The 72,089-nt window shown below is 42.2% G+C and overlaps 1 protein-coding gene across 2 annotated transcripts; it reads right to left on the minus strand.

The window, feature by feature from the left end:
- Positions 1-19,623: 19,623 nt before the first annotated feature.
- VGLL3 (vestigial like family member 3) lies at positions 19,624-47,985 on the minus strand. Of its 2 annotated transcripts, none has more exons than XM_054181921.1 (4): positions 47,662-47,985; positions 38,128-38,380; positions 32,144-32,644; positions 19,624-25,566 (listed from the first exon to the last, which is right to left on the minus strand). In XM_054181921.1, exons 1-4 carry the CDS (start codon positions 47,767-47,769, stop codon positions 25,523-25,525), a joined length of 906 nt encoding a protein of 301 aa, XP_054037896.1. In that variant the 5' UTR covers positions 47,770-47,985; the 3' UTR covers positions 19,624-25,522. The 2 variants fall into 2 exon arrangements, with proteins under 2 accessions (XP_054037896.1, XP_054037887.1); XM_054181912.1 differs by having other exon boundaries at positions 38,128-38,383.
- Between the last annotated feature and the right edge of the window lie 24,104 nt (positions 47,986-72,089).

Raw genomic sequence — 72,089 nt, forward strand, 5'->3', positions numbered from 1 at the left:
AGCAGCCCAGAAAGCCAATCGCATCCTGGGCTGCATCAGGAGAAGCGTGGCCAGCAGGTTGAGGGAGGTGATTCTCCCTCTCTACTCCACTCTTGTGAGAGCCCACCTGGAGTACTGCGTCCAATTCTGGAGCCCCTGCTACAAGAAAGATATGGACATGCTGGAACATGTCCAGAGAAGGGCCACGAGGATGATCAGAGGGCTGGAGCACCTCTCCTATGAGGACAAACTGAGAGAGTTGGGGTTGTTCAGTCTGGAGAAGAGAAGGCTCTGAGGAGACCTTGTAGTGGCCTACTAGTATCTTAAGGGGGCCTACAAGAAAGCTGGTGAGGGACTTTTTAGGATGTTGGGTAATGGTAGGACTAGAGGGAATGGATTAAAACTAGAGACGGGATGATTCAGATTGGATGTTAGGATGAAGTTCTTCACCATGAGGGTGGTGAGACACTGGAACAGGTTGCCCAGAGAGGTGGTGGAAGCCCCATCCCTGGAAGTTTTTAAGGCCAGGCTGGATGGGGCTCTGAGCGACCTGATCTAGTGGGAGATGCCCCTGGCCATGGCAGTGGGGTTGGAACTAGATGATTTTTAAGGTCCCTTCCAACCCTAACAATTCTATGATTCTATGAATAGCTGGTTATGATTTTCACTCCACTTCATACTAAGAGGTGCCAGAATACAACTCTAGAAGGAAGCATTAGGGAAAACATACAGTCTCCTTATTTTTAATAAGCTGGTATTGCACACTCCAAGTACCTTCCTTCATGGACTTTGTGCAGTACTGTGTTTCCATATCCTCAGAATAAGGATTTTATGTTTTTTTCTTTAAGAAATTAAACAAAGCCTTGAATATAAAATCTTATACTTCTCTGGTACCATCACCCTTCTAGTCCACTTGGGGCAAAAACTATCCTCTCTCAGTAATCTAAATGTTTTGCTTTAGATTTGTAACCCTTAATAACAAAACTCCATGCACAGTATATCTTTTAGCACAATTAAAAGAAGCCAAACCAAAATGACTACAGCTCAGCTTTAAGACTGATGTCAAAATAATTTAAGTGCTTCAATATCCAGTATGGCTTTCTCAAGATAAACAAGGTTAGGGAGAGGGAGCTACATTTCTTTTTGTTTGCTTGCTTGCTTTTTAGTTTGTGCAAATGTAGAACAGATAGATGAGAAAAAGCTTTCTCAGAGCATCTCATGTCTTGTGCTATACTGTATAGTGTGCTCACTTTAGAGTCAGACAACTGGTTTTAATCATCCCAGTAGGAGACCATCTTATTCCTAGCAGGGAAGCTTCAGCACAAAAAAAAAAAAAAAAAAAAAAAAAAAAGGAATAAAAATGAGAGAAACACTGAGCTGGCAAAGGCACCATTATTCAGATAAAGTTTTAGACTGAGGTCCATCTATTCATCCATTCTGAACACTGGCTTGTGGGAGTCAGAGTTTATACAGAGAGAGAACAAGGGTCACCTCAGTATCCTTCCTAGCACCTTGGGAGAATGTTTTCGCTTGCTTAGGGCTGTGCATGAGCAATTGCTAAGCATAAAGTGACAGCTGTGTTTGTCTTTACGGTCTCACTGCGGTACCACCATTAAAGAGACTGCTTTGGGCCAAACTGCAGGTTAAAGGCATTCAGTTCACAGCTAAAAATCCACTAGCATGCATATATATATGTAAATAAAATAAATACGTATTTTCAGAGAGTTATCCTAATGTCACAGGGCTCATGTGTCCAGTGTATCGGGAGAGTCTGTTCTGCCCTGGCTCTGGCCACAGTCAACCCCCCCATTTTCCCTCAATCCTGTCTCAGTCGACCAAGAGTCGGACTTTTCATCCTGAAATTGTACTAAGATCCTTGCGTCACCCTCTTCTGGGAGTGAGGAAGGGTCAGGCCAGAACAAAGGAGTGCCATCGGGACAGCGATGAGCCCCAACACTAACCTGAGCACTCCTTAAGACCCTCTGCCAGGGGTTTGGTTGGCCTTGCAAAAGAAAAAGGATGACTTTAAAGTTTGCTTCAACTTTCCCTTGAGTAATTAAACCACATCTTCTGTTCTTTAATTCTGTTGGTGTTTTTTAACCTGATTTATTTCTCCAACACTGTTCACTGAAGGTGAAATGATTTCCCATCCTGGAAAGTATTATCTCCCTAGCATACCTACACGAGCTTCAGCATAAATTTCTACACCCTGTACCTGCAGTAATCTTGTCTCCGTTGAAACATCTGAGGCCCAAATTTAGGCTTGAGCATGTGAAATAGGAGACAAAATTTGGCTCCCCAAGTGTGAAATAGCTCAGTTGTCCACTGGCTCAACATCAAAAAAAGATCAGCCTGTTGGAAAGGATTCATTTTCAAAACTTAAAGTAGTAAGGAGGTGAGGAGAGGAAAAAAAAAAAGGAAGAAAAAAAAAGGAAAAAGCACTTCATCTTTTATGCAGCCAAGTATCCATTCATAATTCTCTACTGAAAACATCGACGCACATGATAAACTTGTTTTTCCGCCAAAAATTAAGCAGAAAACTTTTCTGCCGTCTTCAGTTTCTCTTCCCTTTCAGCTTTGTTACTAATATTTATAAAGCATTTGTTAATACAATCACCCTTCATTAGAAATTACAGGAAGTAATCCCCATCATACAAACTGAATTCAAGTACCTCTGAGAACAAGCGGGTGCTACTTTCTGCGGTGGAGCTAGGGCAGCAGAAGCTTTTATGCTTATTTTCATTCTATATTTAAAAGGAGACCGGCCAGAGCCTCACAATCCTTTAAAAGAAACCAAAACACAGAGCTCATTCAACAAGATTTTAATCTTCAGTTCAAGCAAAACCATAAACTCTTTGGGAGAGCCCGCCGGTGGCCCAGCTGACAGGGAGCGTCTGCACCTGCTGCCCCTTCCCAGCATGGGCAGCCCCCGCCAGCGGGGACATCATCAGCCCACGGCGGGGAGGGGGACGGCTTTCCTGGGGGCCCAGCCAAACATGCACAGCAAAACCTCCACTGACAATCCCAGACATTTGGTTCCAAGCGCAGAGACGTTTTGCTGGCTTGTGAAAGAGCTCATGTGAACATACAGAGTATTTAAAGAGAATAAATCAACGAGACCCACAATCTTCTTCTGCAGCAGAAAATGTATTGCTATGAATGATGGGAACAGTAGGACAGCAACAAACTGGCACTAGGTACACCCCTTTGATACGCTACCGTGAGAAGCCGAGATGCCCCAGTGACGGGCACAGCGTAGGAACCTGATTATATACTGCAATATCAAGTCCACAATTATCCTTGGCTTCACCCTTCCTTCAAGCCTCCCACTGCACATTCCTCCCACCCATCGTAAACACGGCAAGCAAAGCCCAGGGATTTCACTGAACAGAGCTCTGAGTGGAGAGGATAAAGCTATAGGACCTGATTCCCGGTTACATGAAAGCAGAAGATGCCAAAGTCTTAAAGTACTTTGGCGAAAAGCTAGCTCTGCATAACCAAGAATGCAAGTTCTGTGGTTGGTTTAATCCCTGGAATAGCTCTGCAGATTTCTGAGTAATATTGTGCAGGGTGAGTTTGGCTGTAATTTTTTGATATCTTTAAATTACTTACTGCTGTATTTTCCTTGCTTGTCTTTTCAATCTTTTATATAAGCTTTCCTTTTAAAACATACAGGAGAATTAAGAAAAATAAGTATCTATCTGAAAACACACAGCAACTTCCACTGCAGAAAATCTGAATCCTGGGAGAGAAATTAGTTCCAGTAGCTGCCCAGGCAGTGATGTAGCCCCATCTAGAAAGGATACATCTGCTGCCTCAACGAGTTTTTCAAGGAAAAGAGCATTCCAAAAATCTTTCTTACTATTATTACTCTTTTTATTGCCATTAATTGAGTCTTAGGCTGCTAAAGCTGCACCAACCTGTTTCTGTATTTTTGTCACTCTTCCGTGCCCAGAGAAATAATGTCAGTAAAGAGATAGAGTAGAAAGGGGAATTGGAGTTGCATGGATGAGATAGATGAATTGGAGTTATTACAGGGTATTTCAGAAATATTATTTCTTTTCCCCCTTTCTTCAAACAGAGGCTTAGCATCTGAATACAAAAGTCTAGCTTAACAGAGAAAGGAGAGAAAGAAATGGCTTATGATTCCCATATGTTTCAGTACCTTTAAAATAAAGGCATGGTAATACTTAAATAGTATTAAGCTTCAAACAGCTGGTACTGTGTTTGTTACTATAATCATCTGTCTAATTATATTGGAATGTGACAAAAAAGTAAAGAAGGGGGTTGCTTTGACAGCGCTGCTCTCAGGGCTCCCAACAGGCCACCAATTAGAACCTGGAAAAAGGAAGGAACTTGTAAAAACTAATGACTGCTCAGAAATTGGATATAGACCTGTTTTTGTTTTAAAAGTACTTTTTTTTCTTTTCTACAAAAAATCTAGCCTCCTTCAGCTAAAGCAACTTTCTTTAGGTCATATTCATGACATATAAATAAAATTAAAGATCTTTTTTTTCAGTCAGCACTTCTTTTCTGTTTTTTCAATTGTATCCCTTGGTTTCTATAAACACGCAAAACCTGTCATGACTCTTAACATGAGTTCCCGATGACGTATGAAGATATTTTGGTTTCCAGAAGTTCGCGATCAATCTGAAGGGTTTAAGTCAGTGGTTCTATGTACATTTTGCACAAAAACATCTAATTCCCACAGCATTCAGAGAACAGGTTTTCCATGCACTGATCCAAGCTCTATCCACTGGTGACTGATTTCTTCTGTCTCAGACTCAGTGGCATCCCCCGTGCTTAAGAAAAAAAATTAGACAAACTGCTGAGCACTACCAATGTCATTTAAAGCAGCATGCCGCTGAAAAAGCTCGACAACTTACAGGGTGAGATGTAGAATATGATCCACTAAGGAAGTCAGTTACACCAGTTGAAGGCTTAATCCAGCTGCCCAGAGGTTAATGGGGAACTTTTCCCTCACCCCAGTGCAGTCGGATTTGGCCTAAACTATTTTCTCTGTAATGAAAAGAAATTAGCTTTTTGCCTCCACTATGTTTCTTTTACCACTGCACAATAGCATCTGTATCTTGTCTATTCCGCCACTCTCTTGTTGGTATTTCAAAATAGAACTACACTTTCACCATGTAAGCATAATAGTATCTCATTTAGGTGAGGGTAAATAAAGCCTCTCAAATGTTTTTGGAACTCAGTTTTGGTGCTTGTCTGAGTCTATTCCACAATACTTGGCAATTCAATTTTCTGGTTTGAAATTGCACAGAATGTTTTTCCAAAGGCAAGACTTGCCTAACTAGTTCATTTTGAAGTCAAAGAAAGCCAATTTTGAACAAGCATTTTTTATTTTTAAATCCCTGCATTGATGTTGTTTGTACCCAGAAGCTCTGCTCACTGACAGCTGCACAATCAGTGCCTCAGCTGGAGGAAGGGTTGTGCTTGGAATTACAAGTCTGTCATTTCAAAGTGAGATGGTTCAAGCAAGAACCATTTATCTATGTTCACATATGGCATACAAGTCATTCTGGCTCTATATCCAACGGATTCCTTTTAATTTAGCATTTACAAACATGAGTGTTGATAGGGGAGGTTCCTTTTTTTGGTTGGGTGGTTGTTTGTTTGTTCAGTAGCTTAACCCTACCTTAGTTAAGAGCAAAGAACCCAATTCAGCCAAGGACTTATGCCTAAATACAACCACTTACATAGCCCTACTCTTCCCCCAGGTTTAGGCGATGAGCTGAAAAGATGTGAACTTGAAAAATAAGAATACACTTATAGTTTATACTCAAATATTTTTCAAAAAATGCGGCTTATAGGAGTAACTCAACTGATCTTTCAATAAGATTTTTCTGTCAACATTTTCTGCTCACTGATTCTTTAGAGATCACACTTTCCATGGAATTTCCTTCTCCATTTTGTCTAGCTATGATAACAACCACACATTTTTAAATGCCTTGTAAAGAAAACTGAAAGTAACAGCCTTTTAAAGGTATAGGAAGTTGTTGTCATGTGTTAATGCATGTGTTGATGCATGTGTTAAAAGAGAGAACATATAGAAGAGATGAGAATGTAATCTTAAATATCTACTAAAATTTATAATATGCTATAAATTCCATCAGTTGTATTATTAATTAGATTGTCTCATTGGCCCATCAATTATTAGCGTGAACCAGATGTTCAGTTGGTCCATTTCTCTTCATGACATTCCTTTGGTCACCAAAATTCTGGTATTTATTTCTGCCACTGCAATGGTGGAAGACATTTACTGAGAGGAGTCACAGAAATTTAAAACAAGTATACGATATTCATTTTTAAATTCAGAATCTCCTAGTAATAGGTATTTGGAGGAGGCATCCTTGTAATTGCTCTAATAGGTATTTCCTATTATTTCCAATTTTGTAACAGTAATTCAGGTGTCTTTTCAAGAATCTTAAAGCTTATCAAGACACGTTCCTATACTATAACATTCTTTCCAGTTTCTGATGGGAAGTCTAAGTCTACTTTGTTTTGCAAGTCCAGTTTGTGAATGTAGTTAATACATTATTATAGTTTTTTTACTAAAGTTTTCATGGGAACCGACTGAAATGACTCTCAGAAACTAACATTGTATTCTTCCATAGTTTTCAGCTTCTTTTCTGCCCTCGTGTAGCATGACATGGTTTGCAGAATACAAGTGCAAACCCTTTTTCTTTACCAAAAGATATTTTGGTCTTGTTAAGGCCTTGATTGCAAAGGAAGCTGCACTGGGTTGCCTTCTGAAGTTGATATTCACAATACACATAATTTCAATCTAAAAGTGGCAGATGGTAAACAGAAAAAGGTAAACCCCACAACAGCTACAAGGCAACATTATATAAAGTCACTGGGAGCCACTGGGAGGGTGGAGCCCCAGGGCCACCTGGATCCTGCAGTTTAACAAGTTGCCACTTGCCACTGCCTGCCTGGCTGTCACCAGAGATGCGCTGTGTGCCTCCGCCTGGCACACCCACCGAGCCATACACGTCAGTTTAACTGTGCTTATTTAATAACAAATATTAATCTAGAGCAATACACATTTCTAATGGCATACAACCTTTTTTAAGCTTCAGATCCAACCCTTGTGTAAGAGGTTACTCTCTAACTTGAACAGAATACAAGGGTCAAAAAGTGACAAATATACAAAAGTAATTTTTTCAGCTTTTCATATACATATGTTGGACTGTATCTTTTCACTACACCTCCTGGAGATGGACTGCTGCATCCAAGATTTCCACGCAACTAGTTAAATCATGTTTTCTGTTTCACACAGATGAAGTTACACCAAAAAGAAAAAAAAAAAAGAAAAAAAGAAAAAAATATCATGTCAAAGGGTCTGGTCTGTTGGTTTTCTCTAATAGTGCTTCAACCATTCAACAGAAGTTCAAATTGTATCTTTCCAGCAGAAAAAAAAAAAAAAACCAAACCAAAACAACAACAAAAAACCCACAACCCAACAGTGATGAACAATGCTGCTTGAAGAAATGACAGTTTAGGGAGGGTTTGAATGAATTCAGTGAAACCATCACCAGTAAAGGCTGACATCTCAGTGAAAACCAGCAGAAGGAGATGGTGTTTGCAATCCACAGCCCCAAAACGATGGTACCAATGGCAACATCAGGCTGTCCTTAGCCCTGTCTCTACTGGGAGCCTCTCCCCAACAGCAGAGCTGGGAGTTTTTCGGTGGACAGCTGTGGACAGGCTGCTTACAGACGTAACCCTTCCTGGTGCTATGGGTCTAGCTCTCTCATATTGTAAGCTCTTTTCTCGCCTCAAAAGCTGTACATCTTCCATTCTTTTTCCTGTTGCATTCCCCTTCCTGCACATGCACTCAATTTTTAACCAATGTAAAAACTTTCCTTTTTAAGGCCACATCTGAGACTAGGCTATGTGCCTCTATTGGCATATCAAGGTGGTTATAATAGCTCAGATTTATTCTACAGTGGTAAAATGATCATGTTAAAAAAAGTAAAAATGAAATGCAAACCAACCAGTACTAGAAAAAGCAGGTACAGGTAAAGCACACAGCTCTCTTGAATGACCAGTTTCATAGTAAGATACATCGTTACCCATTTCACCTCCTACTCAACAGCTTTTTTCCCAGCTTGATTTCTTTAGATGAGATCAGCTGTTCATATCCAGTCCATAAACAGCTGGAGAAACTTACCCTGCTGTGAATAAGACTTTGTTTGTATAACTGGGGAAAATTACCTCAATCTTAACTTCTCTGTTAAGGACAGAAAAGCAGCCTGCTATAATAGCACACCATGAAAGCTGAGTACATACGCAGGTGTCTTCAAATAGTTTATAAACATGAGAGCCTGTACATAGTCTTTAAGGGTAGATTTAAAACTTAAATCTCTATCTCTTAAAAAAAAAAAATGAAGATAAAACCTCTACAGGTGTATTCAGTCCAGAGCCATTTGCTTTCAATGTGGTTCATACAGCTACTTTTCGTGTTAACCCTTTGGCACCAATGAAAATGCTACTGCCTCCAGTACTGATTGGAGAGGTGCCAGTAACGGTTTTCTAATTAAAGCTGATTTAACTTTTGTATGTTAATTAGTCTCAGTTAACATAAATTAAATAAAGGAATAATGGGGTCATTTCACATTTAAATCACAGAAGCTTCAAGCATAAGCTGCCTGAGGAAATTAGCTTGCAATTAAACAGTGTTATTAATAGCTGCTTGTAAATGGTAACAGCCAAGTTGTTGCACAGGCCATGCCTAGTGGTTATAATTATAACCATCCACACAAAAAATTGACAAAGGTAAATTCTAAATAATCCTTTCTCAGGATTTCCACCTGCTTGTTTTGTTTAAATCTCCTGCCTTCATAATTAATGTTATCCATCATTGTCTGTCAACAAGACATTTGTTTCACAGGTTGCTGTAGTGTGCTATTCCACGGTACTGTCCCTGTCTCCATTCACCTGCATCCTGGCAGCAAGGGAACCTCCCTGTTCTCTGCGGTCCTTTCAGCCACACTTACAGACAGAAGGCAATATTTCCAACACACACACACAAAAACGTGTTTACATGCAGCAGTTAACGCAGAATGAGCCTCTGGTCATACTAGAGCCCTTAATGTAAGACTACGACGTGAGAACTAATATCAATAATATTGTCCACTGACATATTTAAAAGTCCTTTTGCCTGCGCAATCTCTATATTAATAGTCTAAATACACAACCAAGCAACTGATACATGCTGTCCTCAGAAAATAATCATTTATCCTCATAACAAGTTTCTTAAGTTATGTGTGTTTTTTTCTGAAGGGGTGGACAGAATGCCCATGCTTCACACAATTAGATATGAGCAGTTTGGGAAAGTAGATGAAGGAAAAAAGGGACCTTATCAAAGTCAATATCAAAACACCATCTGCCTTCAGCTGGGCTACAATTTTGCTCTAGAACTCTGACAGCAGGAGATTTCGTGCTGTTGTACCCATTCCCAGAAGCACACCTATTATTGTACACCCAGCACAACAAAAAACTGCAACCCCCAATTCAAACGCAAGCTTCTCTAAAAGTTCCCCAGAGAAAAAAAAAATAAAAGAAAGGTGAGGGAAGAGAACTTCAAATCTAGAAGACTGCATGATTCCCTCAGTAAAGAAACTAAATACATAAGTAATAACCATACCTCAAAACACAGGAAACACACCAATAGCAGTATCAGGATGCGCCTCTAAGCTTCCTCCAACACAAGAATCTCTCCCATCTTTTGTAAGTTTTACTACATGAACAGTTGTAAGAGAGTTACCGAGAAACCAAGGAACGTCCTTGCAAATGCAATAGCCACTCAGATCAGTATCATTTACTTAGCTGATTTCAGTGCTTTTGATAAGTCCTTACAAAAAAAAACAAAGAAGGCAATGTTACTAGTGAAAAATAGATGATCGCCTACCTGAGTTTTCATCTTTGTCAGCAATGCTCTGATGAAATACCACAAAACCTCTTATCTCTTCTTTCAGCTTGGTCAGCAGCGTGCTCAGCTCAGGTGTGAATTTCTATGCTATTACCCTGATCTTTAATTACTTAATCAAGCTATTTTGCTTTATATTGGAATATACTGATCACAAAGTATAACGTTCATGACCGTCCTGGAAGTGAAGTCTCCTCTAACGATGCCCATTCAGTGAACCAACACCTATAAAAACAGAACAGCATCCATCACACTGGGTTTTCTAATCAGTGTTTTCCCCCTCCAGACGTTATATTGCTGCTGCTAAGAAGTCTAACCACATTCAGCTGTGTACACCTGTTGTAGGACACTGGTGCACTCAAACCAGCCAGAATCAATGGTGGTACTGCTTTTGGAAATAAAACACTTCCATAAGAGGACAGAAAAAAAAAACCAAAATGAAGGAATTGTTTTGCTGAACTTTTTTGAAATTATAATAGACTGCTTCTCCCTACTAAGTCAGCTTGTAGGCAGAGGGGAAAAAACATGATCTGAAAACTGTTTCCTTGTTCCCATTTGAACTTTTAGAGACCATGGCTAGGGTAGCAGTATGGAGGTAAACATATATCACTAAGAAGGAGAGCTGCACCACTGACAGAACCGCACACCTCCACGTCTGGCTGTTTGCAGGGGTTGTGTAAATCTGTGTCTTTTTCCGGAGAGGCAGAGGCTGAGTGCTGTTTTTAACAGCTACATTTGTATCCTACAATGCTTGCTCTACTAACTGCTTCTGGATGGCCTCACCTTTTTCCCTCCTTAAAACGTCCCATAGATCAATTTGGAGCTCACTAAGTTTGTATCTCTTATGCCGCTTACTTTCTTAGTTCATTTCAGGTTCTCTTGTTATTTGAGCCTGTTACCCTGCTTCTCTCAAGGAGGGAGAGGGATTACTACAGATGCACCTGCTCAGAGATCACAGCGAGACACTTGCAACTGGATCTGCCATATGGGAATTAATCTCTTAAACCTACAGAGAGCAGAAAAACCACATGAAAATTAAAGGCTCTGAGAGGCCAGGACAGCCTCAGCTCCCGGAGAGCATTTTGAATCCTCACTCTTTTCCATTTACAAAGTTAGCAATGGGCAGCAAAGGAATAAAAGTACAAGTGAATATTGCGTCCTTTTCCCAGACCTTCAAAGAAGGCAAACGTAAAACCAGATGTCCTGCAGCAGCACGGCTGCCAGGGGAGCAGGGGTGGCTTGGCCAGATGCGGCTCCTTCACCTCACTTTCACACTACTCGCTGTGGGAGGTGGCGGAGATGCGACCCGCAGCAATGTCATGGCTGCTCCTGAGGTGTCTGGTTAAGCCAGGGACAGCAAGATGCTGGGGACAGTTTCCCGCTGTTTGGCCCCTTCGGTGCTCCTTGACATCAGTGTTAAGTGGGTGCAAATAAGCATAACCTGTGCAGAGGGGGAACATTTCACACCACTTTGTGCAGGTGTAAATAACTACGCAAAGTACCTAGTCAGGAACTGTGGCCCCTTACATCCTCCTGCTAGGGCTGTAAACAGTACATGTCCAAGCACTGTGTATCAAGCACAGAGGTAGGAGAAAATATTCCCGTTGTGAAAGTCAGTTTTGACGCACTTAATGCTAAGCCTCGTTACTCTTTCCAAGAGGTTTATACTCTCTGGGTTAATGAGAGTGACAGGAATAGGATTTGACCTCTGGTCTATGTAATCTACCTTTTCTGGGCTCCCTGAGATGATATTGCCAATAGGTCTCTGATTTCTTTGTTTTCTTGTTGAAATTAGGATTCTGGCTCCCTGAACAGGTGAAATAAAAGAACTGAAACATCTTCAGGTCTTTCCCTTCCACACAAACTGGCCAAACTATAACAGCTGCATCAGCATTGTCCCATCTTACCTTGATCCAAGATCGGTGTGAAGCTGGGTCTTCTGGGCTATTTCAGAAGACCAGCTGTCTGATGAACTATTTCCAAAATTGCTTTCAGTTTGAGCCATTGTACAACACATTCAGTAACCACAGATTAACAAGAGTGCAACTCAAAACTAGTGCACTGCAAGGGTTCAGATGACTTAATGATAGGTAATAGCTCACGGTTCATAAATGTCTTATTCGCTTAGTTTTAACTTAGCTCAAGCACATTCTGTCTACAGATGTATACGGTCAAATTATTTGGGGGAAAAAAACACAACATGAATAAATACCAACACGGCAGTGTCAGCCCTGGGAGATGGAAATAATGGTTGTCACTTCAGAGCAGAAAAATACACCTCCCAATGACTTCATAGGATTATCACTCTAAAAACTCATGATGAGAAGGGCAAAAATTTTATTGTTAACTGCCAGCCCACGTTGCTGATGTTAATACTGAGGTAGTTTAAAAAAAAAAACAAACAAAACAAACCACACAAAACCACAACAAAAGTCTGCCGTTAGAAATGGGGGAAAAAAAATACATCAGGAAGGCCTTGCAGTTAGAAACTTCACATTGCCAATGAAAAAATCACACTTCTGCAGGCAGAGCCACCTATAAGTGCATAAAAAAGGTTTGAAAATTTGGAAACTTTTTTTTGGAAAATTTTGAAAACTCATTTATTGTTTCTTTAATATGTCTAGCTTGGTGCAAGCGGAATGAGCAGTTACTATTACAAAACCTAACAACAAGAACACCACCAGCAAGATGCAGAGTTCCCAGCGGTGGATCTGGCTTTCACACAGACTAAGCTCCTCTGGAAAGGCCTGCTTTGAAAAGAAGTAGTGTTGGTATCACCAAGGAGCCTCACTAGTTTTCGGACATGAAGCAGTGAAGTAATCTTCTAGGCCACGCTAGGAGAGTTTGATTCATAGCTCCTGGTGTCCCTCCTTGAAAGCTCTGTTTTAAGCTCTTTTTCATTGGCTGCAGTTGTTAATGACGGGGCCATAAATTAAACTGAATTATAAAAGCAATACGTCATGACAGGTACTGGAAGCCATGGCTGCAGCCTCTGCCATGTGGTAGGTCAGTCACAAACCAGTGGTGTATATGATATATTGTGAGTATCACTTAGTCACCCCCACCCCTGTGCAGAAACCAAGAGGGTCTCACTGAGGCCCAGGAAAAGCAGTACATAATTCAGTGAAGAATTCTCTCTGAGAAGCCCTTGAGTATGGGTAAATAATGATCTTGTTTACCTCATTTAGCCCCAAGTTCTCCAAGTAAGAGCTGGCCATGAAGAGTTCTTATGCTCTCTGATATCCAGCCGGGACAATGTGTCCTGTCTTTGTTTTCAGCCATCAGGCTTGTGTCAAACACACCCTGACAGCTGCAAAATTTTTTTGGTGAAAACAATAATTCTACTTTTCCTTTCCATCTGCCTGCAGATGGTTTAAATCTGACCCATCAAAAGGAGAAGGAAAAAAAAAAAAAAGGAAAAATAATATTCCAGCTGAGATGAAATTATAATGATTGCTGATTTCATATAAAGAAAATAACAGGTTTGAGATTTGCAATGTCCTCGCAATGACGAATTAAACTGTGCATGGAGAGAACTGGAGGTTTTGCCAGTTGATCTGGGTTCTCTATACTTCCTCTCAGACCTCTTCAAATCAGCAAACAGCCACATGAAAAATGATCATCAATGTCCATCATGGATGACAGCTACTCTTTCTCCTTTACTAAGGAGAACCTTTGTTAAGATATTAAAAGTAGATATAGATATATATATAGATATATAGATATAAATAGATATATTAGATATAGACCAAAATATTAGAAGGGAATAATTTCTGTAGGGGCAGATTTGAAGCTTGAGGATCCTGTTTAGTTTCAGTGTTCCTCTAAGCTTCTCTATGTTTCAAATCTAAATAAAAAAAAATAATGTCATTCTCTGTTTGTTAACAACCCCCTCCATTGCAAAAGCTGCTTTGCAAGTACACATTGTGAATGATGAGTTTGTTCATGGAGAACTTCAGCTATTGCAGGTAAATCACTAGCCAGCTGGTTTCAGTGCTTGCTGTCTACATATTTGATGAGACCAACACATGCTGCAAAGTATCATGAATAGAAAGAAAAAAAAAACAAATTACTTTCTGCCTAGGACTATGGTAGCGAAGAATGTTGTGCTGGTCTCTTTAGGATGACACACAGACATTGCAGCGAGGGGGAAAGTGAGAAGTTCAGTGCCCTGCTCTTGAGTTGTTTCTGCCTCTGAGTCTCTGCTTGGCTCACCCATGTCTGGGGCTCTCTGCATAAGTAGGGTGTTCTGGTCTTTTGGTATCTACTTTCATACAAAAAGCAACTGTTTCTCCATCAGAGAGAACAACAGAAAATTAACCAGGACAGATATGAGCCACAAACCAGTAAATTTTTTCAAGTCATGGGCTTTAATAATGGCCTCAAAGACTTTACTGCATCACGCAGGCTGGTAGCAATTTCCAGTCACTGCAAGGGGAAAGTAGTGATAGAATATATGCCATCAGTGGAGGATGCCATGTGGAACAAGAGCAAGAATTAAGGAACCTGTCACTTTTTAAACCAGAGAATACAGCATTAAGGCATTGTAAAATGCTATAGATTGACAGAATGTCCTGTTCCTATGGTGTTGGTTTTTTGCACGAGGACACAGCTAAGGTGGGGATGACGTTCCTAACAGTAGCAGATCTCATAAGGATCACCTCAAGTCTATTCACACAGGAATGTCATTGACAGCATGGCAAAAAGGCCAGCTAGGCTAACTGGGAGCAAGGAGAATAAGCAGCAGCAGGTCTCTGTAGGATGCACTTAAGCATCTCTTGCCAGAGTAAATATGGCTTTTTCTGAGGGAGCCAGAATGTCTCCTGGGATCCTGCTGAATGATGCTCCACTTCCCCTTTGCCCTTTACCCAGGGCTGCTGTTCCTACCAAGCACTTCCATTTGCTGTGACTGAAACCACCGAACAAACAAACGGAGCTTGTATTTGTATTGCACCTTCTGACATCCAAGTCCAAGTGTCACGGCTTCTGGACAGGTCAAACTCACTGCACACACAGATGCTAACTGTGTGACACAGAGTCACTGTGCCATGTCCCTGGATAGCTGCATTGCAGGACAGCCAGGGGTTTGGAAGTTTCCCTTAAAGCAGTGGAACTGGAAAACAAGAGCAAGGATAAGGGTGGAAAAAATAATTAAAAACAGGTGGCTAAGTCACACAAAATATCCTGTAGAATTCAGAAGCAGTGCAGAGACTTACTGTGTATAGAGGATGAATTACCCTCTCTGAAAGGATGTCTAAAAAGCAGCACGCTGTTTAATTAAAAAAAAAAAATAATATGTGAGGAGCCTAGTGGTGCTACGGACTGAGCTTGTTCCGGGTGACTATCTTTTCTTCTTACTGCAGTTGTCCCAAAGTCTTCAGTAGGATCACATGCATACATAGACTTTGTCTGTCCCTGGCTAAATAAAGGACTTGAGGCTGCAAAACTGTCACCCTTTCCTAAGCAACAGATTCAATTCAGGAAATTAAGACTCATACACTGGTGACTAATGTTTTTGTCAGCTAGTTACAAAGCACCCGAGGACAGCGAGGACAACAACTGCGGACGCTGTGTACTACGTGTTGTGTCTTGCATTACCGTTCTTGAAAGGCCAAGTTCAATCTGACCTAGGAGCCATCCCACCTACAATGAATAGCGATTGCTGTGTGCTGCTCTCAGGGCATGGGCTTCTGTGCTCTGTGACAGTAGAAGGTTCTTCACAGAATTTCGGGCAGACTTTAGGGCATCACATAGGCCCATCCGTCCTCCTCCCTCTTTGTCCAGCGGGAATCACAGAGAAGTGATTATCTTGGAACAGATACAGATGCTTAAAAAAAAGAGGGGATGATGGATAAAAAACATTACACAAAGCCTCCTCACGTGAGCACAGAGTACAACCCACAGCTGTTGGCTTTGTTTTGCATATTTTACATATTTACATACACAAAATATTTCCAAACATCCCTGTGTTTATTTAAAACACCATCAGTAACATGGCTGGTAGAACAGATCCAGTGCAAATATATTCACTGGATGACACTCGGTTTTATAATGCATCAGGGGTCCAAGGCTGCTTCTACTGAAGTCAACAAAAAAAAATCCCAGGTTTCCAAAGGATGAAGAGCTAACTGTGTAATCCTGAAATATTCACCTCACAGCAAAGGCCTTCAGCCAAACAGTCTGAAAATGAATGAGGCAACACTTCTGAAACAAGGACAGCCGGTACATTAGAGAAAGGGATTTTTTCCCTCACATGTCACAGATACCAGTTGCTTACGGGTGGGTGGTGGGGGTGGATTGGAATGGGAATAAATCCTTCGAAGGAAAGGCTGAATAGCTTTCCTCAGGTGGTGTAGAGAAGTCAAAGGAACTGCTCAAGATCAGAGAGAGGTGGAGGGGTGGTGGTGGGGCTGTTGCCTCCTCCTAAAAGCATATTCCAGCTTAAAAACAGGTAGAGTGGCACCCATGTACATGTTCATCTTCAAGTGCTGTTAGCTCCAATTCAGAAAAGGTCAAATGATTACCTAAGAAAACATTTGGCCATGAGCAATTCTGTGTTTTATTTGTAAGACATCCCTTCTCTTCCAGCACAACCAGCCAGGCAGAGAACTGGGCAGCCCCACTGTCCCTGCTCACCCTCTATGGGTACCATGCAACTTGAAAGTCTGGCCATGGGAAAGTGCATAGGGCTGGCTTCCCACATACTCCCCTGATGAGAAAGCCAAGGAGGAAGGGTGTGTGGGGCAATGCTGCTGCTCCATGCTGCCTTGTTGAGCTTACTTGCTAGGTGGAGCAGCGGTCTGTTCCTCAAAGCCAAGGAATTAACTTCTCCACAAAAGCAAACTAGAAAGGAAAGGGGGAAGAAAAAACAGGGGTAGTTGTGCAACTCATGGAGTTCCAATTCAGCCTTGGCTCTGCTGCTCAGAAGACAGACAAAGCAGGACAGAAAAAGTACACCAGCAAGTGGGGAAGATTTCTCCAGACTGCCACCCCAAAAGTGCTTTACTGATGGGGCCCTATGGTAGTCTCCCCATTGGCTTCACAACAGACACCAAAAAAGAAGTTCATACCTTTCACATTGGGCATTAGAGACTAGGGAGTTTCCCACTGAGAAACTGGCTTCCTTAAAGTTGAATTTTCTCTTTATCCATCTCCATCAGAAAAGAATAGAATGTTATTCTTAAAAGGGAACAGATTTTTTGGGTTTGGCCAGATATAGAAATCTTTGTTGCTATATTTGGCTTCCAATGTAGGACTCTCGGCTTGCTGGTGGGAGGAGGAAATTAGAGCTGGTGTTATTCATAACTAAATGGGCATGAAAAACAAACCACCTCCCTTTGAACCCTGGTGCTACTATGGGCATTCACATAACAAATCATTTTCAAAGCCTGTGATACCTCTGTACATGCAACAGCCAGCATCCAAACTTTATTACACGCTCATTTTCCCATAGTGATAAACCGTTGCAGATGTACATTTATTGTCAAGACAAAGACATCAGTGTAGTTCCTGGAGTTGGTTTGTTGTTTTGTTGTGTTTTTTTTTAAATATCATTTCTCACTTGTCTTCAAAGAAAGCAAAAGTGATATTCTGAAGGAGAGACAATTACTGGAAGGCTGTGGTATCCAGTCCTCCTCCTCCTCCCAACAACCCCAAAAAAGAAATCAGCTAAATTAATCGGCATCCCAGCCCAACACACAGCTCAGCCGTGAGGAATTCTCACCAGATGTCTTGGTCCCCACCCGGCCTCCCACGTCATGCAGGCAGCATAACCCCTCAGAGTCCGAGGTCCTGCTGGGACAACTGGCCCCACCGTGCCTGGGGTCTCCATAAAGGGCTGATGGCATCCCTGTCCCACTGGGGCCAGCCAGCCCCAGCCCCAGCAGCTGGCCCCCAGCCATGCTCACCTCCCTTGCCAGCACAGAGGATGCCAGCCCCGCTCCTCACATTTTCTGTGGCATTTCCCCTGCACCAGGCAGGCTGAGCACCACTGAGGTCACCTGGCTGAATCCTGGCTCTGAGGGAAGCACCTCCCCCAGGCATCAGGCTGGGACCCAGTTTCCAGCTGATAACACCCGAAACGAGATTTAACTGGATGTTACCAATGAGTTTCTTGATGGTCATTAAGGTCACTAAATCCAACTGAGTGACACTACTTTACATTAACAGAGGACATGGACCATCACAAATAAAGTCAGTCACAAAATAACACTTACTCTTGAGCATCACTTCCCCTGCTCTCATTTCTTGACACAATGAGAGCACATAGAAATAGCCCCTGTGAGCACCTGGAAACCCAGGTGTGGGACAACACAGCTGGAGTCCTACTCTGGTGAGAGCAGCAGAAGTTACAGGGAGAAGAAAAAGCACTTCAGCTAGCTCATCCCCTAGCTTAATGCACGCTTGCTTCCTAAAATACATTTGCTTCGCTGAGGATCATTGTGATTGTCTTAAAGCAACAAGACTCCCACGTCTTTTCTCACAGACTATACTGCAGCGTACACAGCTCACTTCAAAGAAAGAAATTTCCTGCACTGTTTATCCTAAGCTTTCCTTGACACTTAGTTTATACCAAATTTCTGAGTCCTCACATTATTCTGTATTTTTTGATGTCTGTCACATCCCTCTCTTTGTCTTTCATGTATTAGCCAAGCAATCATTAGGCATTATTTGCTTATTGGTCCACATCCCATCTTCACCCCCCACTGTCCATGGAGACTGCTTCCCTCCCAGTAGCTCCCAACCCCATTCTCTCCTATAGGAAGCTTTTGAACCTAGTTTCCCCCTTTCCTGCCCTTCCTGTCCTTGAGCTTCTGGCTGGTAGCCCTCTCCATCTCTTCCTCACACCTAAGAAAGAAGAATATGGTGATTTTGCACAGAGAAAAAGCTCCCTTCTTGCCGTCTGGTCCTGGAAACAGGGCCTGGAGCAGGACGTATGGGGAAATTCCTGCTCATCCCCTGATGCTCTGCAACAGAGTACATCCCATATGGTCAGGATCTTCACAGGATTTTGCAACTAAGCTCTTTAACAACTCCCTGCTGATTGCGTGCAAGTGGCAATTTTTCAAAAGCTCAGTGCTTGGCCAAAGTTTGGTGGTTTTTCCCCCTCTCTGTTGGAACAGTAAATGATGTATCTGTGACCAAAACACCAAAATTTCAGCCCTTGAGCCAGAACATAGACATGCAACTATTTCTTAATTAAACAGTTGTAAAATAATTTTAGCAAGGGCAGAGTTACCTCCTTAGTGGGAATCGCTGAGCTTTGCCAAAAAAAAGTCAATTTGAGATAAAGAACTCGCATGGAAAGGCTCTACTTGATGACTGTCAAAATGGCCAAAAAATGCTAAACAGAGTCTTACTCTAAGAAGTGTCAGGTAGTGATTCTACTAGGTCTGATTGTAAAAGAGTCTCTAGTGTTAATGCAACTTAAAAAGAAATTCAAAAAAGAAATGAAAAAGAAAAAAGAAAAAAAAAGAAGACATTGTAGCAGAAGCAATTGACAGTATCTAAAATGGAAAGCTAGTGCCTTCATGAGAGCCCTGTTTGAAATCCCTTCTATGCTAAACTTTTGCTCCATCCAATTTTAGCAGAGAACCAGTTTAGAACACTTGTTTTACAACGTTTCAACAGAAGGCAACCCTTGGCTCTAAAAATTAATCTCATGAAAAAAATAGAAACTCAGAATACTGTAATTTACAAAGAGATTTATGAGTTCTTCAGTTGCACAAGAATAAAAAGAAAGCATTAGCTAATTGTTGAGAAATACAGACCAAACCGAAAATGCTACATAAAAAATATAACAATAAAATTCACATTAAATTATTTATTCAGTAATTAAAACAGTGACACTTTTCTTTATACAAAGCTCCCCGCCCATCAGTTTTGATGAGAGTGGCAAAAAAGTTCAATGGAGTTTTGAGGGAAGCAGGGTTGGAAAACAGGTGGAGGGAGGAGAGGGACCCTGATTTGACTGATGGTTTTAAACAACAGCTACAAACAGCTAGCAGGGAAAGTGCAGCATAGTTCTGCAGATACTTTACTAGATTACTGTAAACCTCAACTGCTATAAATATCGGTTGTCTATAGGTACTAGTTACCTGAGCCCAAGCTCACCAGAATCAATGTTGATTCCAATTGATGTCCACCAATGTTGGACCAGACCTCAGGCCACCATGCTGTGCCAGCCAACACTGGACTGAAATTTAGGCGTTCAAGGCTGGTCCCAATGGTCTCAATGCCATCGAAGTTTTCCAAAGACACCGAGAAGAGGAAGCAGTATTCAGGCTCCTGTATGCAAATGGCCATCATCAATGATGCACAGCTGATCCATCTTGAAGGCTTGAGCCTTTGAGCAGGTGCATGAGATAACAGTGATGTTTTAATTACCCCCATCCCTAAACTATCTTTATTGGAAGTTAAAAACATCCTGTATTTCACAGGGCATTCCAGCCCAGTTTTCACAGATCCCACCGTGGTGTCATGGAGACCACAGTGCAAGAGCAGGGAGAGGGTCACGGGCACTTTGCAGACCAAGGGCAGCCAAAACACAGGTTTCCAGGGAGATCTCTAATTTGCCTTGGCAACCAGTTCACCCCATAAGGCAGGGCAAGTATAAACCTGCCAACACAGCCCAATTTTAATATGTTGAGCAGTGGCTGCCCATCCATCTACATACAGTGCTGGAGAGGATCATCTCTGCTCACAGCTCTACCAGCTCAACCTTTGCAAGATTGCTCCTGCCTCTCCTATCACAGGGACTGGATTTTGACCCCTTGCTCAGGTGAGAGTCCCTCAGTCTTTAAAGGGACATCCTCCTGCATCACAACTGTCAGATTGTGCCCATAGGGCTAACATGTAAAAGCAGTATTTATTTTTAAATACCTTCCTGCTTTACATGAGACTTCAGTTCCAAACGACATGCATCAACTTTTTTAAAAAAAATCCACACACAAACAATATTTATCATTCAAATACCCTTTAAAAGCTCAAAGGCTGACATATTAAAGGCAAGAAGTCAATTTAAAAAATATATATATTTCTAAATCGTTTATAAGAAATATATGTTGCTGGTCCATTGATATGGAGAAAAAGCTTGTACCTGAAATTAATTAAAAGAATCATATTAAAGAAGATATGCTTGTCTGCTGAAAGGCAATATATTGCACCTCTCTATGTAAGCTTGCTGACTCCATGGTCATCTTTACAGATACAACAAATCAGGTTTTTTTCAAAGTTTTGTTGTTGTTGGGTTTTTGTTGTTGTTTGGTTTTGATTTTTACAAGTATGGAAAAATTCCATTCACTCCTGAGGTTACAGAGAATGCAATAAAATGCTTACGTTTTCTCAGTCTCAGATGAGATTTAGCAATGTTGTTCACTTCATTTCCAAAGGACGTGCATTTGAAGCATGACAGTGGAATGGAGGGAACCAGGTAGGGCTACATACACATAAGGAAGTGTGGGAGGAGAGCAAGACATACGCAATAGCCTGGAAGCAGAAAGGCTGGTTCCATGCAACCTGATGCTAAGTGACACTCCCCTCCCGCAACCTCTGCTCTCTCTGAAAGCTGTGATGAGAGATTCATCCTCAAAAGCACGTTTTGAGGCAGAAATAGGCAATTGAGAGGAAACTGCCATTCACTGAAAATCTTCACGCTATGAAAGAGGTATCAGATAAACTGATAATTGAATTTGTGTGTCTGGTGAGGAGGGGAATCAGAACAAAGTGCATTTTACTATCACCAAGCGTAGCTTATTCAGCCCTCCAGAAGTCAAATCTTCTGGGTGGTCAGTAGCTGAACTATTCCATCATCTTGTTGGGATGGAAATGCCCAGTGGAAACAAACTGATATCTGCTTTCTTAAAATCAGTGGATAGCTTGAACTCTCCCAGTCTTCACCTGAAGACACAAAAATTGACAGCAGATTTCTCAACGTTGCTAGGAATAAAATCAAATCCTGGACAACTTTAAGGCGTTTAGTATGTAGATTTTCTCTAAATAAAACAATAATTTCCCTATGTTCTCCCAGAAATAGTGACAGAGTACATGATGTTTTATAAGTCCTCGCAAAATGAATCATTCACTTTCTTGGGACAGCATCAGAACTCACAAAAAGAATGAAACAACTCCTTTAGTAATGCATTAAGACACATAACTTGTCTGTGACCTGATTTTAAGGGCTTTTTTTTCCTATCTATCTGTGGAAACATGAGCAGTTTTAACATTTCTGTTTCTTTCTCACTGCCATCAATTCACCGACACTGCAACGTTGTGAGCGAGCGCTCCCCTCCTCTTTCAAGAACAAAACCATCACAGCATCTGCTTCTCATAAGCACATTTGCGCGTGTGTATAAGTGTGCATGTATATGAGAGAGAGAGAGAGAGAGAAAAGTAAATCTGCTGAATTTGACTTAAAATGTCACAGGGAAGGATTTTTGCTTTTCCATCCTTCAAATTGTAGAACGTAGAAGTAGGGCTACTGCTATGCACGTGTGCTTTTACTTTCAACTTGCTTGTTAGTACAGGGGATGGTTAGTGACTGAGGAAAAAATTTAGTTTATTTGACTTTCAAAGTCGATTGACGAGTGCGTGAATGGCTACAGACAATAGCAGGTTTTTATTGGCACTTGTCTCCCAGAAGCTGCAGAGAAACAGAAGCTCCTTCAGCACACTTACAGGTTCAGCAGTGGAAAGTGGGCACATAACAGTAGTCCTTGAGGTGGAAGAGGCAACAGCTTCACCACGTATTCATCCCCACTACCCATCAACTCAATAAAACAATCCGGAAAGGGATTCCAGTGCAAACTGTGGGCCTGTTTTTTCCTGTCCCGTTCTGCTTTGACATTTACAGGGAACAGGAGGAGGTCCCTCATCATCTGAACTTGCAAAGAGGAAGGCAAAGAACTGACTGCTCTTGCTAGACTTTATATCAGGAAGTCAAACACACTACACCTCGAAAAGAAATTTGCCTTTTCTTTTATTCCCCCTACCACCTAAACTCTCCAGCCCTGAAGTTCAAAGAGGATACATAGCCTCTTTGCCTTCCAGCTTTGCCAAGTCCAGAAAAAAATTAAAAAAAAAAAAAGTTTGGATTTTTTTTCCTCCCAGTATTTCTAATACTGTCAGAATTCCTAAGTCAAAACTCTTATTCTTGAGCTATTTCCTGAAACTATACTGTCCTGATACGAAAGTGAACTGTGGCAGCTATTACTGTGTTCCCTTCCATGTAGTTTTCCCATTGCATTATGAATTCATTGACAAATTGAGGAGCTAGCTCCACCAGAGCAGCAGTAATATATAGAACTGGCATGAGAGTGAAATTTATTAAGAGAAAGAAATGCCGATGGACTATAAAAGTGAGGAAAAACCCCCACCACATTTAAGTCAGCATCCCAACACAGAAACTACAATCCTACTATTTTAAAGTAATATTTAAGCATAGTCCTTTCAGCCCTTTTATCCTGTCTCAAACTTCAAATCAGCAAGGTATACACTTAAGGGTCTTGCCAAATTGTGACTTAATCCTAATGCCTCCAGTGCCAGCATGTCAAGCCCTCTCACGTGGCAAGGGAGAACGCTCAACACCTCGTAGGATCAAGTTCAAAAAGCCTGGAGAGAAGCAGCAGGGCAGGGAGGAAGGCCTGAACCTTGGAGTGGCATGCACATCCCAACACCCCCCCTCCCCTTTCACTCACAGATCCATGTGGTCTCCACCTGACAAACCTACATTTACAGCGCTCGTTGCCTTAAAATTAAACTGTTTCGTATCTCAGCCATGTGTTTATGTCTTGGTTTCCATTTAGCTGGTTTGTCTTTCAGATAGGGATGTCTGATAACAGTGGCAACAGAAATGTAATAGGTTATATGAGCCTTGGGGAGTATTACAGAGGGACCCTGAGTACACAGAGCGGAAAGGCAACATCTCCAAGCAACAGCTAGGATCTGTCAACTCAGGCCCCGATCCTGCGCTCAGCCCCACCTGAGCACATGCTGACAACTCAGACTGGAGTCACTAGGGTTGGGCATGGGGGCTGACCCAGCTCCAGCCCATTGCCGGAGTGGCGCTCTCAAGGGTAATCTTGCAGCCCTGATTCAGGACTGCAACGTGCTCACCTTGGCTTCAACTAAAGTCCTTATTATGCAAGTCAGACCCAAGACCACGGCCAGAAATGGGGTTTTCCAAAGACCTTGCAGAGCACTGTAGCTAGACAAGGCCACATCGTTTCCAAGTTCAGATTCTTAGCCAGACAGCAGCCAAGCCTGAATTTGTGCACATTGAGCACGTGCAACTTCTTACGAAATTCAGGACTGCAGCTGGGATCTTGTAAGGCCCACAGCAAATCTTAGGTTAGACAAACAGATTTTGAAGTCAACAGAAGTTAAAAATTTCAGCACTTTCCTTGAGGTGCTCAAGAGACAGATGAGGCCAGTTGAAAACATTTTGTTTCCACAAGTCACATATTTTTATAAAACTGACATTTCTTTCCTGAAGATTGATGTTATAAGTCAGCACCCTTGAAATGGCTTAGCTGAAAGTCCTGCCTCATGAGTTAAAATAAGAGTATACTGATATTTATAAGCACTATGAGGGCCTGAAACATAACCCATAGGGGACTGCGTTCAACAGCTTCAATACATCATGGATGAGGCCCAAATTCACATCCGATTTAAATCCGTAAGAGTATTTGGTCCATTTTGAAAGAATGGATGGGTTGGAAATGCAGTTCCTGTAACCCCAGGCTTTGCTCCACGCTAAAGGCATTTGCAAGTTTTTGACAACCAGCACAGCACAAAGCCACCTTTAGAAGCAAGAAAATAAAAAACATCCTTACTACAATCTAACACCAGCAGAAAAAAATATTTGGCTGAAACTTTAGGTGCGAATTATACTTGCTTAAGCTAGAACAGAAGGACAAGAACATCACAATCTAGTAATGTGGAAACGAGGAAGGTTTAGATCTTTAAAAAGAAAGGATAGATAGACATTTGAGGTAACAAAACAAAAAACCAAAATGCACAAACACATCACAGACATCTAAAAATAGCATTTTATACATTTTTTGCCAGTGCTTCTCTGAGAGCAAGTTCTTTAAACAGAACTTAACAATTTTACAATTTTTTTTAAAAAAATATGTCATCCTAAAATAGCCCATCAATCCTTAACCCAAACTTTCTGTATTTCTACAAAAATAGATGCACAAAGAGCTACAAAATACTGTATTCCTGAAAGGAGGCGCACTGTAGTCGAGGGAGAGTCTTTTTCCTGACAATTGAGACTGTTCATAAAAATATCAAGCTGAACAAAACAAAACACTGTTAAAGGAGCAGAAAGGAGTTAGGTTGCCCAGCTGCAGCAGGCTCAGATGAGGAAAGAAAGAAAAGTTAGGTTGTTTGGTTGTTTTTTTTTTTTCCAACACTGTGGGACCCATAAACGGCCTTACAAACAAAAGGCTCAATAGCAAAACCAGAATGGTTGGCTCTTCATCTTCATGTGTGTCCTTTGCCCCATGCAGGAGGAGTCAACAACTGTTATATCGCCCGCCCAGCTGCGCTTACTCCAGCTCTAGCTGGTCTTAATTTAGCTGAACTTCAGAACCAAGAAGTTTCCTTGCTCTTGTCCTGATGCTGTAGACCTACATTTCAGAAAAAGAAAAAAAAAAAAAAAAAAAAAAAAAAAAAAATCAAAATTTGATACAGCTTTTTCCTCCCCCTCCCCAAGCAACTGAAGTAAGGATAAACATTTTTGATTAAAAACCAACCAAACAAAAACAGAACAAAAAAATAAAACCTCAAAAAACCCAAAACCACAACTTACCAGCCTTGTGGACTTGCTAGTAACATTGCTAGTGCTCCCAATTTTACAGTTCAGGGGCTAAGCTTAAATCACATTTAAGTTTTAGACTGGCTCAAGCAATTCAGGAATGCTGATAAAATCTTGTGTGCGCTTCCTTGTTTTAGCCTCATTTGGAGCACAGCATGGCGTGATAAAATCCTCCACCAAGGTCTACACAGACAATAGAGTATGCAAAAGAATTATTTTTCCTGATAGGGGCCAGCCGCAGACCCTACCTCTTTTGGAAAAGGCCTGTGACACTCTAGGATCTCACAGTTTCTATGGCATTTCACCTTATGGAGGAGAGTGGGAAAATGTTCCTGCAGCAAGTAAAAAACCCAAATAATTTCACCTACAGAGTGTCAGATTTTTAGCCAAGAACGTCTAGTGCTTCCACATGGGAAAAATTAATGATTTTCAGCTTGCATTTGTTATGAGTTCCCCTAACATTTTCCTTTATAAAAAGTGAGGACTATCTAATAAATGTGGTGCTATGTTGTGGCTTTAGCATTACAGACTTGGAACCTGTGTTATAATCTGGGATTTCTCTGCTCCAGAGGGATTCAATCTTCGCTAGATTTACACCCAACAGGGCGTATACCAAAAATCCAGACAATAGAGGGGGAGGTGAGGATGAAACTTCCCAAAGAAGATACATTCTTGCTCATTTATAGGGAAAGTAGAAAGGAGAGAGGTGCAGGCACATATTTTAAGAGGTACTAAGGCACTTAGGACTCGCTGATTTAAAACCTGCTCCTTGACGTTTTGAGCCAAGCAAATCACATTTCGTTAAATGAATGTGCACTTCCCACTATAAATCATCATTGCTATAAAGACAACAATGCTGTGCTCTGTGACAGATTATATATTGCCCTGATACATAGTCTACCAAGACCAATGCATCAACTACCTGATCTGCTAAGAGTTTAGGGCCAGTTTCACCGCTAAAGTAAGTAGGTGCAACTCCGGACTTCCGTGATGTTGCAACCATTGAAGCTCCACATTCATTTGTTCAGCAACCTGTGAAAACTGACGGATCCATGTGCTAAGCATGGATCTCTCATTTCCATATCTGATCACATGGTGAAACACAAAGGAAGACCTATATGTTTTCAGAAAGCCTAATAGGTGTGATGGGTTCAGATCTGACCACCATCTCCTTGTTTTAAGAGTATAAACAGTTAATCTTTAATGATGATCAGCATCGTTTCAGAGCTGAGCTACAGAGCAATTAACAGTCACATCAAAGATGACAGCATATGGCTCTATCCATGTGAGGATTCCCAAGCCGTGTCCAAACACTTGAGTGTCCACCAGTGAACAGATAGGGAAAGCAGAGTACACGGGTATAGCATGCCAAATCCTGTTCAATGGCTTTCTGCTCTGTTTCACATGCACTTGCACCTATTTCTTTAGATTGGAAAAAACGGGGATAACTCTTAACTAACACGCCTACAAAAAAATGTTCAGAGACTCTTTACTCAATGAGGATGTCTCCTTGTTGCTTAAGAGTTACTTGTTTTCCTGGCAGCATCATTCACAGGCAGAGTCATCATAAACTGCTGCTAGTTTCCTTCAAAGCTCCCTCAAAGTTAGCGATGACAATTTTGTGTTATTTTTCCCCTACTGTTACAGGGTTTTTTTAAACAAATAAGAAAAAAGAGAAAAAAAAAATAATGAAAAGGAGTCAGTCATCAGAAACCTTTCAGAGCATAAGGAATTAATTTAATTTCACCAATGGATCACTAAAGGCCACCAGAGGCAATGGAAGCTGCTGAAAAGAGAAACAGGTTATATGGCTCCTAGGAGCTTAAAAAAAATGACACACACCCCTAAGAGTATGTCCACCTAATAGTAGCAACAGGTAGGAGGAGAATAACCAGCTGAACAGACACCCTCCTAGTTAGGTGTATTTGCAACAAACAGAAATAACTGTAACAAGGAGGTTTAAGGTATAGTTATTAAGTCTGAACAGCCATGGAAAACAATCCAAAAAACCGAAGTTGCCTTAGTTACAGAACTGAATGTGGAACACTCTCCATGCCTTTTACTCATTATATTCCCATCTCTTTCATGGCAAGGTTATCTGCAGCCCTAATATGCCATCCACGTGCAACCCTCTAATAACCAAAAGCTTTCGCTTGGAGCTTGCTGCAACATTTTCCTCTTAGCAAAAAGACATCCTTGCTTGTGTTGCATGAGTCAGTATTGCCACACCAGCACAACTCCCCATCTCTCAGATACCAACATTCTAGCTAATTGCCGCAGAAGTAGAATGCAGGTTCTGTGGGAATATCTGAACAAACTTAATGAGTTGCGACAAACTCGTGGGGTGTGTGTGAACGGAGGCAACCCTGTACACTGACCACTCAAATTCCATATTCAACACAACACACTGATCTACAGGCATTTCCAAAAGCAGGCTTTCCATAGTTAGCCAGGACTAGAGGATGTTGATTAATTCACCTAACTCTAAAGTACGTAACTTTGCATCATAAAGGATGTGCACCTCAATTTTAAGATAGATTTACAGCCCCCAGATATGCCACAATCCTGCTCTGCTTTTAGTGTGCTGGGGCTACAGGAAGCCTCCTCCAGCACATCTGTCCAACAGCAGGACAGGATATCCTCCTAGGCTCTGCAGTAGGAGGGCAAGTTGCTCTGCTCGCCTCCCCGCGGGGCTGCCCGCAGACCTGGCAGCTGCCAGCGCAGACGGATCCGACTGACCACCTGAAGCAGCCGGTGTGCAGGGCAGCCTCCCGCCCTGCTCCCAGGGAAAACGCCGAGGACCAAAACCATCAGCTCCACTGCAAGACAGCAATTCCCCTCCCCATCCCCCTGGTCTTAAGTGCTCCAATCGGTTTGTACATCCTTAACGTATACAGGAGGACTCATCCCCAGCTGGCACTGTGGGATTACGGCCGCAGCAATGCTCCCTGTACATATGCCATGAACCTCAGCCAATGCTCTTAGAGGCTGACCTTGTTTTGCTTGACATCATTGGGGCAGGGAACTGTGGCCCAAAGCACAAACGTTGCGCTTATATCAATGCGTTTATATCAATGCTTGACATAAAACATGCTTTTATATTAAGCATTATAGCTTGGACTCTTCAGCTTTGGAAAGACAGCGCATACCGGCAGCCACAAACATAACAGGTTTTAATAGATTTTGATGTAGATTAGCATTCTTTTTAATCCCACTTGTACCAATAAAGATGCTTCTAAAAGGGTTAATTTGCAGCATACAATGTGAGGATTAAGCCACATTTAATGGGAATCAGGTAGCTAAATCCCTCTTCATCTTCTAAAACAGGACCATGTAAATTCAAACAGATGTGCAAGACAGATCGATACTTAGTTAGGTCTAGGAACAGTGATACGCTGATACCCAAACTATACCATGCACACAAGGTGAACCCCCTCTTAACCTTTGAAGTGATTCAGCATCATCCATTCATGAGATCAAATATTTGGCTTAGTATGGCAGAGATGTAACAATGTAGCTGGAAGAGGATAAAATTACAGCCAGCCTGCCCCGATCCCAACACTATCATTCCATATAATTCAGCATGAGGAATTTTGCAAATGTTTCTATAATCGCATGTGACACTAGCACAAGAAATGTGACCCACAGTAAGGCAGGGGTAATAATTTTTGTATCTAAAGGGCTCTGAAAAGCAATGTCTAGGTATTTACCAAATGAGCTTTTTTACATAAATTATCTGAAGCTCACGGAATCCGATATATTGACAGCTCCACAGGTTGATATCTTTTACTTTCCAGGGCCATATGAGCAATGACTCCCAGAACTGAAGTTTCCTTGCCACTATGGCCTTACCCTACTCTGCAGAAACCACTTCTATTCTGCACTCTTCCAGGCCCTTCAGGTTTAAGCCTCTCTGTTGAGATTGCCGTCTCGTATTAGAGTTGAATGTAATAAATTCCTGTGAGACATGGAGACTTACCCGGTATAATCCTCCCCTGGAGTGGACATGGAGCAAGAAAAGCTTCACCTGTGCTGGTGAGTGCTGGATGCGACTCAGTGTGGTGCTTCAGCAGCCCCCTCCTCTCCCCGGCAGCGCAACACACCTTCCCTGGGATGACACCGTTTGACATGCAGGCAAAACACTGGGGCAGTTAAGCTCCCTCTTTTCGCTGTGATCACGCCTGGAATGCCTGTCACCAAAGCATTTGTCTCAAATCTACAAGCTGCAGGCAAAGCTGCAAAGGGAGCTCAGAACCTTCCCAGCAGGCCTCTGCTTGGGGAGCGCAGGAGACAGGTGCGTACAAAGTAAGAGAGCAAATCGTTGTAATGTCACAGCCTACCATTACCTGCTGTGTTTCGTGGCTTGCTCCCTTGTTTCCAAAGCCTTATGTGCCAAACTGGGGCTGCCTGATACGGTTTTGCTGCTGTGTTTCAGTGCGAGGCCATTTTGAATAGTCACAAACAAGTGAGACATAGGTTTGCTGAGACCCTGTTCCCACAAACCAGTCACACCTTCTTTCTCTTCCGCCACAGGAACTCACGGACTAAAATCCACACATGAGGCGTGGGCCAGAAATTAACAGTTCAGGCTTTCTCCACTACCTCCCACACTGAGTACACAACTACAAGACATGCAAGCCACCGTGAAGCACTGCCAAATCGGGACCCTGACAAAATTAGCATCCGACTGTACCCTTCCATAGGGATTCTCACAAGGAGCCGGCAGCACCAAGCCAAGGCTACATCAGTCCTGTAAGGCCCCACAGTCCTTTTTGAGGTACTGTGCTCTGACAGAAAGGAGGAAAAGCACCCAGTTTATTGGACATACTACTACCAACAAAGTAGCAGTAAACAAACCAACTTGTCCAGCACTGAAACAACTCACAGTCCAGGCTGGACTTAGATATAAGCCAGGCAGTGGCTTCTCCTGACTAACAACCCCTTATGCAGTTCTTGTCTCCATCCTCGAAAGGTAAGTCAAATACCAGGGCTCTGGAGCTGGACTGCTGGGGCTACTGCCAGACCAGGGGACTCGTCCCCTCTACCTGTGGCAGTGACAATTTGCTCACACTTCAGAGAAGGCAGCTCAGTCCCATTATGGGGTTTGTCAGAAAGGCAAAACTTGAGATCTCACTCTTGTCAGATTATCATTTTACACCCAAAAGCACAAAATGTAATTCTTTTTCTATCATTGGCATGGCTGGAAATATTAATAGATATAAAATCGTCCAGTGTTAAGAACCCTATTACGCTTTTTCTTAATTTCTTGAGGCAGGAAATGGCATGGTCTTTAGAAGATATTATTGGTTCCCAGTTGCTATTAAGGGAACAGAAAGAGATTCGTGTTAGGTTAGCTCGGTTATAATCAGGTTTTGGGGTCATATTATTTCATATTTGAGAAACAGCATTTTTCTTCTCAACCAACTCTTTGTTCCCCTGCACACTGATCAAAGCAAGGAAGTGCTTCTAACACATTGAATCAGTTAGCTAGAGCTATCAAGCGGACAGACAAACAGATACCTTAGGGAAAAAGGGAGAGAGATGCAAACCTAGTATTTCCTTAATAAATAACATAACGTGTTTAAGAAGTACTACTCTGCAAGGATCGCTGCTGGTCACAAAAGTACCAAGCAGAAAGAGGAGACCTCAGTAGTGCCTGTGAGCTCCAGGATGGGTGGGCTGGAAACTGTTAGTCACCCATCACCTGATCGCAAGCAACTATGAACAGTGAGGGCTGCCAGACTGCTCCGAACGCTGAGGTGAGAGCCTGCCAGTCAAAGCTTGCAGATGCAGATGTAGTTTATGGAGGTTGTCCTGTGGCTACGGACCCTGCAGTAAAACAAATCTAATTCACAGACCTCTGCCTAGATCCTACGGAAAGAAGTTTAGTTTGATGGTGAGCACAGCTCGACCAGCATCTCTGCTCTCTCTGTGACACCTGGATACTACACAGGAAGGAAATGCTGATCTGTTCCAATTTAGATGAGTAAGATGCAATCCTCGTGTACTGACAAGTTATTAGTTCAGTCCTCATTGGAGCTATATTTTGGTGAATGCACACAAGAACTAGCTGAACAAGCTGGAAGCTTCCACATGGAAGTTTAATTAACCATTTCCCACAAGGTTTAAAACAAAAAAACGCGTATCATGTCACAAGTCATTTGGCTTGAATGGGACCAAACCAGACAAAGGTCTCTCAGCAAAAAGCAGCGAGAGCTGGATGTTTCGCAGCTCATCTGCCCTGACAGCAATTTCAGGAGGGATTCCCACCTGGAAATATATTTGGAGAAGGCTCTGAGAACAATCCCTACTTCGGCTGCAGGGAGTCCACTTCTTTGCTGGAATTCTTTCTGCTAAAACAAGTCACAGACACAAGCAAACCATCTTACCTGTGTCAAACCCAAAACTTGGCACAATGTCCACCGTTCCATGAAAGGCTCCAGCCCATGCTGAGGTAGCGCTGGTGACAGCAGCGGGATCTGTCTTTGTCACGTCACACTGGGGAGCAGGAATCCTGGCTGCGCGGACTGAAGGCATCAGCAGGGACCCATACCGAGGGTCGCGGTGAGAGCTGGGATGGTGATGGTGCATGTGTGGATGAGGGTGATGGCGATGCATGTACACGTCATGCATGTGTGCATACGAAGGGCTCACCTGAGATGCTAAAGGATAATGCCAGGATTCAGATGCAGCAGGGGGAGGAGGTGGGGCAGTCTGATGAAGGCCGTGTCCTGGCCAGCTGCTGGGATCTGGTGTTGGAAAGGTGCCTGGTGCAGTAACGGGAAAATCGGGGTGTACTCCACTTAAGCATGGTGGAGGGGGAGGCTGATAAGAGCTGGTCCAAAATGAAGTTGGGAAACTGCTCCTTTGGCTTGAAATTGTTGAGCTTTCTGGTAGAGAGGAGAGAAATGAAGTATGACTGAAGATGAACAACAAATTTAATGACAAAAACCCCACAATGATTTTCTACTCTGAAATTTCTAACACTGAACTCAAGCTTCCTCAGTGATTACAGAATCACTTGAGGATTAGAGGACAGTTGGGGTGGGAGGGGACCTCTTGAGATCATCTAGTCCAATCCATCTGCTCAAGTGGGGTCATCAGAACTGCGTCCAGTCAGATTTTGACTGAGATCCCAACTCCACAACCTCTCTGGGCAACCTGTTCCAGTGTTTAGCCACCCTCGATAATTTAAAAAAAATAATAATAAAGTGTTTTCTTGCATTCAGATGGAATTTCCTGTGCTGTAATGACTATTGCCTTTTGTCCTCTCAACAATCATTGCTGAGGAGACCCTGGCTCCCCCGTCTTCATTCCCTCCCATCAGGTATTTGCACATATGGATAAGATCTCCCTGAGAAGACTTCTCCATGCTGAAGAGTTGCAGCTCTCTCAGGATCTTGGTACAGGAATTATGAGGAGCGGCTAACTCCTGACTGGACCAGAACACATCATTTAGAAAGGCAGCTGTTGTGGCTGTAAATGCGTCTGAGGTCAGAGAACCAAGTCACACCGCAGAATAGGAGACGTTTGCCTAAAGGAAGAATACCAGATCTTCTCAAACTAACTGCAAGCTTTGATGGGGTAAAGATCATATCTAACGTGCCTACATTAGTCCCTTGTAGAATATACCATGCTGCCCTATACCCAAAATCAGATCACACAAGCAGAAACACGCATGTAACAAAGAACCTTTTGCCAGAAAGAAAAGACACACTGCTTCTTACCTCTAGGGCTCAACTTCTATTTCAATGGATTCCAATACATTTACATTATGAAATCACATTCTAAAAATTCCTCTTTTGAAGGAGCAGTTCGTGTTTTTGATGTGTAGTAAAGTATTGGCATCTCCATTCGCACAATCCGCTTGCCAGCTCATGTTTGAAAGTACTGCTTCATGCAATATGCCTCAGCTCAAATAGGGTTTTTTTTGGTCAAAGATGGAAACATAAAAACACAGGACTTCACCTCTGATGAAAGAATAGTCATAAAAATAGCCTACAGAGAAATAAAGCCAGGGAACTTTAATATTTGACGAGGCAAGGAATCCTCTGCTCCTCATATAACATTTACAAAAATATTTATATTTTTTTTTAAAAATTACCTTTTGTTTTGCTTTGTTTAATAAGCAACTGGAATGAGACTTGGGTGAAGACACCATTGAGAATGAACAGATTCTTCAAACGCTCCTGCCTCTGAACTTTGCTTATACAAAAATATTCTGCAAGCAAAAGCTGTAAAAGTGCTTTCTGGCTGCATGACTAGGACACTCATGTATCTGTTTTAAAATCGCAGAAATTTTTCCACGCGTCAATTGGCTTTGATTTAGGCAGTTTATTGAGCTTGATTAACTTCCGATATTGGAAACAAGCTTTGCAAATGCACTATGCACAAACGTAGAGAATTTCTCTTTGTGCTGAGCTGCTTCAGAGGCTGCAAGTTTGTCTAGCGAACTGTACTCCAACACGGCTTTCTTCAAAAGGTTACTTCTTTTTTTAGCAACATATTTCTATTGTAATTCATGCTAGAAGACTAGAGAAAGCTTCAAGAATATACCAGAAGCCTCAGCACCCCTCCGAAATTGGTATTGTTCCTTGTTTGTAAATTGTTCCGTGTTAGGAATGAAGGATTAGGCTGAGATAGAGAGTGCACACGGCTTAGCGTTGGCAGCAGGGCTGACAAAAAAAAAAAAAAGCAAAACCAAGCTTTTTCATGTCCAGTCTGTTGTTTTCCTCACTGCTTAACGGAGAAGCACAGCTTGACAATGCATTGCCAGTATTCTGGAAAATTAATCTCTGTAATCGAGAATTTTTGGAAACTATCTGGCCGTTATCTGCGTGGAAAAGCCCTAAATCCAAACCATCTCACTTCAAAAAAGCACAGAAAACCACAAAGTATCTGCAGGACAACTTTAATACCAGGAGAGAGCACTTTAAACCACTGGATTTGCCAAGATGAATTAATCCCAGATTGCATACCAGCTTGGCTTTACCAATCATGCAGAAGGTCTAGGCCACAGAAAACATGTTTGGTCATCTCCATTTTTCAAACCTGTGCACATTTCACACAGCCATTACCACTGTCAGAAACTGCCATGCACCAGCCCCCACTGAGACAACACTGAGCGTAGAGGCCATCCTTAGTGGTCAAGGTCAAGTCATGTCACTGGAGATACAGTGTCCATCCACGTTATACGAACATGCAAGAAAACTTCATCCACCCTGAGTGCTCACAGAGGATGCTACTAAACGTGAAGCGTGCAGCAACCCTATCAACAAGAACCACCTCTGTGTTGAACCATAACCGGCAACTACCACACATTTCCATGGTGTTTGAAGGGTCTCCTTTCCTTCCTACCTTTAAGACAGGAAGCACAACCAATTATCTTTACAGATATCATCATGTCAGATATCTAGTCTCTATGGGACATGGCAATGGAGTAACAGCCATTTCAGCACTGTCCTTGAGAAAGAAAAAAAAAAAAAAAATCCAAGTAGCTTCCACAGGCTTTCAGGAGGTGGAAAGGAGGCATTTAACAAAAAAATTGTCTGCCAAGAAAGATACTACGGTTACCACAATTTCCTATTCTAAGTACAGGGAGGCAGGGAGATAGCAACATCTCAGATATCATGAAGTGGTGACTAATGCAAATGTTCATGGTGGCTGGCCAACATGCACTGAAAACATGCCAAAGCGCACATGCTGTGAAGAAGACAATGTATGGAATTTTCTGTAGTACAACATTACTTCTCAGTTAAGGCAGGAGGAAAAAATAAAGCAAACACAAAATCCAAGAAAGAAAAAAAAAAAACAACCTAACACTTTCAGCTACAAAAAATATGTTGATAAAAATACCATTAAGGTAACATTAGCTTCAAGGTATCATTAATTTCATTAGCCCCTGCAGAAGGTTTCAGGTAGCTATACCTACAATTGAATATTCAAATTCCATATTACCAGACCCTGTTATAGGGAACTATATTATATAAAAAGTCAGTTTTGAAATTAATTTTAGACTAAACTGATCAGTATTTTCAACATACAAAAGATGAAAACTTGCTCTTTTCAGGACAACAAGGTTCCATTTTCTATACATAAGCAAAATCCCTCCTCAAAACAAAAAAAACCCACGTTATCACCTTAATGATGAAATTACAGTTTGCTCTTCCATTAGGACATTAAAAAAAAAAACATGACAGGAAAAAAAAAAAAAAAGCAGAAAACATTACAAATCCCTCCTTTCAGGTAGAGGAGCTGAGTAGTCAGTTCATGCCCACATACTTTCAATTTAAATCTGTACCTTCCAAAACAGCTGTTGCAAATGCAAAAGCTTTTTTTTTTTTAATTTTTTTAAATTTATCTTTGAGTAGTTTATCGACAAAGATTCCAACTACCCATGAAGGTTATTTATGAAAGATCTTCAAGCTAATGATATTTTAACTTCTTTAGGCAACGGGAGAGAAATCCATATCCATTTGCTGTACTGGAGCATCTTTGACAACTTTGACAACTGTACGTCAACCAGAAGACCACGGTGTTACCATATTTCCTTCCCCGCTTTTTTCAAGCAAGCATGTTTCAGAAACTCATTTGGGCCTGATAAAACTCTTGTCAGCTTCTCTTCTCTGGAGAAGCAAATACCCTCTGCTTTCTCAGTGTCCACAGCCCAGAACCACGCAGCCCTGCCCAGCAGCATCCCCAGGGATTTTCATACCACTTCAGCAGGTGCAGTGACAGCAGAGGGCATATCCCCTTACTTTATTCCCGGAAGACTTTCAGGACATGCAGACCTCCATTCCCTGCCGATGGCACGGAGCACGCCAGGTCAGGAGGCAGCATGGCTGAAGAACAATTACGCCAGGACACCCTGTCTCCTGCAGAACCCTCTGGGGAGGGCTGTGTAACCACGGGGGGAGCCAGGGTAAAACAGCCAGGGTAAAACAGCAGGGTATGGCTGAGGCCAAAGAGAAGACACACAACCCCATCCACGGTATGTCTCCAAGCTCATGAAGAGGGCTTGCTGCAGGCATGGGATCTCTGGGGACAGCCTTGATCCCATCTCTAAAACATTTATAGCCTGTCTGGGCCATTTATAAATGCTCCAGTCTCCTTTTTAGTAAGCATAGGTTCAATCCTGCTCTCATTCGAGTCGACGGAAAATTTCCCATTAACATTAATGGTCCCGGCTCAAGCCATAAATTCCTCTAGCTCCCTAGCCACTTCTGCTGACCTTTAGTTAAACTTCCTCGGATTTGTCATCATCCTTCTGGAAAGCAAGTCCTTCTGTGCTATTTTTCTCTTCACAGTGGTTTACAAAAATCCCATCTCTCTCTATTACCTGTGACTTTCACCAATACACTCTCACCTCAACGTCACTGATTATGAACTCCACCACTCCTACAAGGATCCTCACGGTATCTCTCTCACTCAACCTGATGCAAGGCCATTACTCATGATACCTAGTTCACGTTGTTTTGTCAGTCCACATAAGGACATGATCAGAAATAACGCAGCTGTGAATCTGAAAAACTATCCAGACTGGCACAGTCAACAAAATGGAAATAGCAACTTACCAGCACCCTTTCTCCAGTCACCATTTTTGGAGTCTTATCTCTAAGGTCTACCTAGTGTATTTGGCAAGATCTGCTCTTTATTAGGTTGATGATACTTATACACATTGTGAGACCTAAGTGCTATGGGACCATTCAAATACCTTGCAGCACCTACCACATGTCTACTCCCTGCTCAGAAGCAGAGTAACATCATCCCCATTTTACACACAGGAAACCAGTAACAATGGCCATATCTCTCCCATGAGCTCTGCCCGTGGGCAGGCTGCAATGCACCGCACCACACGACTGCAGCCACGTGGTCCAGGGCTTGCACCCGAGCCTGTTCCAGCCTCTGCTGGCTCGTCCCCACCTGGAAAGCAGCTGTAGACAAATCTTAATCACCTGGCAAAGTCACCCGAGAAGGCTGCATGGGTCTCCTCACATCCAAGGCCAGCATCCCAAACAGCTTTTCTCTTGCCTCACAGGCCAAGTTTCACACTTAGAGCTTAAAAATAAGCCTACAACCTTGCAGCAGACGTCTGTGAAGCTACGTGAGCTCTGCCATGTTCCTTCCAGGCCTCAGCAGAGCCATGGGCTATGGCAAGAGAGGGAGACGCTTGCTTCTTCATGTCTTTGGCCCCTCTTTCCCCCTTCAACAATTCAGATCACTCAACCCCAAGAAGCTCCTCGGTTCTTTCAAATTTGAGGGGGATTTTTCCACCTCCACAGAGAAGCAACATTTCAGCTGCAATGCAATACGCGTTACCGCATCAGAGACTGAGTAAGCCACACCACAGAGAGCAAGTTACTGCTCCTCTTACCTCTCCACAGAGGACTTAGCCCTGCCTTGCTCTTGGTAAGGGCAGTTTCTGGATTGAAGCTACTGGCTTGGCTCAAAGCTCTTGAGAAGTGTTCATCCACTACTGAACCAATGTCTCCCTGGAAGTAAGTGAAAAGGACGCAGCGAGAGTTAAGGTACTCCATCTCAGCAGGCTGGTCTTTCTCATCCTCCTCTTGTTTGCTGGGAAGGGTCACTTCCAGAGACTCCTGCATCTTGTTGTATACAGCTAACTTCTTCTGGGATTAAAAACAAAACAAACAAGAGATGTATCACTGATGGCATTCAGTGCAAGCTCAACATCTGGTTTCCTTAAAGAAAAACAACTCAATACATTGAATATTCATTTCATAATTACAGTTGGAATACAGGGATATTTTGCACCAACATTTCACAAAGAAGAGATTACCAGCGTCACTTAGAGTTTTTATTCCTCACGCACAGAGGGACTTGCTTCTCAGGCATGTTTCACAACCACAACTTATCAGCAATGGCTTTCACTCAATACCTTCCAAATAAAACAGGCAGACTCTAATAATTCACTCCTTGCTCCCACCTGGAAAGGATATTCCCACCAGTAAAGGCTACAGGGGTCGAGTCCAGCCCCAGTCCAACGTCTGCACTGAACACACAGCAGGTTTTGCCGGCCACATTCCCCCAGTTGAGAGCACACAGCCCTCTGGGCTCCCCAGATCTATTTGTTGCTGACGGCATAATACGGGAGAATTTGGTGCTTCCTGAAAAATTTCCCACTATATTATAAAAGTCCACAAAATACATAAATTCTCACTCACTGCCAGGAAATTTTTTATCGTAGGATAACCAGCTTAGGATGGCGAGTAGGGTTTTGGGGGGTAAGGGGGTGTTGAGGTGGGGTTTTTTTTTGTCCTTTGGTTGATTTGGGGTGGTTTTTCTGTTGGTTGGGGGTTGGCATGGGGTTTTTTACCCCCTTTTCCTTTTTTCTTTTTATTCTTTAAACATCAGCTTCTGGAAAAAGGGACAAAAATTCAGTTAGAAAAAACCAAACATGCGATCTGGGGGAAGAGAGGGATTGACAAGTCTGCAAACACATGCAAAAAGATCCGTCCCAAACCAAAAACACAGAGAGGCATACAAAAAAATAAAACCCGCACAAGCCATCTGTGAATGGCTATTTCAGAATCTTCACTCTCTCTCTCAAATCAAACCTAAATGTCAAAATAAATGTGTGTGAAGATCCATTTTGCATGGAACATATTTTTCAGATGTTCCACTTTACAACTGTTTTCACAGAAAAAAAATCTTCCCGCAACAGTCAAGCTGCAGGAATAATAGCTTTTAGCTAGCCATTTCCACAGCTGACTTTACGCACAAGCAACTTCAGGAACCCCAAAAACAACTACGGCACATATGTAGAAGTATTTTATAGCTTTTCTATAGAATTATATTTCGACTTGTCTTTTACGGTTTGCTTGGCAATGCTTTAGCGCCATCAGAATCTCTTTAAGTTTACGGCTTTTTTGCCTTTTTCCAAAGTTGTTCTGAAGAAAACGTTAAACTACTACACAGTCTATAAAGTTCCGTTTATACAATAAACGGGCTTGTCCGATTTAGAAATAATTGAAAGCCATTTTACAATCTTTTATACCATCAATGTATTTACATTTTGTGCTTTCTGAAATCATATAAGCCAATATAAACTCTCCCATTATGATACAAAATAGATACTCCGGGGCTAATTCTTAATTATGAATGGTTACGAAAAAATTAAATGAAAGAAAGAGCTACTGACAGGTGGAACCAAAACGTATAATACTAAAAACTCATAGAAATTAAGCAACATATCTGACATTACAGTAGGTTAACTGGTAAACATAGAACAGCTCAGTAATACCTTTAATTCTGATGCTGTTACACAAACTGCAACGAGGGATGTAAGTGATTTTATTTTACAGTTTGGGATATCTAGACAATGGTCTGGAATTCAAGTAAATCTGTGCATCACAAAGCAAGACATACCATGGCTCTGCTTAGCATAATATTATTTAGACATCCGGATTTATCCCAAAATCCTATAATTTATAAAGAAAAACTGTGGGATTCACTTTAAAAAAAGAAAGAACCAAAGATGGAAACAGCAAATTAAAATAGTTTTACTAGAAATTAGTTGCTAAAAGGAAACATAGTCTGAGGCTCTGAAACTAATTTTTGCAAATGCACAACTTGGGGTGACCCATATTTTTTTGTAAATGCTTTGTGCCTTCTGTGAACATACACAGAAAAATTCTCCTCATATTTGTTCCTCAAATGCTTACTAAGATACCACTCGGTGAGCTTCGTGGCTTTGCCTAAGTACTTACGGAATGATGAAACCTTAGTAAGACAGAAATGGTTTTAACAATATTGCACATACAGGAGATATATGCATTAGAAATCCGTAACACATCTACCTCAGTGACTTGATCAATCTTAAAGGTGCGCCATAACCCAGTTCCTCTTAAAACTGCAAGACAAGCAGTTGGGGAGAGTGCTTTTTTCGGTTTTGGTTGGGTTTTGTTTCTTACGTGGAGACAAAGTATAAAAGAGATCCTTTATAGAAGCCTAAATAGATATTGATATATTGCGACATCTCAGGCGCTGTGTAAATGCCACACCTTGAATACATTTAAAAGTTAGCTTCTATTATTATAGGGACACTGTTTGTATTTATACCGTGAGTATGCAAATACATACACAAGCACGCAATTATATACAGAAACACGTCATTTAATACAGCCCCTGGCTTGACTTGGTTATCAGGAAGGAAGTCTTTCAATGTTCCTATATAGAGATTGGAGCTCAGGAAATTAAAAATTATCTCCAGAGTTGCTTCTCGGTGCAGGAATGTTCCCCCTTCCACAGCCTAAGAATCTAATTCATTTTCCATTTCAACTCTCTTCCCTCCCCTCCAGTCCATGGACAGTCATTACAAGGTATTCTGAGCACTTGTTGGTTTTGAAAACACCAAAAAATATTTTTTTTTTATGTAAAAAAAAGAGATGGTAGTACTGATGGACAAATACAAGGCCTTGTGTACGGACTGAAGTTATTTACAGTGAAAAGTTGTGTTTTGTGGTGAGTTTTTTGCAAAGGGTAAGAGTTCTCAATTAAAAGATTTTTCAAAACTGCATCAAGCCTCTGATCAGATACAGACCTACTTAATTTGTATTTCAGGAAGAATTTATCAGCCTGTAGTTACCGGACTCTAAGTAAGAGACTACTGTGAGATAAAGTGACTCAAGAAGTTTCCCTTGTATGCAATGTATATACATCCTTTCCATTGTATACATCCTTTGATAATGTTTTTTCTCCCCCTAACTCCCACAAAATACCCTGCCTGCACACAAATTCTGTCTTATTCGTTCTGACCTTAACAGTAATCTTCTCGTAGCATTTCTGACTGCACTTGTGTGAGTGGAAAAGTATGCAAGATCATCAACTGCTAAATGAATTTGTCCCACCGTCATGGGAGGGGGGGTGGAGGGAGTAAAACAAAACAACAACAAAAAAACCAGGTTAGGTTTCTGACAACTAATCTGAGCTAGCCAAGTTTCACTCGTACTTTTTTCATACGAACGGTTCTGCAATACATTTAAGCAGACGGAAGTATCTGTAAGATCTTTACAAAGAGTATTTTCTGACCAAACATAATGTTATTTCTTCCCTATGCTCAGATCCCCAACTCTTTCATATATTCATGAATTCCACCTCTCTCTTCCTTAAAAACTAGAGACTGAGATTAAGCAGCCTCTGAAAACCAAAACAAAACAAACACACAAAATCTCATCTTGGCCAAGACCCAGAATACAGAATTAAAAGTCAGCTTGGCGTACTGGGAAATAGGGAAATCCAGTGTCTATAGCACCTGATGCCAGCTTGGAGAACAGACCCAAGTTTGTGGCTGAAGGATGAACGGTACAACCTCTGGGTAAATAATGCTTTACAGCATGGGCTGCATTCAGCTGAAACCAACATTATTTTTGTTACTTCATCTATTCACAACCAAGCTCTTCCAAGGAGAATTTAAATTCTTACTGCAAATTGTTTCACAAAAGGAAACAAAAAGCCAATAGCAAATCGCCGCTAATACGGCAATATTAAAGAGAAGGTTTATACCGGATAAGCATCACCCTGTCTTCCGGAGGACAAATGACTGCTTTTAGACCGAGAAAGCATGTGGTCCAAAATCTCACCAAAAAAACCCATCTTGAAGATGCTTGTTATTTTCTGACATATCCTATCCAGAACCAAGCAAAGTGGTTCTCATGCAGTAAAATTTTGGCCACATTAAAGCCAATGGCAAATGTCCAACTGACTTCAAGGGTCCCGGATCTCACCCAGGGTGTCTGGTAAAAATGTCAGAACATTCCTTTTCACAAATTGAAAAAAACTCACTTCCAGCTGAAACCAGCTATTCGGCAGCAAAACAGAAAAACAACCAAGCACAGCTGAGAACGGAGAAAGTTTTAGTTTAGCCAAGTTTGAATTGAAAGTTCAGGACAGCTCTTATTTTACATATAAGCTGGTTGCCTATTCCTACAACTTATTATCTCCATACGTGCCATCATACAGCATATGGTCCTTTATGTTCCCAGGCATGAAAGTCTGGTGTGCCTGTGGCCACCTGTTACAGATTTTCCATTATGAGAGAAAGAACAGGAACCAAAAATAAAGAATAACTACACTGAGGAAACACTATATGACCCTATCCTGAGAAAAAGGCTGTCATTTGACATAAGCTTCTGAGAAGGAATGTCAGCAACAAACTCGAGGCAAATCACGGACAGTCCTCCATTTGTGGAGCTGTCTGCCAAGCAGGCTCCTATTGATAACACAGAAAGTATTCAAGGAAGAAGACAATTTCAAGCAATCAGAGCATGGAATGTTGGGCCTAAAAGCGGTATTTACGGCATGCCCTGAAAACATGAAATGCTAACTTCTCCCCTCGCAAATGAGCGAGCCGAGAGCAAAGCCACACGCTCGCTTCCAGGTGAGCCGCTGGATTTGCAGCAGTAGAGCCTGGAGCTCCTGCTGTGCTCTGCTGATGGAGAAAAGAAGGATTGCATACATCTTTTGCTGTACGTCTAAACAGAGGTGTACCATTAAAGTCTAAAGCTCTACCTCTATGTAGATAGAGGAAGATGAAATAGAATTTGGTCTCAATCAGAACAACAAAGTAAGGCAAGCCATTTTTTTTTTTACATTAGCAGTATCTCATGGGATTAAAGAAAACAAACCAAACCAACAAAAGCCCACACATAGGGCAAAACCTAATCCAGGTTTTACCTCCTTTAATTGTGAGAGTAGCCTTTAAAGGTGAATTACATAGGCCCGATCCAGCTTCCAGTGAATTCAGTAGCAGGGCAACCACCAGGCTTCAGAACAAGCCTCGATAAAGCATCTGAACTACAAAAACCAAAAGTGAAGCTATCTTTCGCTGTTATCTGTTGTGTTGGGTACTGCGGGCTGCCGCACAGTATCAGCGGTATAATAAGCCCATCCTCAAACCTGTGAGCATGCGATACAAAGAACTTTACTGAAAAACTAAGTCAGAGTACGTGAATTCGGTTTAGCGACAGCCAGCCGACACAATGTTAAACGCGACTCATCCTTGCCTGCAATGTTGTTAGTTTGGGAGGAAGAGTTGAGTTAGTGACCTAATTTGCTAATGGAGACAAGCCCTTATCTGGAAAAAGTCTGTCTACAGCACTGCCAGCAGCAAGGCTGACTTGAGCATATCACAACTCTTTATGCAAGACTTGATTTAGCAAGGACGATGTTGGCTTAGCTCGCTACATCTGCATACCGTGGAGAAATTCCAAAACTACCATTTACTGTAACTTCCCATTTCAAAGGTCTTAAGATCAGCTGTTAGCGAGCCAGGGTGAATCCTACCTTAGCCCCGGCTCTGCAGCTCGCTACACCTAGACTGACAGGGCACGGCGAGCCGTCACAGCGTTTCTCGTGCGCCAAGAACACAACGGGATTCTTCACCGATTATGTGTTTCCCAGAGTCTCTTCGAATGAGCAGCTCCGTTACACCCATTCCTCACCCAACCCCCAGGAAAGCCAAAACTCACTAATACAGCTGCACAGTTCCCCCCCAGGAAAGCAGCTGATGAAGAGAGTTTGAATTTTGCCATTCTGTAGGGCTCTATGCTCGCCCAGGCACGGCTCCTTACCGTGCACAGGGACGCGTTCTTATTGTAACACCAGCGCACGCTCGCTCTGTCTTTTGGCAAGGGAATATGGAATCCCCGATTTATCTGAAGAATTAGGGCCACACCCCATTTTGATCAGTTCCTTCTGGCACCGCGTGAGCACGTATGTATCCATACACCACTCACTTCCCCCCAGCAAACACCCTGGACTTCAGCAATCTCAAAGATCTAAGGTGCTAAGCCTCCACTGCCATTAACATTCAGGAGGAATTCAGGCTTCGGTCCATTAAGCGCTTTTGAAAAAAATCCCATCTAAATTAATTCACCAGCAAGTCCTTTCTTGGCTACGGATTGGTGAAAGCTAAGCTTCCAGAAATTCTGCATTGCTGTACAAGGCCAAAATCAGTTCTGCACTGATTTTAAGGGAATGAAAGCTACAGATACAGAAAGGCAGAAACAACTTTAGAGTGGGGTGACTTTAAAAAGACACAATGGAACAGCCCCTAAAAAAAAAAAAAAAAGGTCACATCTGCACAACCCGGGTGCATGCTAGTCCATCATTTAAAAGCAATCCAAGATCTGCTATTTTGTTATTTAAAAAAAATTAAAAAAAAGGAGACATCCATTCAAATCCCTTTCAGTGCAGAGCAGTGACTCAATGCCAGCCGCTTGCTGGAGACAATTCTCCTGACCCACATATGCAGCACACGACCTATAGATATACGATGAGGTTGCCTCTCCAGAAAGACACCGTGGCCCAGAACTTGAGCCCGTACATCTGCGACAGCAGCTCCGCAGCTAAGGAGCTTGCTCTGCTCTTTAAAGGATGCAGAACTGATACCGAAAGCTGGCATAACCAACTACATGTTTGTGACAGATTTATTATAACTGCCTATGAAGATGCACAAGTTTTAGTTAGCATAACACACCTACGTCTGCTTGCACTGAGAAGGAAAGGAAAGCCAACAGGACCACAGCACAGAAAACTTTCTTTCTCGGGAAACAAACCATATTACTGGGTACTGAAAGACAACAGAGTAGTACAACGACACTGAAAAATGCCTCAATGGAGTCCTCGGGTATTTTGAGAGTGAGCTTCACTTTATCAGCTTCAGTGCAGAGCTTTATTTTTAAGATATCCCACTAATTCATCCTTCCTCACTGTTATTTTTAAACCACAGTTTTAATTCGGGCAAAGAAGAACATTCTTTAAAATGGTCATCATCCTCACGAAGAGCACAGGAGTGTTTTACATGTTGAACACATGTGCAAGAAGAAACAAAAAAAAAAACCCTTGGCAACAGATTCTTCATCTTTCTTCCTTCTGCTCTTTACCAGTTAGTTAAATGTCCCTGACAGGACAACTCTGAAGAAACAGAGACTTGCAAAATGTCATACGTTACCCCAAACAATAAATCTTTCCAATACAACTACAGATGCATGAGAAGTTCACTCTATGTTTGCTTTTTAAAAAATTATTTATTTAAAAAGCATCAGATTCACAGAAAATACATAAAATGCCCTAAAGTTCACGGCTGCTAGAATGAGAGGGTGCAACATTCTTGGTTCAGCGACAACAGCCTGGTTCTACAGTCTGACATTTGTCTAGTTTGTGAAGACCCTCCAGCTCCAAATATTTCAGGAAAATTGGTGAAAGCACGATTAACTAAAACAAATTGTCAATAACATGTAGGATAGTGAAGTTTAGAATGTTTTTTGTTGGTAATGGGATATATTGTGCTGGCCACAGCTCATGAGCTGTATTGGCTCAACAGAGCTATCTATGTTTCTTGCCTTATCTATCTCCACTTTTGCCAAATAGCAAAACGCACAATAATCCTGTTTGTTTAAAATGAAATTTCAAGAAACTTTGGTGCTTATTAGGGTGCCTCTGGGACGTTTCATATATGGTGCTGCTTTCAACTGATGGAGAAACTTCATAATTCTGTTTAAAAATACAAAGCAACTGCACTTGAGCATGACACAGCTGCTAATGATGGTTTAATAGATTTTCATGTACTTTGTGTTCTACTCTCCAGATCCAGAAGAGAAATACAGTCAATCACCTACAGAGTTAAATGCCAGAGAGTTGATCAAAGTTTCAATTGCAGTTTTCTACTTCTAGGTCTCTCAGTCAAAGAGTCAAGTTATTCCAGTTTATTTATTTATTTTCCCTCCAAATCACGCTGGCTAACAACTGGAGCTCCAGATATCCAAAGTCCGTAACTAAAATTACTGAATAGATGGAAGGTTCTGCAAGCTGTGACCTAGATTAGAGAAGAAATAATATCGAAGGCACGCTGCAACAAACAAAACTCACAAGTTTTCCAGCGCCCGCGTTTACGGTGAGCAACATGAGCAACCTGGAAAAGTTTGCTGGTGTATCATTTCTGCAAACGCACTCTCTCTCCCAACAATAAAGAAAAAAAAACCCAATAACACGCGATAGGAATTTTAATGTTTTAGCCCATATTCGTGTCTCCCAGGCAAGTTGATATTAGGGGTCACTTCCCATGTACGGAGAAAACAATCTTCATGGATAATAATGATAAAACCTTATGGAATGCAGCAACAACCAAAAAATGTATTCTCAGATGACTACATTAGGGCCAAGTCAATATTAGTCCCACTTCACCCACGCACTGCATAGTCTAAAAATGCTGTCAGCCTGATAAGAATTTCCTGATTCACTTTTTTTTTTTTTTTTTTAAAATACATCTGATCACCAAATTCAGCTGGAAACTCGCTGGAGCCCATCTTCCAGGAGAGCGGGGCTGAGCGGGGCGGCGCGCCCCGTCCGCGGGGAGCAGCGCGGGTCCCCTCCCGCCGGCGGGCGGAGGTTCCGCCCGTGTGCGCGGCCGCGCACCGCACCAGCGGAAGGAAAAGGCGCAGCTCCGCGCCGGCAAAGCGGGCGGGCGCGGAGACTCGTCAAGTAAGGAGCGACGGCGGAGAGAAAAGGCGGAGGGGGAAGAAGGCAAGAAATAACTTTCTCCCTCTTCCCCACTCCGGCCGAGCAAGCCAACACCCACCCCCCAAATAGAAGAATTTGGGGGAGGGGGGGGAAAATAGTTTTTCTTTTAAAAATAGGTCTTACCAGGCTCCGCTGCTCTAGGGCACCCTCACCAGCTCCCCGCATCTCCAAATCAGGCCGGGGGCTGCATGGCGCATCGCTGGCTGGCCGGGGCGGAGGTCTCCGCCCCGGCCAGCCAGCGATGCGCCATGCAGCCCGCTAAAGCGGGGAGGAGGGGGCTCCCCCCAAAAAACCCTCACCCCCCCCAAAAAACCCTCACCCCCCCCAAGTCCTCCCCCTCACAAGCCTTCCCTCCTCCGCCGCTCACCTGCGGGCAGCCCGCTGCGGGCGCGGGCGGGGCGCCGGCCAGATATCGGGGTGCCCCGCACGCCGCCGGGGCGGGGGGCTGCTGCATGGCCACGTCCGAGCAGCTCATGGCCGCGGCCGCCCCGCACTACCGCCGCCACCACCACCACCACCTTCTTCGTCTCCCTCCTCTTCCTCCTTCTTCTTCTTATTCTTCTCCGCCGCCTCCTTCGTCTTTTCCCTCTCCTCCGCGCAGGGCGGCCGCGGCGGGGCGCCGCGCAGCCCCGGCTGCCAGCGCATCTTCAGCGGCCGCCGCGCCCCGCGCCCGCACTTATAGCGCGGCGGCGGCGGCAGCGCGGGGCGCCCCGGCGGCGGCAGCGGCGGCAGCGGCGGGGCCGCGGGGGCGGAGACCGGCACCGCGCCCCGCCTGCCCCCCCCCCCCACACCCCCCCGCCCTTCCCCGCCTCAACCTCCTGCGGCGGCTCCGCGGGCGCGCAGCACCTGCGCCGCCACCCCTGCCCGTCCCGCGGGTTTCCGTCGGTGGGAAGCTCGGCCAAGCCGAGGCAGCGTGGAGTCGCTAAGAGCCAAGTGTCACCTGCGTCGGACGCGGTTCACTTCCAGAGGGATTCATCCCAGAAATTCAGCTGGGAAGAAGAAGGAACCCACTTGTCCCATAGGAGGTGGCAGGTTGGATGCGTTTCTCAGCATCCCGGGGCGGGGATGCTAGCCCGGGGAGTCTCTCTTCCCCTTCCCGCCTTTGATCCACAATATTTTGTGTCTTGGTTTGTTTTTTGTGTTTTTTTTTTTTTCATCAATTAAGTGCATCGCTCTACTTGCAAAATATGCAGAAAATCAGGATCTGGTTGTAATGGCTCCAGTCCTGCTCAAATATAAGCACAGCCTACCTCCGTACGCACATTTTTGCCTGCAAGCCACCCCCGCTGCAGTCCCGCGCTTGAAGGTTTTCGATACCATTCCTCACATGGAAAAGACTATGCATACGGCTTGTTAGCGTTATCCCAGCTTATGAGCCTGGGAATGACTGCGCTTGTTTGCTCTTGTTTTCTTCTTCTTTGGTTTAAGAGGAATTATTTCACGGTTCTTTTTCAAAAAAATTGAAGTTTACCTACATTTACATTTAATAGTGGTCAAAAATCAAAAGTGGCCTTCAATCAAAAATTCTAAATTTGTACTCTCTCTTCTCTGTATATATATATATACACACACAGAAACACACACGCATCTCCTTGGCCAGAACTGTTAGATGAATACACAAGGTTAAAATAGCTCTGTCTGCCCCCAGTAGGATTCCCTGTTTATAGAAAGCATTTCTCCAAAACATTCAACCACAATACATTGAAAAAAAGATCAGATTTCCTGCAGGCACGTTTAATATTGTATTTTAGTTTTTATTAAGTTTTGGGCATACAGAGTTTAAGGTAGCTATATACGTTTTTAACAGCACTCCGGTAATTTGTTCCTGTTGCATTTTGTCTATCTACCTAAATGGATTCAGTCTTAAGCATTAACTTTTGCAGTCAGAAGTTTCCGCAAGGGTACAATATACATACAGCATACACTTTGCTATACCAAATGTATGGGCTTCTGGATGGTTTCTTTGGGGAAACAGAAAATCCAAGAGCTGATTGCCATCTACAAATCCCTGGCCGATTTAGGCTCTATGGATTTCAGAAATCTCTTTCCTCTCGTTTCCTACTGCAACAACAAGCCTAAGGCAGAATATTATCCCAACGGCAAAGTTTGCAGGAGCCGGCAGCCGTCGATTGGCAATAACAAGTGCTACCTTCTGAAGACTGCTGTTCCTGGACACGTGCCTGATCCTGACCTGGAGGTTTTTACTGTGATCGTATGGCCGGGCTGCCTTCAGGCGTTCCTGCGGCCGCTCCGTCTCCTGGCACCCGGCCTCCTCGCGTTTGGACGACTGGCTGCTCTCCACCCTCGCAGATCCGCTCAGGGAAGCTCTGCTGCTCGCCGCAGAGGATTGTGAAACACGTTTCCTGTTTTAGGGAAGATGTTGTTTAGCACCATTCTGTCTGAGGTAAAATGCTTTCAGATGCAATGGCAATGAGGCCCGATGATAGTTTATTAAAAAAAAAACCAAACAAAACCAAACACAAAAAAAAAACCCACAAAAACTTAATAACAGTAACAAAACAAGTCTGTAAAGTTACAAACAGGAACAAATTCTTTCAATACCAATCGATCATTTTTAGGAGAAAACCCACCATCGGTCCTTAAAGCAGCACCAGACCAAAATAGAAAATGATTTATCGTCTACTATGCTAACACGATACGTTGAGGTGGGAGTACATTAGCGATCATTTTACACCCAAGTACTTGAGGCACTTGCAAGAGATTCATAGATGTGCTAACTCTGTTTTCCACAGGATGCCAAAATACTCAGATATTCAATTAGTGCACATTGCTTATTATCAGATCCTGCCACAATTCCTATCAGATGCCTTCAGGCACGATACAGTGGCATGATAACACGATGTCAAAAAGCAGAACGGGACCACTATCAGGCAGAAGTTTGACACGATGCATCATGTCAGGCAGCCAGTGGCAAGCAGCCATTGCTGAAAAAGCTTTTGACATGATACAGTGTGCCAATGCTGTAGCACAAAACTAGCATGTTCCAAAAATAGGGACAAATTCACCTCTGGCATAAGTAGAAGTAACTGCAGTGACTTCATTAGATTTGCATCTGCTTATGTCAACAGTGAGTTTGGCCCGTAATCTGGAATTTATAAAAAAGAGTGGTAAGTGGCTGCATTTTCAGATATTTGTTATATTGCTTTCTACTCCCAGCATTCAAGCATCATGAGACTGTTAGGGTAAAACCGCCACGTTTCTCAACTCTTTCCCCTCCACCCCACAATAGCAGCATCAAATTTCCATTTTTAGCAGCGGAACAATACCTCAGAGTACACAGAGGGCCACTTTTCAGAAGCATGGGAAGTTGTGAATTTGGGGATTTCACAAGGAATAGGAATTCGCAAAAAAGGAAGATAGAGGATCTCCGCTTTCTGCCTCCATACTGTTTCCCAACGGTAGCTTCAAGCACTAGGTGCCCAAGAGCAGCAGCAAACTGTAAATTTTCAGTGGCAATTAGAGTAAAAGAATGGCATGAAAGAGCAGCCAGGATGAAATGCGAGATCTGATAAGATTCGGAGATTTCTTAAAAGGCGTTGTAATTTATTGTTGTCCCTTTTCATCACTCCAGAATGAAAAGCACAGCTTGCTAATGCAGATGGATCACACTGACAAAAGGAGAGGAGGGGAACGGGCTAAGGTATGACTGGTGCGAGATCTTCTTTACAGAAGAGAAACACTGCTGCTTTCTGCCACGGGCTGTTACTTTAATGAGGAAGAGAACGGGCTGGCTGTATTTTAAGTAAAGTTCATTCATCTTTGCTGTGTACTCTAGCTTCTTAAATCCATCAGGCTACACTGATTCTTGGGCTAGCTGAACTTCAGTGATGCTAAGGGCAACCGTAGAAAATCAAGACCAGAAAATCCTCACGGAGCACTAGGTAAGCACCACCGACTTGGTACAGCAGCTATGTGGGTTGCAACACCACGGGAATGTGACTTGTCTGGTACCCTGTAGCTCTGGAGGAGAGAGGAAGAACATAACAAGGTGGTGGAAGCAGTCCCTGCGCAAGCTCTTCAAGAATTCATTCGTTTGTTGGTTTTGAGGTGGGCTTTTCCCGTTGGAGTTGCGGGTGCTCGCCACTTCCACAGCTCGGAAAATTCACGTAGAGGGTCTGAATAAATGCTGGAAAGCAGTTGCAAGCCTTTCAAACCATTTGAACAACAACAAGAAATAAGGGTCCTCCCGCTCCCTTCTCACCACTAGGCAATAATTTCCAAATATTTCTTTGAGGAGACAACTCTGTACAGTTAGTGGTTCCACAGAGATTAAAACAAACAAGCCCTCTCCTTTGTTTTCCCCCCACCCCTCCTTGTTTCACCCTCTGCTGGCATTCTATAAGTATTTAAATCATTGGAAACCACACCCTAGCTAGCTGTGGCTAGTAGTTACAGGCAAAGCCCCTTGGCTTTGCTGTTATGGTCCTCTCAACAGCCAAAAATGTAACACGTTAGTTTTTCCTAAAAGAGGAGACCAAATCTGAAGACACGGACTGCATCGCAAGGAAATAAGCACCAGGCGTTATCTATGCCTTATATATGAGGGAATAGGAAGGGTAAAAATCATGTTTGTTCGCAATTGGCTGGGAATTCTCTGACGAGATGGACAAAAATAATAATAATTAAAAAAATCAATTTGGATGAAACAGCATTTTTGTGGAGATGACTCAGTTTTGTCAAACACATTCTAACGCAAGTTAGGTTTCTGGTGGAATTTGCCACAAGGATTTCTAAAGGTTTCACACCAGCTTACATGATGCTGGGTAGCCCAGCTTGGGATTTCAACTTCACCCAGGGATTCATGGGCTGCTAGGCGCGTTCCTGTAAAGCTGCAGGGCCATCACCACTGTGTTCTATGCTTCCAGCTGACACAGTGCAAGTCCTAGAAGTGCAGGAGGCAACGGGGAGCTCCAAAACACCTGGGTTGAGCCCAGGTTCTCTCCATTCCCCAGGGAAGATGCACAAGACAGAGGCAGGCAGGCACTCCCTTTCATTCCTGGAGAAAAGGAACGGAAACATGCTTAGACTGCCCCAAACATTTGAGGAGGGAGAGAAGGATGAGAATCATTTCCTTTCCTGAGGACAACATTTCTCTCTATACATACTTGTATTGCTCCAATTTGCAGCAGTACAGAAACTGAAGGGTTGGGTGTTTGGGGGGAAAAAAAAAAGACAAAAAAAAAAAAAAAGAGAAATGTTCCATTCATACAACGTCATTTTCATTCATACAGCACCTTGGGAGTACAGGAAACAGCCTTAATGTTTCCCCTGTAAATATAGCAATTACACACTCACCACCAAGGTTTTGACCCCTTTGGAACGGGAGGCAGCAGCTCGTGTGTGGCAAGTACGTTACCCGGAGATTTTAGGACTGCTTAATTTAAAAGGCAGTGAAATACAGCAAACCACTGGCCAAAGCTACAATCATGAGATGCGTAGCAAACGCTCCTTATGATGGGAGGATCTGGACACCTCTCTAGTCATCCCCTTCACATATTGTAATATAAGCAAAGCTGCAGTGCCGATCACAGCAAATATCTTTCTTCAGGCCACTAACAGCTTTCACATCTCATGCCTGTAATCTTCAGCAAATAGATCAAGGACTGTTATTCATTTTAATGCCTAAATGCATTATATTTATTCTTGTTATAATATTTTCTGTTACCACAGAAAATGTTTGGCTCCCAAAGAAAAAGAGGGAATTGTGTCAAAAGTCCAAATTCTTCCTTAAAACACAAACATTTGAACGTCTTTAATGGAAGATATGCATTGGAATCCCAGGGCACAATCTGGCACTAAAATCCTCCATCTATATTGGAATTTTTCCACCATGTCTTTTTCATAATATATTATTAAACATGTTTCCATCTCAGCAGTTGAATTCTGGGGCCCTGTTGCATCTGTGAGGGAAGTGCAAAGCAGCTGGGGAGTAACCATAAAGGAGAAGCAGAAAACTGATTGAAACCTTCAGATGCTGGATGATGCCTTTCTCTTCCATCCTCCTCCTCACAGGAAAAAAGCACATCAGGGTGCTCCTTCAAGCTTGCAGCTGGTGCAGCAGCAGTGGCTGGCCCAAGTCAGGGTGGCTTCGATGATGTTCCCAGTTATGCTTCAGGCTGCTCTGGTCCCTAACTGGCCATGGATTGAGCATAGACTCACTCCCTGCTTCTCCTGCCAGCCAAACTCTGGGGCTGCACCAGAAGTGGCAAATATGGAGTGATTCAGGATGAAGCCCAGCAGCTTCTGGCAACTGAAAAGCCTGGGAGAATATGGTTTTATTGTTCTGCAGACTGGGGACCAGTGACCATGAACACTGACTGACGCTTTACTCTGAAATGAGTGCTGTTGTCATCAGCATAGCTGCTCGCAGAATATTACAGTGGTCCTCCAATCTTTGATATGCCACCTGTACCTGCTGAATGGCATGCATCCGAACGTTTTTTTGATGAATTAGCCAGAATATGATACAGAGTGTCTGCCAGTTTTATGCAGCTGGGGGCAAGCTGGCAATGCCTGGTCTGGCATGAAGCCCATAGCAAAACATTAGCCCAGCAGCACATTTAAAACAAATCCGAACCAGCAAAGCAAGTTAGTAGCAGAACATGTTTGCATCAGATAACTGCAAAGGTTTTGGTGCAGCCCAGCAAGCCCTAAGACTTTTGATAACACTTAAATCATAATCGCTACTAAAAAAAAAAATAATAATCCTATCTCCTTGCTTACCTTTGCTTCCCCTCATGTCAGCGCAGACACACATCTCTATAGGATTAATAGGACAGAGACACCAGTCCAAACTACAACTAACTCGGTAAAATAATGATCAGTTTTATCTCGGATTAATCCTTAGTTTGACAAAAAAACCAACCAGTTTTACAATCTGACTTCCCCACACCCAGACAATGTCTAGATTTTCTACAGCCATCCCCGCTAGCACAGCTGACGTTCCCCCGCCTTTCAGATGTTGCAGTCTGCAGGAGAGCAGGAATGATTTTACACTCCTCCTTCACCCTCAGACCTCTGTCCCCGTCGTACAGCTTTGTCACCAAACATGGCAAATCCATCTTTCCCAGGTAGGCTACTTCAGATAACTCCTCATGAAACAAAGTAATGGCAGTACCACCTCCAGTAGAGCTGCACTCATTTTACTTCCTCCTCCTCTCCCTCTGCTTGAAATAAGTGGTTTCTATAATAACTCAGCTAGTAACAGTCCTTATGTTTTATTGGGTTTGATTAGTGACTATGGCAGAATTTGATTAATACCGTTGTTCTCAGAAATGGGGAAATGCAAATCCTTTCTTTGGCTTAAATGACAGAAAGCATTTACTACAAGAAATGCTGCTATGTTTTCAATACCACACAACATTTCCCAGCTCTAAATATATATGTGTTAAATGCAAGTGAAAAGTTGTTTTGCTGCTGCAACAGTTTCATAAATGCCTTTAACAATTTAACAATTGCTTGTGGGTTTATTTGTTTGGTTGGTTTTTTTGGGTTTTTTTTTGCTTGGGGTTTTTTTTTTTTTAACTCCTTTTGCCAAAAGTGTATATTAGAGTAATAGTGTAATTTGCTCCTATACTGGATTGTTATAACAATCAAGACTGTCAGCATTTCCCAGTTTCTTTTCACATTGCTCTTGTGCTCTCATTATCGTAGGCTTTTCATTAGCTTTTCTCTCCTCATCAAAGGATCATGTGCGTATGGTGAAGGAAATGGCTAGAAAAATACTTCTAGAGTATTACCAGTCTCTTGGTAATGCAGCTATCAATAACACTTAACCAGCTCTTCTCAGTTGCCTGTGGCATCATTCCTTTCCCATCACAAACCCATAACACTCTGAATGAGTGGGAAAGTTAGTAGTTAATACTTAATTAATATGCTGTATGGTAAAATGACTATGTGAACTGCCACCGCTATTTCTTTTGCGGTTGGAGATACATAAGCTATGGGCTTCATCTGCTCAAGATCATGGCCAGAATTTTTGTCATTCAGGCATGAGCTTAAGTCATGCGCCTTGTTTAGTCTCTGTAGGGAGCAAGAGTCTTTTACATGGTCATTCCCCGCTCCATGGGCATCTCTATGCCTATAACTATAGGATGTGATTGCCTTAATGAAAAAGTAGGTCTCGAAATGAGCAAAACCAGCATCCAGAAACTGTCTGGAAAGAGCAACTTAAAGAGGAAGTATATTGCTCACAGTGATGGTTCCTCACTTCCCAGAAAGCCATAAAAAAAAGAAAAAAGCCAAATAGATTAAATGCTTTCTTCTAAACTCATTTTTCATGTTTGAGAGTGAAACAGAACTGTCACCTCTCGCAAGGTACATTTGAGGCAGACAAACCAGATGGGCTAAGAGCACTGGCACAGCCCAGTATGAATAAACAACATAATTCTCCAAGTGTATCAGTACCACAGCTCCCATGAGCACCATCAGTTTTGGTGAGGGTTTGAGGTTTTGTGGTTGTTTATTTAAAGTGTGCAGCAATAAATTAAAGAGTCAGGAAGTAGTTAACAACACTAACGCTAAGTCAGGGCACTTGAATGGCACACTATGGTTTATTTCAGAGGTATCTTTACAATTTCAGCAGAGTACACTGGGGAGTCTCTATGGAGAAATGCAGTCTCAAAGCTTCTAATTTTGTGAAGAAGTACTAATTGCTTTCCAAATAAGAGAGGGCTGCATCACGGGAGAAAGAGCCATGTTCTTTTACTGTAAGCAGCTTATTCTTTGCAGGCCTCTCTCACAGGTATCAAACACCAACCTTTTTGATTGCTATTGCCCTCACGTTCCAGCCCAAACAAGCAAGCAGCAAAGAGATGTTGCTCACCTGTTCTTGAAATTCTTACAGAGGAACCCCAAGAAGCAACGTGAGCAGGATACACAGGCAGCAATGGAGAAACGTTTCCTCTCCTGGGCCAGGGAGCACAGCAACACCCCTCGCTGACAGCATTTTCCTTGGAAGGAGAATAGAAGCCTGTTTGTCCCCTCTGTCCTTACACATAACCCCTGAGGTCCAACTCTGCCGCCATAACTCCAAGGTAGAGGTGGCAAAGTCCTTTGACTAAAGGCAACTATTTCTTCCACCAATGGCATCTACATATTCCCAATCAGGGAACGCTTTAATAAGCGGCAGCATCCAAGAAAGGTGGGCGGCAGAGTCCTAATTAAACAGCAACTGACATATTGCTTTTCAAACTAAACATCCAACTGGGATGCTCAGTCTGGCCCACGTGGTTTGTAAACAACCGAACAGAGTGCTCCATAGAGCAGCCCCACACCCTTCCACAACGAAATGCCGCAGAGGCTCCCTTCACCCTTGTAACAAGTGATCTAACGATTCTCAGGAGGAGGAAATGAGGCTGATTTGTAGCCTCTCTTCAAGAGGCTAACCCAGTTAAGTAAGACTTCTTAATTGCCTGCTCTTTATTATTTAATGCATAAGAAAGTTAAAAAAATCCTTAGGGCCAGATCCCCAAAAGGTGTTTCTGTATCTAAGCAGGCAGCTAGGCAGAATTTAGCTGCAATTACAAAGGGTGATACTAAAAACCTCTGCTCAGCTGCTGCCCAGCTCTGAAGGCTCTTAAAGCTAAGTAGGTACCTATTTCATTTTTAATGTTCTCCAGGTGCCCAGCATTTGGCTTCCGCACATGCCAAGAAACACTTCATTCCTGACAGTGCCGAGGAGGCTCATGCTGGCCCAGTGCTGAGCCACTCGAGAGCCAGGAGAAACCTGAGAGGTTTCCACCGTGATGAACATTTGCCTGGTGGACAGAAGCATTTGAAAGCCTACCTATAGCTCTTGAATGGGTTATAAATAAAGTCAGCCTAATTATAAATTATAATGTGGCAAGCAAACAGGCCCTCTCAAAGACGCGTCACAGATCCAGCAGTTACACCATGAGAAGCCATACAGCGGAGAGGCAGTCCTAATGCTCGCACAAACGCTCAGAGCTGCAAATTATGAAGGCCAAATGAGCCAGGTACCTCGCCTATAGCAAGGCAAGAAACATGCATTTTAAATCCCTCCCTTCAGACCAAAGTGTGAAAATTAACCCTTTAAATGAATTAGATCCTTTAAATGAGTTGGACCCTTTAAATGAGTCAGACTAACCTTTGAAGCTCATCAGCTGTGGTGTCTGAAAGCAGGGAGGCAGCCCCTGTAGCCTTGCCTCACTTAGGGTCCTGCTGGGAACAAGGATGAGAGAGACAGGAATGAAGGCAGGAGCACTTCATCCACTCTACTTGCACACTCCATCAGTGGTTTTATACATAGACCATTTGAAAAAACTGTGCTTTTCCAAGGAATGGCATTTGCACCATGCAATTTAGATATCACCCTTTAAAAAAAGTTGTTTTCTTTTGACGCGTATAGTCTTACTCTCATTGATATCTACTTGAGAGGGATGGGGGTCTCTCAGGAGAGCGTTTGGGACTGAGCAATGTTCCACATCTAATAAGACTTATTGCCATATTTCATTAGTTTGCTATGAATTCAGGTAGTGCACTAATGGAACAAAGAGATAGACCCTTGACTTGGTAAATACAGAGTCAGAAGAAAAAAGGCTTATGTAAGAGCCTATAAAAACAGGATGGTTCAGAAATCAGGCAGCTGCTCTGCTCTATTCTTGATTCCCTCCATTGTGCCTCAGGATGGACAGACATCGGACTGCCAGATCTTTTCATGCATTATTGCATTTTGTACAGTTTGGGCACGATGGAGAAAAATTGCAAAGATGAAATTGTAGTGTTAAATTTTCTGTTCGTCTTTTGACAATTTAAATCACTTCGTGTGACATTGTCCTCCTGGGAGATTTGATTACTTTTAAAATTAATGCTGTGTAAGAAAAAAATGTCCTTTAGGCATATTGCAATATTTATAAAGGTAATTGCTCTTTTCTCAGAATATTTAACCTTGGCAGAGATATTCCCCTTGTTTTGAATAGCATCTGTAAAGCAAAATAATATCAAAACAAGTCTTAAGGGCCAGGAGTACTTCTGATCTATGTGTCACTTGCTGTCATTGTCACTGCCTGGAGACCACTCCAGAACATTGGAATAACTGCCTAATGCTCCATACTGAAAACTAGCTGGAAACAAAGCCTGTTTGGCATGAGGTTTCTGCCTTTCCGGAGTGAGGGTATTGCTCCCAGAGCTCTAGAGCGAAGGTGACACAAATCTCTACAGAAGACGGAACTTTCTGCAGATAAAAAGGGAATAGCCTCTCCCAGAGTCCTTGCAAACTTCAACATTGATTCCATCAGATGTAAGGAAATGCTTTCTCCAAAGCATACACAGCGACGTGTGTAGCTATTTTAGTAATGGAACCAACACCTTCCCTTCACACCTGCACCTCTCCGAAGAGAATGTAAACATTAGCATGCACAGTTGGAAGGTGGTCAGATATTATAATAGTTTTTTCTATTGTTATATTCAAGGAATAGAATTGGTGTTCTATGAATACTAGGATTAACAGCAATAACTAACATTTTTGACGTGCAAAAGAGAATAAAGTTGTTACATTCAATCGTGGCTTTCCCTCTCAAAAAAAAGCAAGCTGAGCGCACATAGCGAATTTTAAGTTTGTCAAATCAGAAAGTTAGGCCATTGCATAAGCACCAACACACACCAACCTGTCACTTACTGTCTCAGTATTTATTATGCTTTTGATATTGTCCAAATGACAGCTTGAGTAGGGTTTTGTTGATATGGGTACTTGAAGGAGAAAAAGAGCATGCACAGCAGGACACTCAAAAGATCAGGGGCCATCAAAGCAAGTCTTGCAACCACTTTCCAGTTGCACTGTGGTCACGGCCCCTCTGTTAAACAACTGAAGTAAATGATCACTGTGTTGTCTGGGATTCAGAGACACGGATCTATCGGTTACTCGCTTCACTCCTTCAGAACTGCACAGGCGAAGAGAGGCTCCGGGGAAAGTAGATGATTGCAGCATATAGGCAGCAACAGTGCTACCCTTCCATGCTGACATGAGGGGAGGAAGTGAAATACAGCAGAATTCCCATTTCTGGCAGTTCAACACTTTGGTTTGGTGCTGCCAAATACTTTACTTCTGAATAATTTTGATCAGATGGTCTCAAAATCACATGACATTTCCAAAAGGGTTTTGTGATTTGTTTCTTGTTCTCTAACCTATGTTACTTCCATGGGTTACAGTAGTCAAGACGATGAGGGACTTGGGATAGGGTCAATTATTCTTCATAAATAAAATTGATACAAAAACCTGTTTGTTAATCATGCTTATTCAAGATTTTACCTTTCTGTTTCACAAGGTTCCTATTTTTAAACACAGTTCAGGTACACTGTGCTATTAGATATGCCAGTTGTACATCTCCTAGGCAGCAAGATCTAGTGCACACAAGTAAGAGGATTCATTTAAGTCTCTCAGGAGTCTTCCTGGTGTAATGTCTGCTGAAACAAATGGGGAGGGATGGCAGAACTGCGCCTTTAGTTCACTTATATGGTTTAGATCTCACAGACAGTGATCAATCATTCTTCTTCAAAATTTCCACTTGTTCCCTGGTTACAAATTTATCAGCAGGGACCCAGTCAAATTCCAGATTTTGAACTTGAAGAAAACACTACCAGTAGCGTCAGGACGTAGGTAAGAATCTGAAACAAAAGTGAGACTGTATCTGTCAAGAACAATAGGCTTATTGAGGAAAGCAGTCCATCAGAGAAACTCTCTTAGGCTTCAAGAATTTGCAAATAAACTTATCTTATTTAAAAAAAAAAATAATCACATTTATATGTATAGACAATGCTAATGTACTTTTTAAGCAGCTGTTTTTTCGCTGCTGTAATATCGAGTTGTGTCCACTAGATGGACGTCATTTTCAAGAAGTTGCAAAGTTTGGGTCTGGGCCGAGCTCGGTGGCTCAATTTAACAAGTCCATACAGTGCTCTTTCTCCTCTGCTTAACACTTAACAGAGACTTGAGTAGCGATAGCTGAATATAATAATCTCTCCTGATGATCTGATATGTCCATGTGTCCTGATATGTCCCACATTGCCATTGTCTTAGCAAACAAGCCTTGACTGTGACTATTTCTGGAAGGTTGCCCACAAGATAAGAATTGTTGGTTATTTTCTCTATTTTAGTAACCGGCTTATAATAAGGTGCTATTTTTTCTCTATTGCAATTAAAACTCACAAGTCAGTGTGCCCCTAAAGTCATAACTTAAAATCGACCTCAAAAAAATTAGCATTGACATGTAAGAATGAGCATATTAGACAAGCATATCTTGTCAGACTTTGGGCTTCTGAGCTTGCTCTTTTGTGTTTTGTTTGGATTGTTTGGATTCTTGTTTTCTTAATAATTGAGAGAGCAAAATTCCTTTTGCATTTTAAACGAAAGGTAAGGAATGTAAAAAATAATAATCACATGACTCAAAAGAATAGATATGGAAACCCAGCAAACATTGTGGTTTGCAATAAGTATAACAAGTTTTGGCAAAACTGGAAGAAACAAATTTCCATTTCTTACTGTTTTAGCATCATATTTGGGATTATACATGTAGGCACTTTGGTTTTTACATGGCTATGCCTGAAACCATACATATTTTTTAAACTAAAACTTGGGTTACAGAAGTCCCTTTTGAATAACCTGCAAAATAAGTCTAACTTCTTCTGGATCTGAATGCCAATGGGCTTCAAAAGAAGAACTAAGCTCATCAATGGATTTCTCCTATAAATCCTGGAACATATTGACCCGCCCAGACATTTTGCAACAGCATCATGGAAATGCAAGTCAGGCTAGAAGTAAGAACAAACTAGTATATTAATGTGTAGATAACTGCAGCACCAGAGACGTGATAAATTCAGTTTATGAGATCACCCAGCAGTTTCTTACACAACTACTACTTCCACTTCAAGGATTAGGTTCTGGTTTAAATCAACAAAGTGCTTGGTTTAGCCAGAATCACACAAGAGTTTGTCAATCAAAGCTAGGGCTCACAGTATGAGCTGCCACTATGTATGAGTTATCTGAATACCATGTTAATTAACACTACAGAGCACTACTTACTTGAAAAGAAACGATTTCTAGCAAGGCAGTCTGGTGCTAGCTGGCTCCTCAGCCGGCTGGTATTTCTGCCCCTGGTTCAGCCAAAAAGCCAGAGAGGGAAGGTAAGGGCGACAGCGAGACCCGTTGGTTTTGAGGGACAAGAGAGGGAAGTAAGAGCACAGTGGAGAGAGAGATCAGAGGGTGTGACACGGGAGGGAACAGGAAAGATCCTGGTAGGAAAGGTAAAGGACACAGGGCACAGACCTGTATGGACAAACTTCAAAATCCTAGGGATATCCTAGGGATTGTGGAACAATTTGTTAGTGGAACAATCTGCATTTGTCATAGTTTTCTAAAAAAGCGACCAAGGGAAAGAAGCTTTGATAAAAAGCAATTTGTGTAGCTTGCAGAGGAAATGTAGATACCGTGCATGTAAATTAGTATTTCTAAGACCACTGCCATACAAACAGACGCTTCAATCAATAAGCTTCTGAAAGACAAACATACATTAAAAAATGAATTAACTTTCAGGCTGCAAAATTTTAGTAAAAATAGATCTTAAAGAGACAAAGGGCAATGTTTCTAAAACCCGTGAAATTAAATTGCTTTTACACATCCTTGTTCTTCCTGTAGCCTTACTTCTGAATAATATTCTCATTTTAATTTCATCAGCAGTTTTGTATTGTTCTTCAGAGTAAATCTTTCATAACTCAGGCTAGCCATGAATAATTTTGTTTCTCAAATGGAAAATCAAAACCTGGACTATTTTAACTGGGTAATATGACCGCTGCTCCTCAAGGGAAATAAAAATACTGCTCCTGACTGTAGTCTGGAGTCATACTGAATGATGCCTTCCCATGCTTGGTGGGAGGCAGTTGCTCATCACGGAAGAAGAAAGTCAGATGATAACCCTAACCCACAGAGTTCAGTGGAGCTGTGGAGTAATTGACACCAACTCCTCAGACACCACATCAGCGCTCTCCTAAGTCAAACCTGCATTTTTCTGGGAGCAGAGGAACTACAAGCATCACAAAAAGGGAAGCCAGTAAAGTATCCCTCTCTGACCAGCTACAGGAAACACCTGAAAATTGCCTGATTTCAGTCTTGATGGGACAGCCGAAATTGCAGAAGGAGTCAGACTTCAAGAATGAGGTTGTGCCTTCTTGGATGTTGATAGATAAAGCCACTTCAAGTGAAATAGGTTTAACCCATCAAATGTGATCATAAACCAGACCCTTAAAGTATCAAAACTGTGTGTAAGTTTTATTCTACATTGCAAGAAAATAACTTTCTTTTTTAATGGGGATACCTTTATTACCACACTGGGTTTAAATCAGTTCTTAGTAATGTTCATGTAAGTTTAAAGAAAGCCTAGTGAGGGTGAGAGCAGGTGCTGAAGAAAATATCTTATCTGATTAAAGTGAGTAATATGGATGTGCCAAATTGCTGGGGAGTAGTTGGTAGTAGTTGATATCATTGGTATGATATCTATCAGGGTTAGAGCAGAGAAATCCGTAGTGACTTACTGATGGAAAGCCAGGGGAAAATACCAAGTCTCTGCTAGGCACCTATAACATGGATTTATAAGCACAATGAAATGTAAACTACCCAAGTTAGCTGTTATTATTCAATCATGCCTTCTGTCTATTTATCTACTTTTCTTTTAAGCCTATTAATCTATCTTTTTAATATTCATTCAGTAACTTGAAGCAAGGTTTCCTTTGAATGATGATTTCATTACGATTTGTTCTGCCAGGTAGCGATGCCCCCAGAGTTATGTACTACATTAATTCTGTCAAATCCTTTACCTTATTTCTATTTTTATTTCAGAAAAATTATGGAAAAAAATCTACATGCTGGTAAGTAAAAGATGCTATTTTAAGGTATTTCTCATATTTTAGATGAAAGTTGAACCTTCAAAATAAAACACAGTTCAACAAATAAGACTGCTTACCATGCTAACTGAATGAGACTGTGGCTTATTAGAAAATTATTAGAAAAGACAAGAATGACATTGTTTGGAGACAAAAAAGAGGCTATACTTTGAATTTAAAGAGCACTGAGTAAACCCTAGGTTGGAGGGACATTTAGTGATAATAATGTTTCATGTTATTCTCTTGAATGATCAGCTGCTTTGGAGAAATAACCGTACCTTGTAGAGCTTTCTTCCCATTGGAGTACCACCTTGAATCTGCCCAGGGGATGAGCCCAGACACTGAAATAAAATTGTCGCTGGTACATATGACATCATCTTATAAGGTCTCCAAGTCTGAAAAAAATCAGAGCAAAACACACTAGCTACCACACTTTAGATACACAACTGCAACTCAATGGTGTTAATGGCAGGTTGTGTGAACACACCCAAGTGACCTTTTGTATTAGTTACACTGGGCACCACCACCAACATCACTGCAATAACATAATGTTCGTCATGCAAAACTTGCTTTTCTCTCCCCATTTCTCTCCCAACACCTTCACCTAGTGTAAATATTCAGACAGTAGATCATGCCAAGTTCTGTGCTATCACCCTTCCAGATGGTTTTAAGCTGCCTAAAGTATGTTCAGGTTAAGTCTGAAGGCAACTTTGTCAGCTGGAGAGCAGGCCATGCAGGTATGGAGAGCGGGTATGCAATGACCAATTTCTGCAATGGCTTAGACCAGAAACTCACAGCCCACTTTTTAAATCTTCAAGTAAGCCCCCACTGCCTTTAGGAGCTCTCGGAAAAGTAAACACTTTCAAAACACCCTTTGGTGCAAGCTCTACATGGTTCTTACCACAATTCAGTCATTCCTGCAGTTATATTAAGCTGCTCTCTCCATAAAAGAAAAATTATGACAGAAAAATCATAATAAATCACGTAGTCACTCGGAAGCTAAGCAATAGTAACAAACTCAGTTTATCTGCCCTGGTAAAGGGTCCTCCCATTTGAAAGGGAATACACTCAGTATAAGCACGATGTGCTCAAAACAGGCAGGAACATTTGCGTTACCCCAGTGTGAAGCAGCACTCACTGTTCAAAAATGAAAGTGAATTAGACCCTACAAGCATCTCTACTCCAGCAAAGAAATTCTGCCAGTTCAATTAGAGCAAGAATATCCTGTAAGTTTTCATGTTGGGACCCCTTGGACCTTGCCAACAGAGGCTGTTGAAAAAATGTGATGAATTACCCTATTCCTTCCTACACTACAGCCTTTCCCCCACCAAAAGAGTCTGGGGGAAAAGGCACAATATGGGAGGGAGCAGAAATGGGCAGTTCATGTTTCTCAATCCTTTTAGGCTTTCATCAGCATCGTCTGCTGTCATCAGTCTCCTCCAGAGAAGAGGGTCCTGGACACCTGGCTAAAGCCGCAGCTATCAGTATACTACAGTGCTGAGCTAAAGCCATCTGTTTTTTTTAAAAAAAAAAAAAGGAAAAAAAAAGTTTCACAATCCTGCATAAAGGACATTGAATAGAACTCCACACAGAAAAAAGATTTGGTCCTGCTATGAAGAAAAATGATCTTGTTTTTAAATTAGCACCCAATTAGCTCCAATTTAAAGTAGGAAACCGAGACGATGGAATAACTAGAAGTTTAATGAAACTAGGTAAAGAGTTTTTGTGGTTTGCCCAGTCACAGTCAGGATAGCTTAGGTACCCCTACCCAGGCTCAAATTTTGGGCTGTGCTAAATGTTGAGTAACACCTTTTCATCTCCACTAGCACAATGCGTTGATTTTGCTCTAAACATACAACATACTGTGGAAGTGGAAGTGCATCGTGCTCTCTGCAACTCACTGTTCCCGTTCTTTGCATCATCCCCAGATGACTGACAGATTCAATTAAATGTCAGATTCAATCCCCAAATGAGAGACAAATTCAATTCAGTGGGTAGGACTGTGTAGATACTACGTTGATGATGTGGTAGAAGAAGATTTTGACCCTGTAATACTTGGAAGCCCTTCCATATATTAAAAATGTGAAGCTTTAATGGGCCACGGTGGCTCATTCTGACTTTGTGCCATGAAGTGTGCAGGGTAGGTTTCACCTTGGTACATCGCTTCTTCTGATGCATGGGTACAGAGTAGGACCCAGTAATCTGTGAGGAACCCTATACAACAGCCTCACACCAACATACACTAACAAAGCAGTTGACCCCGTATGCAGAAAGCCTCTGAAGCAATTACTGCAAGCACCTTACCTGCTTGAACACTGCAGAAACAGACCCCAGCTCACTGATTTCCTCATGTTCTTTCACATCAAGGTTTGTTGCTAGCTAGGGACAGCTGCTTGATTCCTCTGAGACCAGGGTGTTTAAGAGAAAGCAGTGCATTGTACAGCTTATCAAATGCAGAAGGTGAAAAGGTCACCCAGGAAATTGTCATTTAATGAAATGTTTCTTCACGCTTGCGGAAACAGAACTTGTATTCCTGTTATATTTCTCATGTTCCCTAGCAAAGTAAGGTAAGATGATATGAGTACCAATTGCTGATTTATAATAAATTCAAATCAGCATCCAGCGTGTCGTGTCCTCTCATTTTTTAGAATATTACACTGTTCAGTGAGTACAATATGAAAAACAAACAGTCCATGGAACAATCAGACACCTCATTAATAAAAACTTTGTGTCAAGCCTTACTGACCAAGCCTTGATAGGAAAAACCAGCCCTATTAAAATCCTCTTAGAGTGCTCCAGTGGAGACCAGTCAGAAATTACAGATAGTTCTTCTCAGAAGAAATTTTTTACTGGTGGATAGGTTCTCTAGAGGTTGGCATTAGTATTTATTTTAGAGAGGCAGAGGTAAAGTAAGGGAAATACTGAAGTGTGAGGAGGAGAGATGTGACACCCTGACTATAGTCATATGAAAACACTGGGGTAAGGTCATTAGCACACATGGGTACAGGTCAGCGTGCTGATGAAAAATGACAGACACCATCAAAGAGGGGAGGGAAAAGCCAGTGAGAAATACAAAGCAAAAGAGGTCAGACAATGCTCAGCTAAGTCCTGACTGTGCCAAAACCTTCCAGGCAGTCTGAAGTTGTCTAAGTAGACGGGAAGCATCAGAGCTGAAGGATCTTGTGAGTGATAATGACAGAATTTATGATGCAGCAGAGGCACATTGAGCCTTGCCATGAATAACAGGTGAAGATCTTTGTCCTACAGCATTCAGAACCAGAAGCAAGTCACTTTTAAGTAGGCCTAGCAGTGTGAAATTTGAGGAGATGGCAGCCTGGATTTGAAGAGATGGCACAGCTACAGCCTTCTTTCATTCATGAAAAGGCTGCATTAAAGTAAAACTAGTTAACTAAACTGATGCCAGAGACTGCGTGAGTCCATTTTTGTGGTAGTTCACTGTGGTTTAGATTCTTAACCAAACCAAAGTACTAATCTTAAACAAAACAAGAATACAGAGGTCAGTGTCATCCTTTTAAATGATGCCTCAGGATCAAAACCACCTTGTATTTAAAAAGACTGGAAGTTTTAAATCCAGCCATTGCAAGACAGTAAAACAAGTAGCAGTGCTGTTATATCCCCATAACATGGTAGAAAAGCAGAATATTCTGCCAAATACAAGCGACATGTGGAAGAATCCTGACCTTGCAGTCCACTAGAAATGTTAAATTTGGAGAACTTTACAGGAAAATTTCAGAAATGTTGGAAATTTAAAACCCAGTTACTTGGCATGAGATTCTTTAAACAGCTTCAGTACAGGAGCTGATGTTTAAGCTAACAGTCTTTACTCCCTTCAGAGGAGGAGACAAATGGGTGCTTATAGGATGCAGCTTACCACATCCCACGGCAGGTGGCTGAAATTGAACACTGCTGGGATACGAAGCTACAGATACGAATAGAAAATGCCGAACTTCTGTTATTTTCAAAATAAACCTTATTTCCTTCAAAGTCCTCAACCTTAGACCAGCTGGAAAAAAGCCTCAAACTTTGCACTCAATATAGCATTTCTTTAAGAACAAAAAAAGGCATTAAACTGATGCAGGTCTACAAATTGCTGCATTAAGTCTGCTATACACAACCCACGCACAATAACATAAGAGTAATGTAAAAACATGCATTAGGGATGAAGAATAATATTAGCTCCGTCTCTCCCCCTGTGAAAGGATGAGCTGAGAGCTGATGGTGGGTGAGTACCGCTAGCAAAGCAAACACTTCACTATCTGTGGGTGAACATTTCATGCATGCTCTTTATTATAAAGCCCACTGAAAACTTAAAGCTGCTTTTCTGAAGGAGCTGTTGTGTAACTCTGACATCTGGGGTTTTCAGTCGCTGCCCTGTTTGAACTGGTTATGGAACACATTAAACCCAGAAGGCTCCACTTCAGCTGTTTACAAACCTTCCCCACACTCCTGCACCATCCCAGCTTCATCAACAGGCTTCAGCGCTGGAGCTGCAGGCTCAAGCCTGGCTTTCTCGGATAAGCGCTACCATGGGCTGCAGTGGGGAGGAACCCTCAATTAAAATGCAGCATATTCCCAAGGGCCTGGCAGAATCAGGACAGTTTTTTTCAAAAGTTTAATCTGCTACTCTACCTTTGTATCCACCCAGACAAGTGGCTGTGGCTACAAAAACGGATCTGTGATTCCACATATATGTAAAGATAAAGCTACGTATGCCTCTAGCTACATAACTGATATAACTTGCATATATTCTTGGAACCATACACCACACTTAATTCTGTTTGTGTTTAATTATTATGGTCAGGAATCAGGCAGTAGGTCCACGTATGTCATGTCAATAGCATTACTAAAAAAATTCAAATGAATAAATCAAAACAAATAATTCCCTCTTTCTGTTCACAGCTCATAAACACGCTTTGAATTTGCTATTGAAAATAATCATGACTTTATCTATGCAATTTCCCACATCCACATAAGGCACTTAAAACAACTCAATGCAAATACTCGCGTTTCAGAATTCCTATGGAGGGAACATGCTGTCACACAAGGTGTCGCGGATGCCCAGACAGCAGGGATTCAGAAAGCAATTGGATAATTTTGTGAAAGAACAATCCAGCAAGCTGCTGTTAAACCCAAAGATCATCACTTTTGGATCAGAATGACTTTGAGCTGCAAATCACTGGAGGCTTTGGGTAAGTGCCGGGAAAGTAACATTACAGGTATTCCCTCTGCTTCTGACCTGCCTTAAGCACCAAGGTCAGTGTTGGCAGGAGGAGACGGGATGAAACCCACAACTGGACGTACCTTTGATCTGACCCACCGTTGCCTTTCTTGTCTTTCAGTGTCATATGACATAGATAAAAGTATCGCTCTGCTTTGATGATTTGCTGTGTGTGCAGCTATCTGCTACTGTAAAAAGTCAAAGTATTGACAGATGACATCCATGGTAGAAATTATCTTTCATAAAACACTCAAAAAGCTTCCTAATCTTTGTGTAACCATAGTATTTTAAGCTGAATTTTTCCCTTCCAGACTCACCTTGGGAACTCGTGGAAGTGGAGAGCACCGTTAGGTTGAAAAAGCAGCTGCACACATTCGTGGACAACGGGTCCTAAAATGAATACTAAGAGGAACAGACAGGCATGTTTCCTTGATGTCTTTAATCCAAAAATTTTGACTCTGGGGCAGAAGTGTAATAAATAGAATCATGTTTGTTAATCAAATCAGGCTTTCTTAAAGGCTGGTGAAAACTTACACTGTTTCGACTCTTCACATACTTGAATCGCAGGCATCCAGCGTGTTATCTGGTGCACTTTGATACCTCAAGGCCTAAATCACAGGCATCCGGTGTGGGAAGGGAATGGACAGCAGGATGTGGACAGGCTCATGTAGTCTCCCCAAACAGCCACGCCAATTGCCCCAGCCACAGACACACGTGGTTAGTTCAAGCCAGCTGGCAATTTCTTAAATTCTTATCACCACACCAATTACAAGAAGGGGACCTGGCTACCTAAGCTGTTATTGCTTTCTCTAATATACCTTGAATGCTGAGTAAAGTGAACAGGATCAGAGAGATGAACATGTAAGCAAGCAAGCAATCTCAGCCACACACCTCATGCTGCGGGTACCCCTGTGCTGGTTCAGTCAAGGGGCTGTTACTGCTGGTAATGGCAGGGGAGAGGCGAGCTTCTCCAACACTTCAAAACCCTCACGGCTGCGTTATTGCTTCATTCTGTTGAGGACAGAGCCGTGAGCACTGGAGCTGCGAGGAGGAGGGTAGACTGGTAGGCCAACACGGGCAGCAGCAAACTCGTTAAACTGGCAGTGCTTCCAATTAAGGATAATCATGGAAGTCATTATCAGGACATCTAGTGCAGAAACTGCAGTTGAAATACAGCACAGCACAAATACAGTACCACAGTTCCATGATATGGGCAAGCAAAGATTTGTGACTGCAGAAAAAGAAAAAAAGATCTAAAGATAAATGTACAGAGTAGTTCCAGTGAAATACTTTCTGATGCATCCTTTTGACTCTTTCTGAAAATTATTTGTATATTGTCATTTTGGTTTGCTATAAGATTCCACAAAACATAAAATGTGCACCCATATTGGAAAATACAAACAGTCTTAGCCACCACAGAGGAGTAAGAGTATATAAAAATTTATTACATTAGACTTCACTAATCTTTGCACAATAAAAAAAAAAATTGCTTAGGGAAGCAAACTTTTATATTTCTAAAAAATGAATACGTGTGAACAGCTGCCAATATATAATCATCTAATTAACTAAAACTTTAACTAGTGGTAATATAGACAGGAAATGATGCAAATAATTACATAGAAATGTATGAGCATATGGATAATATTGTGCTTTCTACGGCAATGATAGACACTTGCACCTGAGATTTCACCTGCCTTGAACAAAAAAGGTGGACTGCAGCTTGAGTAACTCTACTTAAACTGACTTTAATTAAAGTAGGTCAGGTGCTGACAGTTGTGTAGCTACAGCAACATGGATCCCAGCAGAGACTAATGGGCTGGGTAGGTACCAAATCTCTGTGGCAGCTGCATTATATTCTGTGCAGTTCCAGCTATCTTCTTAGAGGGGCCCAAGCTGCTAGTTTAAAGCTAATTTGGGAAAAGCTACGCAAACAGCGGAGTCCCACTACGAATGATGCTTGGTACTGCTCTACTCATTACTCTCCTGATGCTGGGTAAGAGGACACTTGGAACCAAATAAAAATGCCAGGCAAAAGACTTGGGGCCAACAAACACCAGAACTGCAATACACTCATGGAAAAGCCCAGGAAGATGAAGTAAAATTTAACTGCAGAATTAAGAATGTTTATAGTTTCCAATAAAGTCCAAAAGTTTCTGCTTAGCCCACCAGCTCATCTGTGCAACTCTACCGGACCTGACTCAGATTTCACTTCTATCCATTTGAAGCAATGGAGTTATGCTGGCACAAAGTCAGAGCCAAGTCAGAATCAGGTGCTTCTTACTGAAGTATCCACATGCTGACAGGATGTTATGAAACTACAATACCATTCCAAAATGGTATACAGCACATTTCCTGGTATATGAAATACGTTCTACAATAGGCTAATCATTGATAAAAGCCTCTAAGATGTTGCTGTTTTTACCTTTAGAAAAGCTACTAAGAAGAATAACAACCCTGACAGCTAGATTCTCGGGTGATGTGAAGTATGTACAGGTTGCTGTGCTTTTACTACCTAAGCACTAATGGCAATTTCAGAAAAGGAATTCAGGCAAAGTGGCACATAATAGATCAGTTAAAAGAGTAATAAGTCATGCTAGAAGTCAGGCAAGTGACTAACATCAACAGGAATATAACCAGTCAGGTCTCTGTGGTTTTAAAGAAATTAGCTAATACATTTACTGCGTGAAAACAAAGAAGATATGAAAGGATTTGGGGGCACAAATAGCATTTAAATCCTCAAGATCAAAGTCTATCACATGTTATCACTCTCAGTTTTACAGAACCCAAAAATTGTGAAGAAGCTTCTGAAAAAGTCAACCAGAACATCAATTGCAGATTCAAGATTAACTCAGGAATCTTGCCTCACTGTGGTGTGCGTGCGCCTTATTTACCTGATGACAGTGACAGGGATTTCCTGTTTGTGAGGAAGAGAGTGCAAGAGTCTGCACCTTGCTTGGCTTACGCCATACAGCAAGCTGTGTTTTGATGCGGCTAATCATAACCTAATCAATGACAACCCAATCGTAAGAAAACATTCCTTTAAAGAAAGGAAGAGTTTGCTGCAATGGGACTTTGAGGTCAGACAACAGAATTCCCCATCAAAATGCAACTCTGCTGCTAGTTACCTGTAGCAGAAAGAAGTGCTGGATTCAGTCTATCTTTACTATGTAAGCACGCTTCTATTTTTGACTTTGGGAAATTCAAGTAAATTTTTCTTAGTCAATTCACAGCTGATTTTTCCAATCCATAAGAACTCATCTGTCCTTTGGGAAAACAACACCACAGCTGCCTTTTTATATGGGAAGAAGTATAAAGTAACCAGTACCTCTCGCATACAGCCCTCTGCGGACTGGCTTTTGCAAACACAGGGCCACTTAGGGCCTTAAGTGGCTTCTTTCATGAAATATGTCCGCGCCTACCATGCATCCTGATTTACTGTGGATATACTCAGTGCATGTAATACTTCCATGGGCCTGCTGGAATATGCCTGCCTTATGACTGAAGCAAGGATTTGCTTCATATGCACAGCAGTTCTGCTGCCAGCGCGTTCCCTTCCTGTGTGAAGAGCACCTGAAAAGAAGCTGGGAAGGGGCAACGTTCACCAAACATTCCTCCAGCCTCAGGCCTCCTAAAGCATATTTGTG

The sequence above is a fragment of the Rissa tridactyla genome, chromosome 1, assembly GCF_028500815.1.
Source record: "Rissa tridactyla isolate bRisTri1 chromosome 1, bRisTri1.patW.cur.20221130, whole genome shotgun sequence".
Taxonomy (NCBI): domain Eukaryota; kingdom Metazoa; phylum Chordata; class Aves; order Charadriiformes; family Laridae; genus Rissa; species Rissa tridactyla.

Excerpts from the sequence above, each read along its gene's own strand:
- VGLL3 (XM_054181912.1), bottom strand. The coding sequence starts at position 47,769 with ATGAGCTGCTCGGACGTGGCCATGCAGCAGCCCCCCGCCCCGGCGGCG. Across the intron at positions 38,384-47,661 it reads CCGCAGCGGGCTGCCCGCAG|AAGAAGTTAGCTGTATACAA; the intron begins GTGAGCGGCGGA and ends TTTTAATCCCAG. Across the intron at positions 32,645-38,127 it reads GCTAAGTCCTCTGTGGAGAG|AAAGCTCAACAATTTCAAGC; the intron begins GTAAGAGGAGCA and ends CCTCTCTACCAG.